The 72089-nt window shown below is 34.6% G+C and overlaps 5 protein-coding genes and 2 non-coding genes across 7 annotated transcripts; 4 read left to right on the top strand and 3 right to left on the bottom strand.

Moving 5' to 3' along the window:
- Positions 1–11941: 11941 nt before the first annotated feature.
- On the bottom strand, positions 11942–12706 carry LOC130965713 (uncharacterized). Its single transcript, XM_057890471.1, has one exon. It carries the CDS (start codon positions 12704–12706, stop codon positions 11942–11944), a length of 765 nt encoding a protein of 254 aa, XP_057746454.1.
- A 10107-nt stretch (positions 12707–22813) lies between these two features.
- On the top strand, positions 22814–23401 carry LOC130965714 (uncharacterized). Its single transcript, XM_057890472.1, has one exon. The coding sequence runs from the start codon at positions 22814–22816 to the stop codon at positions 23399–23401; it is 588 nt and encodes a 195-aa protein (XP_057746455.1).
- Positions 23402–23713: 312 nt separating this feature from the next.
- LOC130965715 (uncharacterized) lies at positions 23714–24229 on the top strand. The gene has a single exon (XM_057890473.1). The coding sequence runs from the start codon at positions 23714–23716 to the stop codon at positions 24227–24229; it is 516 nt and encodes a 171-aa protein (XP_057746456.1).
- Positions 24230–39446: 15217 nt separating this feature from the next.
- LOC130966362 (callose synthase 12-like) lies at positions 39447–47773 on the top strand. The gene is made up of 3 exons (XM_057891152.1): positions 39447–44986; positions 45991–46053; positions 47478–47773. Exon 1 carries the CDS (start codon positions 39662–39664, stop codon positions 44972–44974), a length of 5313 nt encoding a protein of 1770 aa, XP_057747135.1. The 5' UTR covers positions 39447–39661; the 3' UTR covers positions 44975–44986; positions 45991–46053; positions 47478–47773.
- LOC130972357 (small nucleolar RNA J33) lies at positions 42630–42707 on the top strand. The gene has a single exon (XR_009083541.1). It is a non-coding gene; the product is annotated as a small nucleolar RNA J33 (small nucleolar RNA).
- Positions 47774–52445: 4672 nt separating the features above from the next.
- On the bottom strand, positions 52446–52518 carry TRNAE-CUC (transfer RNA glutamic acid (anticodon CUC)). The gene has a single exon. It is a non-coding gene; the product is annotated as a tRNA-Glu (tRNA).
- Positions 52519–52971: 453 nt separating this feature from the next.
- Positions 52972–56916, bottom strand: LOC130966593 (mannan endo-1,4-beta-mannosidase 2-like). Its single transcript, XM_057891405.1, has 5 exons — positions 55939–56916; positions 54735–54932; positions 54121–54243; positions 53822–54033; positions 52972–53561 (listed from the first exon to the last, which is right to left on the bottom strand). The coding sequence occupies exons 1-5, from the start codon at positions 56293–56295 to the stop codon at positions 53168–53170; spliced, it is 1284 nt and encodes a 427-aa protein (XP_057747388.1). The 5' UTR covers positions 56296–56916; the 3' UTR covers positions 52972–53167.
- Positions 56917–72089: the final 15173 nt, after the last annotated feature.

Consider the following 72089-nt stretch of genomic DNA (forward strand, 5'->3'; position numbering starts at 1 on the left):
AGAGAAACTAATTGAGGCTTAAGCTCAAAGTTGTTTGCTCCAATGGCAGGGATATAGATGCTTCTCCCATAGAAGTCGGGAGTAGGTGCAGTAAAGTCACCCAGCACCTTCCTTGCATTGTTGGTATTGTTGTTGTTTTCGGCTGCCATGGGTTCTTCTTCTTTGAAGATTTCTGTCATGTCCTCTATAGAGAATTGTGCTTTAGCTTCTCTTAGCTTTCGCTTCAAGGTCCTTTCAGGTTCAGGGTCAGCTTCAACAAGAATGCCTTTGTCTTTGTTCCTGCTCATATGAAAGAGAAGAGAACAAGAAAATATGGAATCCTCTATGTCACAGTATAGAGATTCCTTGAGGTGTCAGAGGAACAGAAAATTAGAAGGAAGAAGTAGAGAATTCGAACTTAGTTAGATAGAATTCGAATTGTGCATTGAGAAGGAGTGGTACTCCACAAATAGAAGGATATGGGAAGAGGGGAAGAAATTTTCGAAAATTAAATTAAAAAGATTTTAAAAAACATTTTGAAAAACTTTAATTAATTTTCGAAAATCAAGAGTGGGAAAGAAATCAAGTAATTTTTGAAAAAGATTTTGAAATTAGAAATAAAAAAGATATGATTTGAAAACTATTTTGAAAAAGATGTGATTAAAAAGATTTGATTGAGCAGTTATGGTTTTTAAAAAGATATGATTGAAAAGATATGATTTGAAAACAAATTTAAAAAAAAAATATTTGATTTTAAAAATTAATGACTTGGCTAACAAGAAAAGATATGATTCAGACATTAAACCTTTCTCAACAGAAAAGGCAACCTACTTGAAATGTTGAATCAAATCATTAATTGATAGCAAGTATCTTTGAAAAAGGGAAGAAATTGATTTTGAAAACATTTGATTGAAAAGATATGATTTGATTTTGAAAAACTTTGAAAACTTGAAAAAAATTGATTTTGAAAACAAAATCCTCCCCCTTGTGCCATCCTGGCGTTAAACGCCCAGAATGGTGCACATTCTGGCGTTTAACGCCCAATGCACTACCTTTTTGGGCGTTAAACGCCCAACCAGGCACCCTGGCTGGCGTTTAAACGCCAGTCTGTCCTTCTTCACTGGGCGTTTTGAACGCCCAGCTTTTTCTGTGTAATTCCTCTACTGCATGTTCTGAATCTTCAGTTCCCTGTACTATTGACTTGAAAATAGAACCAAGATCAAATAAACAATGCATGCAAGACACCAAACTTAAAATCAGACACTAGACTCAACAAGAAACATAAAATCTTTTTTGGTTTTTATGGTTTTGTAATTTTTTTTTTGCTTTTTCGAAAATTATATGAAAATAGAAAATAAAGGTTTCAGAATTCTTAATGTGAATTCCAGGAATCATTGCAATGCTAGTCTAAGACTCCGGTCCAGGAATTAGACATGGCTTCACAGCCAGCCAAGCTTTCAAAGAAAGCTTCGGTCCAAAACACTAGACATGGCCAATGGCCAGCCAAGCCTCAGCAGATCCTTGCTCCAACAGCAAGATTGATAGAAATCAACAAGCTCTTGTGATGATAAGTTGAAACCTCGGTCCAATAAGATTAGACATGGCTACTCAGCCAGCCAGACTTCAACAGATCATCATGAAACTCTAGAATTCATTCTTAAGAACTCTGAAAAAAAAATACCTAATCTAAGTAACAAGATGAACCGTCAGTTGTCCATACTCGAAACAATCCCCGGCAACGGCGCCAAAAACTTGGTGCGCGAAATTGTGATTCACTACACAACTTTGCACAACTAACCAGCAAGTGCACTGGGTCGTCCAAGTAATACCTTACGTGAGTAAGGGTCGATCCCACGGAGATTTTCGGTATGAAGCAAGCTATGGTCACCTTGTAAATCTTAGTCAGGCAGACTCAAATGGGTATAGATGATATATGAATAAAACATAAAGATAAAGATAGAGATACTTATGTATATCATTGGTGAGAGCTTCAGATAAGCGTATGAAGGTGCCTTCCCTTCCGTCTCTCTGCTTTCCTACTGTCTTCATCCAATCCTTCTTACTCCTTTCCATGGCAAGCTTATGCAAGGGTTTCACCGTTGTCAGTGGCTACCTCCCATCCTCTCATTGGAAATGTTCAACGCACCCTGTCACGGCACGGCTATCCATCTGTCGGTTCTCAATCAGGCCGGAATAGAATCCAGTGATTCTTTTGCGTCTGTCACTAACGCCCCGCCTTCAGGAGTTTGAAGCACGTCACAGTCATTCAATCATTGAATCCTACTCAGAATACCACAGACAAGGTTAGACCTTCCGGATTCTCTTGAATGCCGCCATCAGTTCTTGCCTATACCACGAAGACTCTGATCTCACGGAATGGCTGGCTCGTTTGTCAGGCGAGCACTCGGTTGTCAGGCGATCAACCATGCATCGTGTATCAGGAATCCAAGAGATAAACACTAGAGCCTCATATGCTTGTAGAACAAGAGTGGTTGTCAGTCACTTTGTTCATGAGTGAGAATGATGATGAGTGTCACGGATCATCACATTCATCAAGTTGAAGAACAAGTGATATCTTGGACAAAGAACAAGCGGAATTGAATAGAAGAACAATAGTAATTGCATTAATACTCGAGGTACAGCAGAGCTCCACACCTTAATCTATGGTGTGTAGAAACTCCACCGTTGAAAATACATAAGAACAAGGTCTAGGCATGGCCGTGAGACCAGCCTCCCAAAGAGGGTTCAATCATAAAAACATGATCAAAAGCTCTTAAATACAATAGTAAAAGGTCCTATATATAGAGAACTAGTAGCCTAGGGTGTACAAAGATGAGTAAATGACATAAAAATCCACTTCTGGGCCCACTTGGTGTGTGCTTGGGCTGAGCAATGAAGCATTTTCGTGTAGAGACTCTTCTTGGAGTTAAACGCCAGCTTTTGTGCCAGTTTGGGCGTTTAACTCCCATTTAGGTGCCAGTTCCGGCGTTTAACGCTGGGAAATCTGAAGGTGACTTTGAACGCCGGTTTGGGCCATCAAATCTTGGGCAAAGTATGAACTATCATATATTGCTGGAAAGCCCAGGATGTCTACTTTCCAACTCCGTTGAGAGCGCGCCAATTCGGCTTCTGTAGCTCCAGAAAATCCACTTCGAGTGCAGGGAGGTCAGAATCCAACAGCATCTGCAGTCCTTTTCAGTCTCTGAATCAGATTTTTGCTCAGGTCCCTCAATTTCAGCCAGAAAATACCTGAAATCACAGAAAAACACAAAAAATCATGGTAAAGTCCAGAAAAGTGAATTTTAACTAAAAACTAAAAACTCAACTAAATATACTAAAAACATACTAAAAACAATGCCAAAAAGCGTACAAATTATCCGCTCATCACAAAAAACTTGGTGCGCGAAATCGTGATCACTACAACTTCGCACAACTAACCAGCAAGTGCACTGGGTCGTCCAAGTAATAAACCTTACGCGAGTAAAGGTCGATCCCCCGGAGATTGTTGGTATGAAGCAAGCTATGGTCACCTTGTAAATCTTAGTCAGGCAGACTCAAATGGGTATAGATGATGAATAAAACATAAAGATAAAGATAGAGATACTTATGTATATCATTGGTAAGAACTTCAGATAAGCGTATGAAGATGCTTTCCCTTCCGTCTCTCTGCTTTCCTACTGTCTTCATCCAATCCTTCTTACTCCTTTCCATGGCAAGCTTATGCAAGGGTTTCACCGTTGTCAGTGGCTACCTCCCATCCTCTCATTGGAAATGTTCAACGCACCCTGTCACGGCACGGCTATCCATCTGTCGGTTCTCAATCAGGCCGGAATAGAATCCAGTGATTCTTTTGCGTCTGTCACTAACGCCCCGCCTTCAGGAGTTTGAAGCACGTCACAGTCATTCAATCATTGAATCCTACTCAGAATACCACAGACAATGTTAGACCTTCCGGATTCTCTTGAATGCCGCCATCAGTTCTTGCCTATACCACGAAGACTCTGATCTCACGGAATGGTTGGCTCGTTTGTCAGGCGAGCACTCGGTTGTCAGTCGATCAACCATGCATCGTGTATCAGAAATCCAAGAGATAAACATTAGAGCCTCGTTTGCTTGTAGAACAAGAGTGGTTGTCAGTCACTTTGTTCATAGGTGAGAATGATGATGAGTGTCATATAATCATCACATTCATCAGGTTCTTGAGTGCGAATGAATATCTTGGAATAAGAACAAGCGGAATTGAATAGAAGAACAATAGTAATTGCATTAATACTCGAGGTACAGCAGAGCTCCACACCTTAATCTATGGTGTGTAGAAACTCCACCGTTGAAAATACATAAGAACAAGGTCTAGGCATGGCCGTGAGGCCAGCCTCCCAAAGTGATCAAAAGATCTAAAGAACAAAAGATTCCAAAGATCAGAAGATGAAAATACAATAGTAAAAGGTCCTACTTATAGAAAACTAGTAGCCTAAGGTTTACAAAGATGAGTAAATGACATAAAAATCCACTTCTGGGCCCACTTGGTGTGTGCTTGGGCTGAGCAATGAAGCATTTTCGTGTAGAGACTCTTCTTGGAGTTAAACGCCAGCTTTTATGCCAGTTTGGGCGTTTAACTCCCATTTAGGTGCCAGTTCCGGCGTTTAACGCTGGGAATTCTGAGGGTGACTTTGAACGCCGGTTTGGGCCATCAAATCTTGGGCAAAGTATGGACTATCATATATTGCTGGAAAGCCCAGGATGTCTACTTTCCAACGCCATTGAGAGAGCGCCGATTGGGCTTCTGTAGCTCCAGAAAATCCACTTTGAGTGCAGGGAGGTCAGAATCCAACAGCATCTGCAGTCCTTTTCAGTCTCTGAATCAGATTTTTGCTCAGGTCCCTCAATTTCAGCCAGAAAATACCTGAAATCACAGAAAAACACACAAACTCATAGTAAAGTCCAGAAAAGTAAATTTTAACTAAAAACTAATAAAAATATACTAAAAAATCAACTCAAACTACTAAAAACATACTAAAAACAATGCCAAAAAGCGTACAAATTATCCGCTCATCACAACACCAAACTTAAATTGTTGCTTGTCCTCAAGCAACTGAAAATCAAATAAGATAAAAAGAAGAGAATATGCAATGAATTCCAAAAACATCTATGAAGATCAGTATCATTTAGATGAGCGGGACTTTTAGCTTTTTGCCTCTGAATAGTTTTGGCATCTCACTCTATCCTTTGAAATTCAGAATGATTGGCTTCTTTAGGAACTCAGAATCCAGATAGTGTTATTGATTCTCCTAGTTAAGTATGATGATTCTTGAACACAGCTACTTTATGAGTCTTGGCCGTGGCCCAAAGCACTCTGTCTTCCAGTATTACCACCGGATACATACATGCCACAGACACATAATTGGGTGAACCTTTTCAGATTGTGACTCAGCTTTGCTAAAGTCCCCAATTAGAGGTGTCCAGGGTTCTTAAGCACACTCTTTTTGCCTTGGATCACAACTTTATTTCTTTCCTTTTCTTTCTTTTTCTTTTTCTCTTTTTCTCTCTTTTTTTTTCGTTTTTCTCCTTCTTTTTGTTTTTTTTTGTATTCACTGCTTTTTCTTGCTTCAAGAACCATTTTTATGATTTTTCAGATCCTCAGTAACATGTCTCCTTTTTCATCATTCTTTCAAGAGCCAACATTCATGAACCACAAATTCAAAAGATATATGCACTGTTTAAGCATACATTCAGAAAACAAAAGTATTGCCACCACATCAAAATAATCAATCTGTTATAAAATTCAAAATTCATGCAATTCTTCTCTTTTTCAATTAAGAACATTGTTTATTTAAGAAAGGTGATGGATTCATAGGACATTCATAACTTTAAGGCATAGACACTAAGACACTAATGATCATAAGACACAAACATAGACAAACATAAGCATGAAAATTTCGAAAAACAAGAAAATAAAGAACAAGGAGATTAAAGAACGGGTCCACCTTAGTGATGGCGGCTTGTTCTTCCTCTTTAAGGTCTTATGGAGTGCTTGAGCTCCTCAATGTCTCTTCCTTGTCTTTGTTGCTCCTCTCTCATGATTCTTTGATCTTCTTTAATTTCATGGAGGAGGATGGAATGTTCTTGGTGCTCCACCCTTAGTTGTCCCATGTTGGAACTCAATTCTCCTAGGGAGGTGTTAATTTGCTCCCAATAGTCTTGTGGAGGAAAGTGCATCCCTTGAGGCATCTCAGGGATCTCATGATGAGAGGGGTCTCTTGTTTGCTCCATCCTTTTCTTAGTGATGGGCTTGTCCTCATCAATAAGGATGTCTCCTTCTATGTCCACTCCAACTGAATAACAGAGGTGACAAATGAGATGAGGAAAGGCTAACCTTGCTAAGGTAGAGGACTTGTCCGCCACCTTATAGAGTTCTTGGGCTATAACCTCATGAACTTCCACTTCCTCTCCAATCATAATACTATGAATCATGATGGCCCGGTCTAGAGTAACTTCGGACCGGTTGCTAGTGGGAATGATTGAGCATTGGATAAACTCCAACCATCCTCTAGCCATGGGCTTGAGGTCATGCCTTCTTAATTGAACTGGCTTCCCTCTTGAATCTCTCTTCCATTGGGCGCCCTCTTCACAAATGTCAGTGAGGACTTGGTCCAACCTTTGATCAAAGTTGACCCTTCTTGTGTAAGGATGTTCATCTTCTTGCATCATGGGCAAGTTGAATGCCAACCTTACATTTTCCGGACTAAAATCCAAGTATTTCCCCCGAACCATAGTAAGCCAATTCTTTGGATCCGGGTTCACACTTTGATCATGGTTCTTGGTGATCCATGCATTGGCATAGAACTCTTGAACCATTAAGATTCCGACTTGTTGAATGGGGTTGGTGAGAACTTCCCAACCTCTTCTTCGGATCTCATGTCGGATCTCCGGATATTCACTCTTTTTGAGTGAAAAAGGGACCTCGGGGATCACCTTCTTCAAGGCCACAACCTCATAGAAGTGGTCTTGATGCACCCTTGAGATGAATCTCTCCATCTCCCATGACTCGGAGGTGGAAGCTTTTGCCTTCCCTTTCCTCTTTCTAGAGGTTTCTCCGGCCTTGGATGCCATAAATGGTTATGGAAAAACAAAAAGCAATGCTTTTACCACACCAAACTTAAAAGGTTTGCTCGTCCTCGAGCAAAAGAAGAAAGAAGAGAGTAGAAGAAGAAGAAATGAGGAAGAAGGGAATGGCTTTGTGTTCGGCCAAAGAGGGGGAGAAGTGGTGTTTAGGTTGTGTGAAAATGAAGGGGTGAAGAAGGGTTTATATAGGAGAGGAGGGGCTTATGGTTCGGTCATGTATGGGTGGGTTTGGAAGGTAATGTGGTTTGAATTTGAAGGGTGAGGTAGGTGGGATTTTATGAAGGATGGATGTGAGTGGTGAAGAGAGAGATGGGATTTGATAGGTGAAGGGTTTTTGGGAAAGAGGTGTTGAGGTGATTGGTGAATGGGTGAAGAAGAAGAGAGAGAGTAGTGGGTTGGTGGGGATCCTGTGGGGTCCACAGATCCTGAGGTGTCAAGGAAAAGTCATCCCTGCACCAAATGGCATGCAAAAACACGTTTTGTGCCAAATCTGGCGTTAAACGCCGGGCTGGTGCCCATTTCTGGCGTTTAACGCCAGGATCTTGCCCCTTCCTGGCGTTTAACGCCAGTCTGGTGCCCTTTTCTGGCGTTAAACGCCCAGAATGGTGCCAGACTGGGCGTTAAACGCCCAACTGCTAACCTTACTGGCGTTTAAACGCCAGTAAGTTCTTCCTCCAGGGTGTGCTGTTTTTCTTCCTGTTTTTCATTCTGTTTTTGCTTTTTCAATTGATTTTGTGACTTCTTATGATCATCAACCTACAAAAAAACATAAAATAACAAAAAAATATAACATTGGGTTGCCTCCCAACAAGCGCTTCTTTAATGTCAGTAGCTTGACAGGGGGCTCTCATGGAGCCTCACATTTTCTCAGAGCAATGTTGGAACCTCCCAACACCAAACTTAGAGTTTGAATGTGGGGGTTCAACACCAAACTTAGAGTTTGGTTGTGGCCTCCCAACACCAAACTTAGAGTTTGACTGTGGGGGCTCTGCTTGACTCTGATTTGAGAGAAGCTCTTCATGCTTCCTCTCCATGGTGACAGAGGGATATCCTTGAGCCTTAAACACAAAGGATTCTTCATTCACTTGAATGATTAGTTCACCTCTATCAACATCAATCACAGCCTTTGCTGTGGTTAGGAAGGGTCTGCCAAGGATGATAGATTCATCCATGCATTTCCCTGTCTCTAGGACTATGAAATCAGCAGGGATGTAATGGTCTTCAATCTTCACCAGAACATCCTCTACAAGTCCATAAGCTTGTTTCTTTGAATTGTCTGCCATCTCTAGTGAGATTCTTGCAGCTTGTACCTCAAAGATCCCTAGCTTCTCCATTACAGAGAGAGGCATGAGGTTTACACTTGACCCTAAGTCACACAGAGCCTTCTTGAAGGTCATGGTGCCTATGGTACAAGGTATTGAAAACTTCCCAGGATCTTGTCTCTTTTGAGGTAATTTCTGCCTAGACAAGTCATCCAGTTCTTTGGTGAGCAAAGGGGGTTCATTCTCCTAAGTCTCATTTCCAAATAACTTGTCATTTAGCTTCATGATTGCTCCAAGGTATTTAGCAACTTGCTCTTCAGTGACATACTCATCCTCTTCAGAGGAGGAATACTCATCAGAGCTCATGAATGGCAGAAGTAAATGCAATGGAATCTCTATGGTCTCATTTTGAGCCTCAGATTCCCATGGTTCCTCATTAGGGAACTCAGTGGAGGCTAGTGCACGCCCATTGAGGTCTTCCTCAGTGGCGTTCACTTCCTCCCCTTCCTCTCCATATTCGGCCATGTTGATGGCCTTGCACTCTCCTTTTGGATTTTCTTCTGTATTACTTGGGAGAGTACTAGGAGGGAGTTCAGTAACTTTCTTGCTCAGCTGTCCCACTTGTGCCTCCAAATTCCTAATGGAGGACCTTGTTTCAGTCATGAAACTTTGAGTGGTTTTGATTAGATCAGAGACCATGGTTGCTAAGTCAGAGTGGCTCTGTTTAGCATTCTCTGTCTGTTGCTGAGAAGATGATGGAAAAGGCTTGCCATTGCTAAACCTGTTTCTTCCACCATTATTGTTGTTGAAACCTTGTTGAGGTCTCTGTTGATCCTTCCATGAGAAATTTGGGTGATTTCTCCATGAAGAATTATAGGTGTTTCCATAGGGTTCTCCTAGGTAATTCACCTCTTCCATTGAAGGGTTCTCAGGATCATAAGCTTCTTCTTCAGATGAAGCATCCTTAGTACTGCTTGGTGCATTTTGCATTCCAGACAGACTTTGAAAAATCAAATTGACTTGTTGAGTCAATATTTTATTCTGAGCCAATATGGCATTCAGAGTGTCAATCTCAAGAACTCCTTTCTTCTGATTAGTCCCATTGTTCACAGGATTCCTTTCAGAAGTGTACATGAATTGGTTATTTGCAACCATTTCAATTAGCTCTTGAGCTTCTGTAGGCGTCTTCTTCAGATGAAGAGATCCTCCAGCAGAGCTATCCAAAGACATCTTGGATAGTTCAGACAGACCATCATAGAAAATACCTATGATGCTCCATTCAGAAAGCATGTCAGAAGGACACTTTCTGATCAATTGTTTGTATCTTTCCCAAGCTTCATAGAGGGATTCTCCTTCCTTCTGTCTGAAGGTTTGGACTTCCACTCTAAGCTTACTCAATTTTTGAGGTGGAAAGAACTTTGCCAAGAAGGCATTGACTAGCTTTTCCCAAGAGTCCAGGCTTTCTTTAGGTTGTGAGTCCAACCATGTCCTAGCTCTGTCTCTTACAGCAAAAGGGAATAGCATAAGTCTGTAGACCTCAGGGTCAACCCCATTAGTCTTGACAGTGTCACAGATTTGCAAGAATTCAGCTAAGAACTGATTGAGGATCTTCCAATGGAAGTCCATGGAACTTGCAATTCTGTTGCATTAGAGAAACTAATTGAGGCTTAAGCTCAAAGTTGTTTGCTCCAATGGTAGGGATAGAGATGCTTCTCCTATAGAAGTCGGGAGTAGGTGCAGTAAAGTCACCCAGCACCTTCCTTGCATTGTTGGCATTGTTGTTGTTTTCGGTTGCCATGTGTTCTTCTTCTTTGAAGAATTCGGTTAGGTCCTCTACAGAGATTTGTGCTTTAGCTTCTCTTAGCTTTCGCTTCAAGGTCCTTTCCGGTTCAGGATCAGCTTCAACAAGAATGCCTTTGTCTTTGTTCCTGCTCATATGAAAGAGAAGAGAACAAGAAAATGTGGAATCCTCTATGTCACAGTATAGAGATTCCTTGAGGTGTCAGAGAAGAAGAAAATTAGAAGGAAGAGGTAGAAGAATTCGAACTTAATCAGATAGAGTTCGAATTGTGCATTAAGAAGGAGTGGTACTCCATAAATAGAAGGATGTGAGAGGAGGGGAAGAGATTTTCGAAAATTAAGTTTAAAGAGATTTTAAAAACATTTTAAAAAATTGATTGATAATTTTCGAAAACAAAAAGTGGGAAAGAAGTCAAGTGATTTTTGAAAAAGATGTTGAAATAAGAAATTAAAAAGATATGATTGAAAACTAGTTTGAAAAAGATATGATTGAAAAATTATGGTTTTAAAAAGATATGATTGAAAATATATGATCTGAAAATAATTTTAAAAAGATTTTATTTTAAAAATTAATGACTTGCCTAACAAGAAAAGATATGATTCAAACATTAAACCTTCCTCAACAGAAAAGGCAACATACTTAAAATGTTCAATCAAATCATTAATTGTTAGTAAGTATCTTTGAAAAAGGAAAGAAATTGATTTTGAAAACATTTGATTGAAAAGATATGATTTGAAAAAGATTTGATTTTGAAAAACTTTGAAAACTTGAAAAAAATTGATTTGAAAACAACCAGCGCTCACAGATAAAGAAATATCACCTTCCAACATTGCTCTGAGTATCTGTGATTCCGCGCTCTGGCGCATCGACGCAGAAATATCATTACAGGCGTACCGGAGTAGTCGAGGAAGCAAGCGATCGGCAACACCGACACCAAGGCGTGCCTGTACACGGCGTCGGAATTGCATGCAGATGCAAATAACCTGCAACTCGCCTGCATGTTGAACAGATCCTCAATCGAATTCGATGCAACCATCGTCGCAATACTCGACCATAATTCGAGAGGAAGAATATTCGGCAGACACTCGTGCTGAATGGATACCTCCAGTTTCGTTTTGTCCCCTTGGGAACTTCCGGCCATTTGGAGGGACTTCGAGGACGGATTATTGGAGATTACAAAAGGAGGATGGACGAATTTGTAGATGCCCTTGTAGCATTTTGCTTTTAATATAATATACTGCCGTTCGGGGGGTAGGGGGAGGGGGGTTGCCCGTGGTTCAGTACCGCATACGTTTTTCTAGATGTTTTCGTTTACCGATGCATTCATATATTATAATAATTATATTGATTAAAGAAGCATTTATCGTAATTAAATCATACGGCAGATGGCCGGCGTTTTGCTGGACAGGTAAAGTCCCAAGTCTTACGGGTTAGTGCAACAACGGGATGGAGACACCATAAACCGACGCCTCCCCTCCCCGGCAATGTATGTTTAGGATTACTATTGTACTGTTTAGTCCCAACGCTAATATTGAACTTTTATGGCCCGTTTTTTTTTTAATTTATTCGGCTTGGCCTATTAGCTAATGAAGTTATGAAATAGTGCTTCTATCGAAGGTTATGCGTGTGACCGTTTAAATGTTTGAATACGGTGATATGCATCGGTTCGAATATGTCACTTATCTGGTCCACGAAAGCGGGGATTTACAAGGCCACCCAACCCAAACACCCGACTCATTAACAATGAAATACATTCAGCTTTGGTTACAGCGAAACTTCATCTGAAAGTAAATAGACTAAAGAAATGCAACACCTCGAACTCGGCAAGGCAGTGGACGCAGGACACAGTTGAGGAATCGTTGGTGGCACCCATGGTCCCGCAGGTCGGGCAGACGCTTGACCGACAGACGACGGGCTTCCCTGGATCCGACGGGTGCACCCCAATCAGCGGATTTGCGAACAACTGCCCGAAGAGTTCTCTGCACATTTCGATTTTTCCAGCACCCAGCACGTTCTCAAACATTTCAACCCCCCTTCCAGCGTCCGCCCCGTCCCCAACACCTGGCGTCAGCAGCAGCATCGCACACATGTAGCGGGCTTGGACATCACCCGCATCGGCGGCCTCAAGCAGGGTGTCGACCCTAGCGACGTGTCGGCCCATCCAGCAGAATTCTCGCATCCCTATACGGAATATAGCGCCCGGATTTCCTGCGCGCGCGCTTACATAAAGGAACCCATCCTCAGGACGGTCCTCCAAGTCATAACCGAACATGACGGGTATCTCCGCCATGGAGGCCACCTTGAACACCGCAGATGAGCGGCCTGTGTCCAAAAATACCTTGCAGGTCGCCTGCATGTTAAACAGATCCTGGATCGAGGACGACGCAACCCTTGATGCAATTCTCTCCCATATTTCGCGAGGCAGAAGAGTCAGCGGACAGACGCGCGGTGGGACCCCTTTCCCTTTCCCTTTCCCTTTCCTTCTCCCATATCCGGCCTTCTCTCCTATTCTGCCTTTCTCAGTGCTTGCACTAGATCTCATCCTATTTGATCTAAATTTATTGAATAGGTGGTGGAAGGGAAAGTTTACAAGAGGACCGTCGTTAGTATGGATCACCAGATGCGATAAAGGAAAACTGGGTAGTGAACTTATAAACTGCAAAACGGCTCACCAGATAAGTCAGGAACCGTGCCACGCACGCCTTCATTTACGCCCGCTGTAACCGATGCTTCGTTTTTAGGTTTGGCACAGGAATCGAAGACATCTTAAACGTCGGTTTAGAACCTGAACGCTGAAAAATAACTTTAAATTTAAATTTAAAACTACATTAAATTTGTTATCCCTTCTTTTTCGTTAAATATAAATATTTTATTTTTTCAAAAAAAAAATGACGTACATTAATTACACATTTTCTATTGAAAAAAAAGTATTCGAAGCAGCTTCTTACTTTACACCATAGGGCCTACACTATATAGGTATACGTGCACGTTAATGACAAACCCTATCCCTCTCAATGCTTCTTTCCCAGTTCTTCTCTGTCGTATCTCCTTCTCTCACCTCTCCGTCTATCCTTATCCACCTCCTTATTTCTGCCACCCTCCACTGCTCTCTCCGTTGTGTACTACCGAGAAAATGTCGAAGGAGACCGTCAACGACAACGGCGCCAGTCCCGTCTACCTCAAGGAACAGCTCATGGCCAAACTGATCGACATCATCCGTACAGATGAAAAGTTCCTGGTATGTGACTTCGTTCAAGTCGAACTTGTCAGGAGGGAGGAAATTTGGGAGGCTAGCGTTGAAACAATATCACAGCAACTCTTCAGGGTCAGGTCTGAGAACTTGAAGTTAATGGTCAAGTTGAACAAGGAGGATCAACTGGAGGAAGAGGAGAAGGCAAGGCGTCTGGAGGAAAAGTTTCTGCGCATGGAGCAGCAACAGTGTGACGCGACCATTCGCCGAATGTATGACAAAGCAAACGAAATGATGGCCGAAAGCTCAAAGTGGCGTGACCTGGCATAAAGGGTCGTCGATGTTTTGGAGGTCAAGGAGAAATCTTTGTCCCCTCCATTAGGCGTTCAACCGGAGCAGAGTGAACACAGGGACAGAGGAATTTGACCTGGTGCACATGTGTGACATCTCTATGTTGTGTTGGTTTCTGTCGAAGCCTGAAGCCCTGAACGATCTATTTAGTTTGTTTGTTAGGTTGCCCTTTTGATCTTTTGAAATGCTAATTAAAACTTGGCAGTGATTATTATATCTACTTTCATCGGTTCGATTTTGAAAATCCGTTAATATTGAATTGTTAATCAGTTTATCCTTCCTCGCCAATGACGACTACACGTCAACAACCAAATTTGAGTCATTTCCATTTTGAATGGCATTGTTTCGGTAGATTAATACTCTATGCTTCTAGTCAGTATAATTTCGTTTAATCCAGATGCGGTTAACTATCAATATCTTCTCATCTCCTGTATTGTTAGTAATAATTTGAGTTGATTTAAATTGAAATAATTTCCCATAAATACGCAAAACACGTATTTCGGTGACTCGCCATTGAGTTAACAATTTTTTGGGCTGTTTTGTATCAATTAAATGTATACGTATCTGATAGTTCACAGCCCCAAGCAAAAAACGGGGAATTATCTGAGGGTTTGATACATAATTAGGGAATTATCTTGCGTTGTTAGCATGGAAGACCAGACGCGATGAGGGAACGCTGGGGAGGGAGATTATATACTGTAAAATGCCTTACCAGATAAGTCGGGTACCGTGCCACATACGCCTTCATTTACGCCCACTGTAACCGATGCTCCATCTGTGGGTTTGGCACGTGAATCGAGGAGATCCTAGACGTAATTATTAAAGCTGAGCATTGAAGGGCAATTGAAAAACAAATTTAAAACTATATTAACGCAAAATGTTCCTTTTTTTTTCTTCCATCGAACTAGTTTTTAAATATAAATCGTTTATTTTCCCAAAAATAAACCAAGTACATTAATTACTCGTTTATTCGACGAAGCTTCCCAATTTACACGGTATATGTATACGTGCCCCTTAATGACAAACCCTACCTCCCAATGCTTCTTTCCCAGTTCTTCTCTGCCGTAACTCCTTCTCTCACCTCTCCGTCTATCCTTATCCTCTTCCTTTTTTCTGCCGCCCTCCACTGCTCTCTCCACTGTGTACTTCTGAGAAAATGTCGAACGAGACCATCACCGACCCCACCATTAGTCCCGTCGACCTCACGGAAGAGCCGATGTCTAATCTGATCAACATCTTCCGTACAAATGAACAGTCCGCGGATTTTGACCTCGTTGAGGCCGAACTTGTCAGGAAGGAGGAGTTATGGAATGCTAGGATTGAAAAAGCGGCAGAGGAACTCTTCCAGATCAATGCCAAGAACATAGACTTAATGGTCAAATTGAAGCAAAAGGAGGATCAACTGGAGGAAGAGAAGAAGGCACGGCGACGGGATGAAAAGTTGCTTCGCAGGACCTTGCAACAATACGACGCGGCCGGTCGACGACTGTATGACAAAGCAATCGAAATGATAGCGGAAAGCTCAAATTGGCGACTCCTGGCAAACAGTGTCGTCGATGTTTTGAAAGCCAAGGAGAAATCTTTGTCCCGCCAGGCAGGCGTTCGACCGGAGCAGGATGAAGACAGTGACGGAGGTATTTGAACTGGTTCACATGGGTGACATCTTTATGTTGTTTTGGTTTTTTGTCGATGACCAAAGCCTTGAACGATCTATCTGGTTTGTTTGTTTCGTCGTCCTTTTGATCTTATGAAAAGCTAATTAAAACTCTGTAGCGATTATTATATCTACTTTCAGCGGTTCGTTCTCTGCTAATCGTGAATTGTTTGTTGTTACTCATAACTCAGCCCCTATGCCTGTAATTCACCCAAATAAAACAAGTCGTTTGAGCGGTTTAAACAAAATTACGGAATTGCCTCGAGCCGTTAGCATTTAACGTTTCCAACTCATGATTCCAGAACATTTCGACAACTATTTACGGGTGCGTTATGGAAGACCTGTCTATCGAGTTATCCTTGCAAATCGGTTTTACACTACCGGAATAAACATTTGGAATTATTTTCGTTTAGCGTATCGTTATGTTATGCCAAATTCCGTTCTTTTATAAAGGATAAACCTGTTTCCAACTAAAATGCTTGGATCAACAAAGAATACGAAGGGACTGGTTTAAACAAGTACGTACCTCAGTGTGATTCCCTTCTTTGAAAAGTACGCGCTTTTTTTTTTGGGTAGTGAAAAACATAAACGTACGCACGTTAATCTGGCGAAACACCTCCCGCCTTTTAAAATTTTTTTATCTTTTTAATAAATAACCCTTAAACCTGATTAGACTGGACATTAATTGGGAATTAATGTGGGTGCAATTACCAAGGGCAATAAACGGATTTCTAAAAAAAGCTATAACCACCGAATGAATTCAAAATTTAAATTATAGCCTTAACCTAATCTTATCAATCATTCCATTTCAGTGGGTCAGTGAAAAATCCCTTCGTGTTGTCAGCCTTGGCCCGTTGATGGATGCACGGATTGATGTAGTCGATGGAAGCAGGTAAGTTGTTCATAATTACACTTATTATTTTGTATATTTACGGTTTTTAAATTTTTTTTTGGTTTGGTCATCCTAGAAAATAACTTTTTTTTTATCTGGTATTGGGCCAGAGAAACTGACTCGACCCAAAAACGAAAACCCGAACTCGCGAGAAACCCAACCCATAATACCCGACCCCAGTCGAAGCTCCTCTCCTCTTCAGGGACGAAACTTTTTGGCTTCTCGAGGAAGACTTCATGGAAGGGTGATGGCGCACAGTGCTAAGGGGTGGAACTCTGACTAAATTAATTAATTAGATAGGATTCACCCTTCATATCCGCTCGATTCACACGCTGTCCACTCTCTTGGTGTTCTCCTAACTAAGAATATCCCCTTCTTCTCTGTTGGTGCCTGGATGAGAAAATGGTACGAGAACACGCGAAAGGTGACGTCGTTAGGGTTATCAAAGCGGCAGGAGATCCGTCGCGACCGATGGTAGGTTAAAGCTTGCTCTTTTGTTCTTTCCATTATTTCTGACTCTCCTCTCCGCATTTTGTTCTATCTCTTATGCCGACTCCTCATGTGCCCTTATATGCAGCGTCTACCATTACCGAATGGGCTCCTCCCCAAAGGTAGCAACCATCTCTACGTCACGGTCGCCGATGGGTCAAACCATACCTACAAGATTGCATGCAGGCCCAACGGGTGGAAAGAGATCACTCTCGGCAGGGGATGGCAAAGGTTCTATCGTGAATACAAGCTACAACCATCTAACATTCTGCTGTTCAAGCACAAGGGCAAAGACGACTTCAGCGTTCGCATCTTTCAGTCATCGGGTATGGAGAGGACGTATGCTACGTCCGGTGATGAATCCGACGACGTCACACCCCCGAAGGTTCCACGGAACCGTACACGCGCTCCTGAAGCGCCCCGGCGTCGAACGGGGTGCATCAATGTCCCCAGGAGCGCAGCTGCAGCTGAGGTGGAGTAGACATTTCGGTCTGAGCACCCCTTCTTCATCATGCACATCACAAAAAGGCTCTTGGGCACCCACTTCCTGGTAATGGCTTTCCCTCTCCACTATATATACACGTGTTACGTTGTTTAACTTTGGGGACCGCATTATCTATTTTGTTCCCCTGCTGTTCCCTCTATTAAAAGTAATGTGGCGGCCTACCTGGTCTACATAAAGTGTTCTTCTTTCGCTGGTCCTTACTATGTTGGCATGTGTGCCCTTCTACGTGGTCCACATCTTCTGTTCTCTGCTGTTGCTTAATTATTAATGGTTGGCTATCTGGTGGATCGGTTGTTGACTTGAAATTCATTACAGAAATTTGTTGGTAATGTATGTTGTTCTTAAATAATTAAATTCCATTGTTTAGGGAAAGAAGCACCCAATTGCATGCTAATTGTTCATAATGCCATCGTCAGTAGTTGTCGTTTCATTCTGTTTGACTGCATGCACATTGCATTCATGTTACACATGTCCTTAACTTCATCTCCTTCTCCATTTTGGTTTGCCCAGCCAAATGTGCCGCACTTTGGAGACGACGTCAACGATGGTGTCATGGTCACTCTCAAATCGGGGGAGATTTCCGTCCGGGCCATCTACAGCAAATACGGGGGAAAAAGAATGTGCAATTGTGGCACCATTAGCCAAGGGTGGGTGGGTTTCTTGCGCAAGTGTAACATAAGTGTGCCCAAGCTGGCCGTCTTTGAGATCTCCAGTACCCACCCAGAAGTGGAGCTGTTGGTCCAATTTGTTGATTTTGAATGAATCCAACTGGGTTGATGAACTAGCTGACCATGTTATTTTGGATTGCCTTTTCTGATTTGGCAACAACTTTTTGTGTTCTGATTGTTGATGTGTTGCAACTGCTAGACTTAACTCTTTTTGTACATGATACAATCTTATGACCGGTGTAACTAAGAACTTTTCAAAATATCAGTGTTCCTTGGATTACTTTACAATTTCAATTCACACAGCAGCATGGATGCTCTCTACACTAATTTGCAATTTCAATTCATACAGCACCATGGATGCTCTAGAATAATTTCCAGTTTAAATATAGAGCGTTACAAAATAAAGTCATATAGCGGCCTGGATATGGTCAAATTGGAAGTATAACAGTCCAAAACAGTTTTCTATAGCTACCTATTGTTTGTCCAAACATAGAACATCACGCATGATCTTCTAAGAAGCTAAAACACCTGCTGCATCACCACACCTTTGCCTAATTTGAAGACCCACGTTCCCACTGGATTTAGCTGTGAGCGCACTAAAAATAATGAATGGTTACCAAATTGTGCCCTGTGAATCATAACCCTCGTCCAAGGCAACGTCCGATGCATCGTCCCATGCCAGCTACAACGATACTTTCAGTTAGCCATGAACTAGGAATCGATGAATAGCAATACATTAATTGAAAAAGACGACTAAAAAAATTTGTTGGCAAAGTCTTACCTCATCCTCCGCAGACGAGTCCTCCCTTCTGCCAGTTTCACCTTCGCCCTCACCACTAAAGTATGATGCACCCTCTTGTGTGTTCATTCTGCTGTTGGGATTTAAGTGGGAGGAAACTCGATCATGCCCTGTCTGGCGACAAAGACCGCACCTCTGCACCCCCTTTCATCGTTTCCTTTCTTTGCCTCTTTCGACACTGGACCAGCTCGTACGGTGAAAAGGACCACCATACTAGACAATTTATCTAGTTTTAACAACACTTTTAATAGCCCAACACTTGAGCCCAGCATTGGTTTCAGAAAAAAGGTGCATCTCAGGAAAAAAAATCCAGAGGCCCATCACGACTGACCCAAGTTCAACCAACTGTGTTCTAACCTAACCCGCCCGACCCGTAACACCATGGGCTTCTCCTTCGTCATCCTGTCGCCCACCATCCCCGCGCCGCTTCGATCCTTCCTTGTTGGGCGTCTCCGGCAAAGCCATGCATCTAGCCGAAACATCACTCATTGTTATCCGACGGTGATCGAATCCAGCTCCGGCGAGGACGCTATGCAGATCTTCATCCTCCGAACCAACGAGTCGCGACAGAGGCCGCATTTCGGAGAGCAGGCAGCTTTGCAGTGTGACTCCGCGGGAGAAAGCTTCCTGCAACTCCGTTACTCCATTGACGGGTCAGTGACGGATACGTATCCATCGCAGCTTATTTTGTATGCGTCAAACGACGTCCACGGCGCTTTTCCTTCCCTCTCAGCCCTCCTCTATCATGTCCGATTTGGTGTTAAACAGAATCACTAACAGCCATTAATTTAGTTCCTAAAACATGATAAACTAATTCCACATAAACCCAACTAATTTTTAATTGTAACAAAAATAACCAGCTACAAAGTGAAATTTGCAAACTAACCCCTCTGACACACCTACACCACTAACCAATCATAGGAGAAGAGAGAAAGAGTAATCTCTGCCATTGGATTGAAAAAACAGAGGGATCCGACGGCCATCCTCAAATGGCGCACCGATCAGCCAAACATAAACATCATGTGCACTGGTGTGCCAAAGCGGTTCGGCACACCGAATCCGTCCCCTTCTTTTTCATCATCATCATCATCATCATCTTTGTTTTTTTCTTATTCATCTTTTTTTTTCTTGTTTTACCTTCTCAAATTTCTTCTTATTTTATTCTTTTAACAAGAATAAAAAAAACAAACAAAGAAGAAAAAGAAATACATAATGCTATAAAATTATTTGAAAGAAGATGAACCTATATTAATTTAATTAAAAGAAAGAAATAAGAAAAAAAAGAAAAAATGTATTAATGAAAATAGTTTTGTGCATTTGTAGCAAAATTTCGATGTAAAAACTAAGAAATTTACATATTATTATTAAGAAATTTTAGTGTATTTTTATTCTGATAAGTTTTGTATAATTCAAAATTCTTTCTCTTTCTTCTCTTTATCTTCTACTACTTTTTTTTCTTTATTTTTTATTTTAATTTTTTATAATTTTTTTTGAAAAAAAAATCAAATAATATATATACATATAATGTTGTAAAATCAATAGAAAAAATATAAGAAAAAAATGCAGCAACAATAGTAGTAATAAATAAAACAACGAAAATGATGAAACATACAAAAAAAATAAGAAAAAACAAAAGAAAAAAAAAAGAGAAAGAAAAAAATGTAAGATAAAAAAACAAAACAAAAAAGAAAAAAAACGTAATAATTTTATGTGCATATTGTATAAATAAATTTTGTTAAAATAGAATTAACTTGGTTAAACTTATTTATCAAAAAAAAACTTGTATACATAACACGACGAATTCTGCCATACGCCTATATAACGTTATCATTATACTGTAGAATTAATGAATTCTCTTAGACTTAACCATCAGACCATCTCCAATAAGGAACTCATCCCAATCTTTATTTATGGCCTACCTGTCATAAAAAATATGTAACTCCACATCAGCTTTTGCGTCACAAATAGTAAATAGAAACTCAAAGTATCTCTCTCTTCTCCATTAGGAGGAACTAACTTTAGTCTCTGTTGTGGTTTCACTTAATTAATTAATTAAAATACTTAAAATTAATGTAATTAAATTTTTTTAATAATATTGTTTAAATTTATAAATTTAAAAAGAATTCACTATTAAAAGATATTAATATTAAATAAATTTATATATAACAATAATACACAATATATAATTCAGAATTACACTAATTTATAAAATTATTTAATACAAAAAACATAATAAAACTTTATAAGTATTGTAAAATTACCATATGTGTTTAATTAAACTCTAATTAATTATTAAAATTATTAATAAATTAATTATAATTTAATTATTTAATTAATTATTATTTATTATAATTATTACTAACTTAATTATTATTTAATTATTTAATATAATTATTTAACTATTTTAAATTTTATATAATTATTTATTTTTATAATAATTTGTCAAATGACAAATTATTATTGGTTAATTTGAGTTTCTATTTATAAGGACTCCCTCACTTTGAGACCTGTGCAGAAATTCGTTTCTTCTCCTCTCCAATCGGCCTATCTCTTTTTTGTTAGAAACAGGGTCTCAAGATACTGCCCATTGGAGTTACTCTTAAAGCATCTCCATCGGGCTAAATTTTGGAGCCTTTTGTGTGAGAAAAAAGAGAATTGGAGCGTTGGAGTAGAACTCACTTGAGTTTCTTCACTCATTTCAAGACGAGGAAGTCCCTCTGAATGAGGACTCCCATTAGCTAATTCACACTTGTCAAATGGCAAGTTAGGTAAAAATAAATAATTGTATAAATAACTAATTAAATAATTATGTTAATTAATTAAATAATTATATTATATAATTAAATAATAATTAATTCAATAATAATTATAATGATTAATTATATTAAATATTGATATTTTTATTTAATTAATAATTTATATTAATTATTTAAGTAATTAAATTATAATTAATTTATTAATAATTATAATAATTAATTAGATTAAATAATTAAATTTTTATTTAATTAAGAATTTATATTAATTATTTATATCATAATTAATATTAAATATTATTTATATTTATATTATTATATTAAATTAGCCGTTGCAAAACTAGCCGTTGTAAAATTAGCCGTTAGAAACTAGCCGTTTTTATGTTACCGTTATTATTAATAAATTAATATTTTGTTACTCTATATATACAACTTAGATACATTTCTGTTTTCACACTCTCTACTACTCTTCTTCATTTTCTTCCAAGTTTACAAAATTAAAATTCTGCTACTATTATTTTTTGTTCGAAAAAATGAATCCAAACCAACTCAACTTTTTCTTCAATTACTTACAAAACTTTTCTCAAATTCCGAATACCCAATAATCTCAAACCTCAAACTATCAAGTTCCAAATCAAAACTTCACACTACCAAATACATTTCAAAATCCAAATCCACAAAGTCTTTCTAATTTCAATTTTCAAGCTCCTTATAATAATCAATTTCCTATATTCCAACCGCAAAATTAAAATTCACAAACACCCCATTTTCCATTTTCATCCATATTTAACCCCTCTATCGGAAATATTACTCCAACCTCCTTGCCGTTTCTAACTCAATTTAGTGCATCAAGACATAACTCATCTGGTGTTGGTGGCTCTTCTAACCCATCCTCTCAGACTCCTATACAATCTAGTCCAAATTCGCAATATTCAGATTTTGCCAACCCGCGTGGATTAGATACTATCGACCTCAATGATGATGATATTGAAGATCGGAGACAAGATAGTATTCAATACTGGCATTGGAAAGAGGATGAGATGATGATCAGTGCATGGTTAAATGTTTCAACTAACCCTATAATTGGTACCGATCAAAAGGGGAAAACATTTTGGAGTCGAATTCATAGCTACTGTGTAGAATTTTGCTCCGACATGACAAGGGGGTAGTTGCATGTAAGAAACGATGGTATAAGATCAACAAGGCTGTTGCACAATTTGCTGGTTGCTACGATCAAGCTAATCGAAACATAAAGAGTGGTTCGAACGCTGATAATATAAAGGAGTTGGCTTATAAACTTTATTCCACAAATTATGGTAAAAAATTCACTTTTGAGAGGCATTGAAATATGCTTCGGTTGGAGCAAAAATGGAGAAGCCAACTACCTACACAGAATGGCGGCTCAAAGAGAACCAAGGTTAGTGCAACTAGAGCATACTCATCCTCATCAAATCCAGAAACACCGTTGGCTGACGAACCCGGTGTGGACTCTCCTGTTCGCCCACAAGGATCAAAGAAGAGCAAGCAAAAAAGTAAGGAAAAAGCACAAATGTCTGAAGATTTTAGCGAAAGAAAATCATCGGTTGTCAAAAAATTATCTCTCATGGAAGATTTTAAGAATGTTAGAGAAAGGGAACTAATGGGTAGGAAAAAAGAAAGAGAAGAGGAGAAGGAACATAGAGCAAAGATTATGGCAATCAAAGAGAAGGAATTACAAATTCAAGCGGCAATGAAAGAACAAGAATTACAAACTCAGAGGTATATTAAAGAAATGGAGATAAAAGCAAAAGAAAGGGAGATGGAAAGGATAGCCAAGGAAAGGGAAAGGGAGATGGATATGCAAATACTTAATGCTGACACGTCTACAATGAGTGAAAAACGACGAGCTCTTCATGAGATTGCATGTGAGAAAATAATCGCCAAGTGGTTTACTTAATGGTTCTTTGTATTCGTAGAGTTATGTAGTATGTTCTTATTTTTATTGCGTATTACTGGTATGTGATGTAGTTTGTTTTATTTATTTATGATGTAAGTTTTTAAATTAGTCAATATTATTGTGCCCTTATTGTTCATGAAAGTGACCGTTGCAAAACTAGCCGTTAGGTAGCCGTTGCAAAACTAGCCGTTAACTAGCCGTTAAGGTACTTATTGCAGACACACTTATAAATATCAACTATCAATGACTCCGCAACTCCACTTCAACTCTTGTTTCTCACCTCAAAAGAGAACTAAAATTACATTTCTAGATATGGCTAGAAATTTTGATGATATGTTTAATGAGACTTTGTATGGCAAAAGAAGACGGCAAGATAACACACTCATAGATAATTGGATCGATGAGTATTTACTCGAAGATTCAGAAGAAGAAGATATCGATAGAAGCTCTATCCCAATTATTCGTAGATGGTTCAACAGAGATCGAGAAGCAGGACATGATCGCCTTTTCCAAGATTACTTTACAGATAAATCGGTGTATAATGCTGATATTTTTCGACGAAGATTTCGAATGAGAAGACATGTGTTCCTTCGGATAGTAGACACTCTCTCAAACGTCTATCCGCATTTCCAACAGAGAGTTGATGCAACTAGAAGAAGAGGCTTGTCGCCACTCCAGAAATGTACCACTGCGATACGGATGTTAGCATATAGCGTAGCAGCTGATGCTGTTGATGATTATGTGCACATAGGCGAGAGCACTACAATTGAATGCTTGAAAAAATTTGTTGAAGGTGTAATTTCATTGTTCGAGGATGAATACTTGTGAAAACCCAATCCAAATGACGTACAATGCCTGCTACAAATGGCGGAGGGTTGTGGCTTCCCTGGCATGCATTGACTGCATGCATTGGCAATGGAAAAATTATCCAAAGGCGTGGAAAGGTATGTACATTAGTGGTTATCGTGGGGTTGTAACCATAGTACTTGAGGTTGTAGCATCTTCAGACCTTTGGATATGGCATGCGTTCTTTGGAGTTTCTGGTTCAAATAACGATATCAACGTGTTAGATCGTTCTCCAGTGTTTGATGATATTCTAAATGACCGTGCTCTGGAGGTAAATTATACTATTAATGGTAATAATTATACAATGGAATACTATTTAGCAGATGGTATTTATCCTGAATGAGCCACATTTGTCAAATCAATCTCAAAGCCACAAGGGGAGAAACGCAAGTTATTTGCACAATACCAAGAAGGGCAAAGAAAAGATGTGAAACGAGCATTCGGAGTGTTGCAAGCACGCTTTGCAATTATACGTGGTCCAGCTCGTTTTTAGGAAAAGAAGAAGCTTGCCAACATAATGAGAGCTTGTATTATATTGCATAATATGATTGTTGAGGATGAAAGAGACACTTATACAGAAAATTTTGCTCAAGGCTTAGAGTATGATAATGTTGAAAATGGCTTATCGCAACCTCAGTTGGGAGAAGAAGATTTTGCACCATACTATCAATTTCTCCAAAGAAATGCCCAAGTTCGAAATAGGCAGCAACATAGACAATTGAAAGAGAACTTGATTGAACACATATGGCAATTTCACAATGCTTGTCGTCAACTATAAAGTTTAATTATGTTTTTTTTGTACTAAGTAATTTTACAAATTATTGTAACCCCGAATTATATATTGTGTATTATTGTTATATATGAATTTATTTAATATTAATATCTTTTAATAGTGAATTATTTTTAAATTTAAATATTTAAATTGTATTGTTAAAAAAAGTAATTACATTAATTTCAAGAATTTTAATTAATTAATTAAGTGGGATCACAATAGGAATTAAAGTTAATTTCTCATAATAAAAAAGAAAAAGATGTTTTGAATTTTTATTTATTGTTTATAACACAAAAGTTAATATAAAATTATTTTTTATAATAGATGGACCATAAACAAAAATTGAAATAAATTCCTTATTTGAGATGGTCTAAGACTCGTAGTCGTAGCCTCGTAGGGGACAGCGTGTGCTTCTCCAAGCCAACGGAACAGATCTAAATTCTTAAATATTAAAATGTCAAGCAAAGTGCAACTATGCAAGTACAAACTATAAATGTGTTACTGTTATGGTTCTGTGGACCCACACTATTGGCAACTGAATTTGGTTTGTGTGGCCCATCCATCAAGATTTTAAGGGTGTAATTGATTGTATTTTTTAGTTTTTAATGATTTATTTTTAGAATTTTATGAAAAAAAATTGTTTTTATAAAATTTTTAAAATGAAAAAAATAAAAATAAAAATAAAAATGAAAGCATAAATAAAATCTATCTTAACTAAGTGTTTCTAAACTTTAAAGTGTTATTATATTTAAAAACAAAAGAAAAAATTAACCTGATATTATATATTTAAGTGTTTACAAACTTTTATTGTAATTATATTTAGAATTTAGCTAAATATATTAGTCAAGTGAATAATTTTTTAAATTTTTTTGGGTACTACTTTTTTAATTCTTTATATATATATATATATATATATATAATTTATAATTGATACATAATCTATTTGAGAAACAATATTAAAATTAATTTTTTTGTTAATATCTTTTTCAAATGATACTATTCAAATTCTTAATTTTGTACATTTACTATTTTATTAATTAATTATTGTTTAAAAAAAGTTAAGTAATTGACAAAGATGCATATTATGATAAAAAAATAAAAAAAATAAAAATTCATTTATATAAATAGTTAAATATTTTATTTTGTTCACGAGTAAATAATTATTTTTTATTATAAAAGATTCAGACACGCATATTTCTATCCATAAAAAATAAAAATAAAAATTATACGCAATAGAAATGAGTTTTTGTAAATTATCTAAATCTTAAAAATTTAAATAAATTTTTCAAACGACCATTTAATATAATTTAATTCTAACCTCTAATTTTATTCTATACCGCCTCTCTCCCAATAATAAACTCTACTACTACTTTCGTTCTCAACTACCACCATCACTACCATCATCGTCATCACCACCACCGGCATCACTCTCCTCGCCAAATCTTGAATCCCACCTTCTTTTTCATATTTTCTTCCCAACGCGTACTTACAAACTATGTTGTTCGAAATTGAAACCACCATCTCCCCCAAATTCACCGGTTTGTAGTTTGAACTCGCTCTCAGTAATACTTTCATCATCTCTTTAACTTCCTCTTCTCTTATATATTGTTGTGAATGATTGCATCCTTCTTATGCTAAGAAGTTGAAGTACGTAGATCTTCTTCTTCTGCCTCTATTCGTTTCTATAGATCCCGAACTCGACATCATTGGCGCCGTACAACAAGATCTTCATGGCAGTGTTTTATGGCTGGTTTGAGAACACTAAGTCGTAATTTTTTACTTTTTTTACAACTTCTACGAATGAAATTACCAGAGTTGAGTTGGGTTTTTGATCCAATTGTAGCATCATGATGTGGCCATAAGTTTTGGAGAGGTTTTCAAAGAGAACGGTGTGAGAGTGTGTCGAAATGGAGGAGGTTCCGATGAAGGGTAATTTTGGTGGCCATGGAGGAAGGTTCATTCATTGGATTGGGTTTGGATTTTTTTGTGTGGTTGAAAATAAAGACAAAGAAAACGCTGATTGTAAAAGGGGATTTGGATTTTCTAAAGTTTGAATTTCACTTTAGAGAGTAAAGTGTGATCTCTCACCATTTATTTTATAGATGGGACCAAGAATAAATATGAGAGAGAAACTATTCAAGGGTAGAAGATCACACTTTATCCTCTAAAATACAAATTTAAAATTTAGAAGATCCAAATTCTATAAAAAGTATTATGTTTGATAATCAGAAATGATGATGACAGTGATATTGTTAACGGCAGTGATAGTGATAGTTGTTGAGAATAAAAGCAGTGATAGAAGTGGTGTGAAATAAATTAGAAGTTAAAGTTAGGTTATAATCAAAAGTAGTTTAAAAAATTTATTTAATTTTTTAGAATTTAAATAATTTTATTTACAAAAATTGATCTTTTATAGATATAACTTTAATTTCTACTTTTTATGAATAAAAACATCAACATACGAATCTTTCATGATTAAAAACAAGAGAAAGTATGGGAAGACAATAATATTAGTGTACATTATGACAATAAATTTTTTTTTAAAAAAATAAAATATTAAATATTAAATTCTTAATTAATTATTTATTTTCAAAATTTAAAATTTGAAAATTTAGGATTAGCATTTAATCTTTCAATTTTTGTTCCATCCGGGACCTAAAGGCCATCCCGACGCGCTCATGACCATCAACAAGGATGATGATCTCAGGAAAGCTTTTGAAATGTTCACGTGGGAGACGGAATCTTTATCGTCATCGTCAGGTATCATCCCGAAGGGTTTGCAATGGATGCTACAGCAGCTTGGTCTTGAAAGCTCATATGATGACTGCCATGATTGCTGCCTTCGACACTAATTCTAATTAATTATTTTTTTGTCTTACATCATTGTTGAATGTTCAATTCACTAGGTATGTAGATTGTTATTTTAATTCTTAATTGGATGGTTATTTTGTTCGATCCAGTTTTAAGTATATACAATTAACAAATGTTAGATGGTCATTTCACTAGGTAGTCAGATGATTATTTTAATAAGGGTTAAGTATTATTTTCATCCCTAAGGTCTGGGATGAAAATCAAAATCGTCTCCAACCTTTTTTTGTTATTAAAATTATCCCCAATGTTACAAAACGTTATAAAATCGTCATTTTGTCCATAAATAAAATTTTTCGGACAATTTTGCCCTTAAACAAAAATTAAAAAATCTCTCCACCTTCACCACTACGCTCTGCATTATCCTCTGCATTATCATCACCATCACCATAACCACCAACAACAACAATTACAAAATAAATCAACAAAAATTTTAAATTAAACAATTCAACAATCATCAACCATCATTTCAGATCTAAAATTAGCAACAACATAAATTAAAAAATTTAAAAAAGAACTCATATGTTCTTCAAAAATAAAAAAAAAAAGAAAGAAGAAGAGAGAAAGAGAACAACGAAAGAAAATGGGAACAAGAACTCAAAATTGCAGTATCTCTTCCTTCCATTTTTTACTTCTGCCATTTACTCTTCACCCTCGACACTCCTCCCACCTCCATCATACCACTGCCTTGCCCCTTTCTTTTTCTACTGCCAAAAAAATATCACAAGTCTAACTTTAGCTTTGTCCAAAATCAACAACAACAACAACAGAAACAAAGAAGAAGCAAATCAGAGAAAAATGATACAGAAGAAAGAAAATTAAAAAAAAATAAAAAATAAAAAAATAAATTGAAATCCAAGAAATCAAGTAAAAGGAAGAAAAAAGGGAGCAGAAATTGTTACTATTAGCAATTTCATTATTGGTCCAATAATCCCAATGTGCTTGCTATTGTAAATGATGACCGCGTTGAATCTAATATTATTGTTCAAGATTGAATAAAAATTAAAGAAGAAGTTGAAGAAGCATCATTCCAATGTTCTTGCTGTTGTGGATGATGAACAGCGTTGAATCTACCATTATTGTTCAAGATTGAAGAGAAATCACTACTAGAATTGGGGCTTTTTCGGACGAATTTTGAGACAAAATTGAAATAAATTTCGAATAAATTAGGGACGAAATTTTTCTTTCAAACAAAATTGGGACAAATTTTTTTTGTCCCAAAAAGCCTTGTTGCTAATTTACATTTCGTCTGAAATTTCGTCCGAAATTTTTTTCAGACAATTTTGTGACAAATTTCAAATAGACATTTATCTGCTAGATTTTTAACTATTACGATGTATTTTAGACGAATTTCAGACAGATTAGCCAACATAAAGACAGCGTATTTCAGACAAATTTCAAACAGAAAAATATTGATTTTTAGACAAATTTCAAATAAAAAATATACTCTATTTCAGACAAATTTCTAACAAATTTAGTCAAATATAACAATTTTTTTTCAAACAAATTTTAGACAAATCAAATATTTCTTTTCAATTAAATTTCAGACAAATTTAATTTAAAAGAATTTACGTATTCGAAACAAATTTCAAACAAAACAAAAAATTATTTTCGCACAAATTTTCTACAAATTTAATATAATATTTCAAATAATTTTCATACAAAATAATTTACTATTTAATATATAATATTTTAGAAAATAAATTGTATTCGATTTGCTTTCTATATTAAAACCATCATAATCATTTTTTCATATTACATCATCGAAATTATAAACAAATAATAAAGTCGTGAAAAAGCTAATTACCATAAAAGAATTAAAAAAATATTTATTATTAAAATACTTGTCCATAAATGTAATCAAACTAAAATAAAAAAATTAAACTAAAACAAAAAAAGAGCCTTTAAAAAGGTCAAATATCATGAATAAAATCAAATGTACTAACTAATTCACCTAAAAATTTTTTAATCTAAATCAGAAAAAACATATACTACAGACATCAATCACTCATGTTATCATCCTCATCATCACTAGAGCCTGTCACAAGCTCATCATTCGCAAGAACAGATATGGTTGAAGGAAGTGGGAGATTCAATTTTTTATACAAAGCATGAAGTGTCTTTTCAATAGAAGCAATTCTTTTCTGTTGAACTTTTAGTTGACTCCTTGATCCTTTAACTTATGCTCAACATCATTCAACTTAACCTTTTACTCTTCATTGATCATTTTTTGCTCCTTTGTCTTTTCTTTCCACATGTGAAGTTCTTGCTCAATATTTAGATTGTCTTTGGATGCAAACAAGTTCCTGTGGAAAATGTTTAATGGCTAGGATCAGATATACTTCTAAAATTTTACACACATAAAGAAAAAAGAAGAAAGTTAAAAATGCATAAATGCATAGATTCTTACGTGCTTTTCTGTTGACAACCTAGCTCCTCTGACTTTCTTATGCTGAAGTTGTTAAATGAGAGATCTCTAAATAAAGTTTATGGAATGGGTTCAGAATCTAAGAATTAGCAATACATTATATTTATGTACTATATTTATTGACTTCAGAGAACACTTATTGCTTAACAAAATCGTAACAATATCTGATAGACATCCATTCTAGCATCAATTCTTGTCTAATGCATTTTCCTAAGGTCATATAAAAATTTAAACCTATTTTTAAGGCTAAGTGATTTATTTTAAAAAATGTCACTAGCAAGACATATGCTTAAGATGTGATAAGATTTATAGTACTTATGCACTACTTCCCCCATTTATTTACTACAAGTGTCACCAGTTTGATATCAAATTGGTATATCTTTCATCAACCAATTATTTATAATATAGAATTAATAGAATAGAAGGGAATATATAAAGCTACTTTTTTACTTGTATAGGTGGAGCACCAAAAATCTTGAAAATATTTTCTCCGAAGTGCTTCAATTGCTCTGATAACACAATCCTAGACCATATTATGATGAACCAAAAGCATAGTATGGCATGTTACCAAAACGTTTCCTGTTCTTAATATTCCAAAAAACATGCTTTATACTTTATACTAAACAGAGAGGGGGAAGGAAAATAAACCGAACATATATGGAAGTGCAATAAATGGTTCAAGCTTCTGGAGATACTCTCAAAATTTATGTATTTTGAAATTTGATAAATGCCAAAGTGGTGTCTTTGTCCAATAAATAGAGTTGAGTTGAAATCTTGAGGAAGCACAATCATATCAACTAAAAGTTCCCAAATATGTAAAATAAAAGTTTCATATTCACTCAAAGGAGAAAACGAACAATAACTAGTGTATATTTAACAAGACAAAGATAAAAATGATAAAATTTAATTCAAGGAATAGTGTACTAGCATTTGGAAGACAACTTACACAAAATCTGGTATCTAATCGGGCAGTGGTCCAGTTAGAAGGTTCCTAGTTAAAAATCTATCAAAACCAAAATAAAGATGTCAGTTCATAGAGTTTAGAATTGTTGATGAACTAGAACATCAATAAATAAGCTCATCCAATTAATTTTTACGGTCCCCAAGGTCTCTTTTATTGCCTTAATCAATTTCACTTCACCAATATCACTTTTAATGCAGTCACAAACATGAATCAATGACCCAAATGGTAGTTCTTCTATGAAACTAAAAACATACTGGTAATGCTACACAAATTCCAGTGATACTTTTTCATGTTATTTTAAATGCAGTGGTACTATGTTATTGAAAGGAAATTAACATTGAATAAAGCTGAGTAACAATCACTACTCACAAAGTTAGAACCTGGCAGAGCACGCACAAAGGGAAGGAGGAGGCAAGGGCAATCTAGCAAAGCTAGAGGGTGGAGGTCGCCTCAGGTGCGGTGTTTGAGGCTGGCGGGGGTGCGGGTTTGGAGACCGGCGGAGGCGCCCACATGCAGGAGGCAGAGCGATTGTTCGCAAGTGAGAGCTGTTACCTGGAGTGCGAGTCACGATGGTGGAGGTGGTCTGAGGTGCAAGAGTGGAGACTGGAGCGTTGGCTGTCTGAGAACAGAGGTTTGAAGGTCTGAGAGAGTGAGGTTTGTAGCGTTGAGGCGAAGCACGAGCGGCGACCACAGATAGGAGGCAGAGCACGCAGAAAGAGGGAGAAGGAGATCCAAAATTGACGCTGAAACCAAAAGGGAATGCTGTAAAAAGGTTGGGTTTTTGGCAAGGTAGGGAATGCTGAAAACCTAGCTAGCTGTGATACATACGAGGGAGAGGGTACTCAGAAACTGAAATATCTCGAAATAAAAGGCGGTTTTGAATAAAATTTTGATTTTTGGCGCAAAGTAAATTAGTGGTTTTAAAACAACTACATATAACAAATTTTAGAATTGAAATTGTATTTAATTTTTACTAATAAATAAAAAAAAAGATAAAATTGTAACGAAAATATATTTAATAAGTTATGGAATATTAATATTTAAATGATAGATATTTAAAAAAAATTATATCTAATATTAATTTTAAAATTTTTAAATTAAATTATGTTCTTAAATCTTTGTTATATAATAATCTTAAAAGATAAATATTTAGTAAAATTAATATTTGAAATTAAAAATTCCTTTTATATTAATAGATAAGATGGATAAGATAAGATAACTGCATCGAATTATATAAAGGGGAGTCAGAGGCCCCTCAGTTACATTTCTCATTCCACACATATCTTCATAAATCTATTCTAACTTGAGCGTCGGAGTGTTCTTGCTAAGTACCGACCCTATCACTCCAGTCAAACAATCGAACAACTGTTTCGACTCACAAGTCTCCAATCCATCTCATAAGGTTTAGAATAGAGACTTCTAGATAAGTAAATTTTTTTTGAGCTACTGTATCTATATATAGTGTGCTAAAAGAGTCAATTGAAAAAAAATTCTTCATAGGTAAATTCTTTTTTTAATAACTATCATTATGTAGTTTAATGTTCATTACTATAATTTTCATTATTAAAAATTTTAATATTATTTTAAGGTTAGTTCTTTATTTAATTTATCTTATTTAGTTGTTAGAACCGAACCGATAATCGAATCGGTCAGATTATTGGATCACTGGGTCATTAGTTCAACTGATGGATCACTGGTTGAACCGATTGACTCGGTCCTATATAAATATAAAATAAAAAATAGTAAAAAAATTTAAAATTAAAATTTAAAATACATATTTTCACTAATATTTTAAGAATATCTAGCTATTTTAAAATATCTGGAACGTGAACAATAAGTATTTTATTAATTTTACTCTATCATAAATATTTGTATTTTATTTTATATTAAAATAACTATTATTTTCACATTTTAATAATTTATTAATTAGTTTATATCTATTATACTCTATATACTATAAATATTTATTAAAAAATATTAATAGATATTATATAATTATGAACAAAAATAAGTGAGTTTATTCTTATTGTTAAATAAAAATATAATTAAATTAAGAATGAATGAGTTTATAACTAAAATTAAAATAAATTAAATAAAAATAAATTATTTGATGAAAGATATTTATATATATTATAATTTGCATAAATAATATTAAAAATTATAGTAGCTCAGTGGTATGAAAGGACTTTTTTTTTCCTAAATACAGGGGATTCGATCCCCATGTCATGCATTTTTTGAAATTTTAGATTTCAATCAATTTTATTTTTTGTACGGTCTAAATATCGAATCGGTCTGGTTTGATTTTAATAATTATGGTTATTTGTGCCTCTTTATGAAAAAAAGATTTAAATTATCTTTTGAAAAAAATACTTATTTTTTATATTTTTTAATGAAATACTTTTTAATTTTTAATAAAAAAATTTAAAAAAACTTCTAAGTGGTCAACATTTTTTATAGTTTTAATTTTGTATATAAACTAATATTATTTACGGTCTAATTTTCGTATTTTTTATATTAAATAAAAATTTTAATTTTCTAATATTTTCTATTAAATTATTGTGAAATACAAATCTTTGTCTAGACAAATTTTTATGCCGATGAATTAATCAGATTATGATAATTGAAACTTTATAAATAATAGGCCAACACATTAAATTATTGATCATTTTTATGTAATGTAGATAATATTTTTAATTGAACAAAAACATATAATTAATTATGCAATTAAAATCAATTATTATATAAACTGATGCATTTTCAAACAGAATTTATAAATGATGTTATTTTTGTCCCAAATTTGTGGGAAAATATTTTAGCTATTTCGAAGGGTTAGTTTTAGTAAAAGCATTTAAGACTAATTATAGACAAATTTGGGATAGAATTAACATTTTTCAAAATGCGTCCCAAATCTGTCTGAAGTTATTGCGCATATTCAGATGGAATACGGACGAATTATAGTTTTTATCCAAAATGTGTTGTTAATCTGTATGAAAATTTTGGCGCCATCCAAAAAAATTTTGGCGCCAAAATTTGAGACAAAATTTAGACAAATTTAGGACAGAATATATTATTCCAATGTCTCCACTAAAGATTGTTCAACATTTGTCTCAAATTTGTCCGGAAAAAAATGTTATTCAGACGGAATAAATTTCGTTTGAAATTTTCGTCCGAAAAAATCCTATTTCTAGTAGTGAATTGAAAACCCTAGTTTGCATTGGAGCCATAACTGAAGAAGAAGAAAAAGCAAGCGGTGATGGTGGGCAGGTGAGGCTTGTTCAGAGCAAGAAAGAAAGTGAGGGGGATGGAGGAAGGGTTGGGGACAGAAGAAAATGAAGAGATTCACGCGGGGGAGGGGGAGTTGGTTGGGTTAGGGGGATTATTTTTTATTTTTAATATTATTTTTATTAATTATTAAGAGTAATTTGGTAAAAAACTTAAAATTGAAGTAAAAAATGACGATTTTATAACGTTTTGTAATGTTGGAAATGATTTTAATAACAAAAAAACGTTATGGACGATTTTGATTTTTATCCCTGACCTTAGGGACGAAAACAGTACTTAAACCTTTTAATAACTACGTGGATGGTTGTTTGATGACCGGTGAGAGAACTTCTAACGCTAAAGAGGTGGGATGATTGATGAGAATGTGATAGCAGACAGTTGAAAAAAGAGAGTGTTTGAGTAAATTTCATTGATAAATTAGAATAGAGATGATTATTTTTTTTGTTGGAGAATGATTAACTTTTTAAAATAACTATTTAAATTTTTTTTCATATATTGGACCTGTTCTTGCTGAGTTTGGCCAGTGTATAGCTCGTCCGTCAATCAATGTCTTCAAGCTTCTCGTCGGGATGAGTTATACGTCGGCAAAGAGAGAACAAGGGGGTGTGTACCTGCAAAAGACACTCCGGCGCTCAAGTCAGTAAGTGTTTAAGAGGTATAAGAATAATTCTATGAATATAGAATGTAAGACATGAAATAAAATTTATCATGTGTTGTGTGTAATAATTCTATGAATATAGAATGTAAAACATGATATGGAACTTATCATGTTGCTCCCTGAGATTAGATATAGAAGATTCCTTTTATAGGCATAGAATTGATGAATGATATTCATGTTATGACCGTTTGGTCATTAAGATTGAAATGATGGTCATTAAGTCGGTAATGAAGGTGTCAGTTACAAGCAAAGAATGAATGATAATTAATGGCGAGTTATAACTCATAATGTACAATAAAGACCGAGTTATAAGGTGACGGATCACAGCCCCCAAGCTTTGTCTGCCGATCATATGATCCAGGCTAAGCTTAGACAATAAAATAATTTATAACTCGGTTAAAAGATAACTGAATAATGATATAGTGAGCCTCCAAGTTTAGTCGGATTATTATATCGGCACTTATTCAAAAAATAATTGAGTGATAAGAGTCATTCAATCAAGATAGTTGCGTGGGGGATACTTTTCCGCTTAAGAACAATTTTAACATTTGATTGTATGTGAACTGAAAAGTTCAGAGATGGATATCTATTGACGGAATCGATTGTATGATCCGAGGATATAATGGTTAATTGTCTTGAAAATTTTTCTAGCCCACAACAGCTTATTGATAAATTTCTCGATCAAAACAATTAGTTATTTGAATATTTATAATTTATAGCGAAGGTCTGACATGAATAAGTACAAAATCGCAACGTATATTTAATAATATATATTGTAAAAGTAAAAGAGTTCAAAGTAAAAAAATATACCTTGAAAGTTGATAGTTATAGAGAAGAATATGACATATATGAATGTCATACATGTCAAATGTGAATATCTAAATTTTGTTTTATAGGACATGCTTTAATTTGATAATAAAGCAATAAGATAACAGTCATATAATAATATAATAAATTTTGTTTAGCTATGAGGTATATTTCTTGTGCAAAAGTAACAAATTTGCATGTTTGTAACTATTTTTTGTTTAATAACTTTTTGCATTAAACAAATAGTAAAATAAAATTTAATAGCATAAAATGAATAGTGTAACAGTTATATACAATTGATATACAATTAATATTTAATGGAATCCAATTTTAAGATTTGAACTCATCATTACCGTAATTTAATTGTATAAATGAAATTATTAAACAATAAAAATATAATACATAATAAAATAAAAATACAATTGACATGGTTGTTTATATGCCATTATTGTATAGAATATATATTGATATTTGAATATAACTAATAAATCAGTAAATATTAATTACACAAAATATAAATACAAAAGTATGTTGAATAAAATATATAATTTTACTTGTGTAAATAGAGAACTTTGAAAAAGTAAGCAAAATCGATAAATGAGTTTGTGATCGAATTGATTGAAAATCGAATTTGTTCTCGGATTGATTGAAAGTCGAGTTTATTCTCGGATTGGTTTATTGATCAATTATGAGATGTGAAATATTATGATACGTAAAAATAAAGCAATTTAAATGTATAAAGTACATACTTTATGAAAAGTTAGGATAGATTAAAATTTAATGAAAAAGTATTAAATAAAATCTTAAACAAGATTGTTGAGATTGGTTCAAAAATTTGAATGTCATTCAAGTTTTATGAACCTAAGGGGAGTATAAATTATTTTACTCGTCTTCACAGACGGCGCCAATTGTTCTTGCTGAGTTTGGCCAGTGTATAGCTTGTTCGTCAATGAATGTCTTCAAGCTTCTCGTCGGGATGAGTTATATGTCGGCAAAGAGAGAACAAGGGGTGTGTACCTGCAAAAGACACTCCGACGCTCAAGTCAGTAAGTGTTTAAGAGGTATAAGAATAATTCTATGAATATAGAATGTAAGACATGAAATAAAAGTTATCATGTGTTGTGTGTAATAATTCTATAAATATAGAATATAAAACATGATATAAAACTTATCATGTTGCTCCCTGAGATTAGATATAAAAGATTCTTTTTATAGGCATAGAATTGATGAATGATATTCATGTTATGACCGTTTGGTCATTAAAATTGAAATAATGGTCATTAAGTCGGTAATGAAGGTGTCAGTTACAAGCAAAAAATGAATAATAATTAATGACAAATTATAACTCATAATATACAATAAAGACCGAGTTATAAGGTGACGGATCAGGACCAAACTTAAAATCTATTATAGGCAGTAGAATTTTAAAAACAATTATTTATTCTTTTGTTCACACAAATATCTCTATTGTAGAATTATCCTATGACAAAACCCGTTAAATATAAGCATTTTTGGTTCGGCTAAACCCCGCGTTGTTCTTTCAAATTTCATGCCCTAGTCTCCAAAAAAGATATTTCATGCCCCCTTTCACGTGATGAACGAATTGAAATTAAAATTCTACCTTTCTCTTTCTTTATCTGATTGTCTACTTGTCTTAGCCCGCTTCCTCCATTTAACAACCAAGCGCGTAGCTTACCCGTACTTACACTTTTTTTTTTAATAGATCGATCTCCTATGTTTATTTAGGTGTATTAGATTTAACAAAAAAATTAAATATAATTTTTATTGTACTGACTGATTGATATAGTATAAAAATTTTTAAAATTAGATAAATTAAACTTAAAGATCAATATGTTTATATTTTAAAAAAATAAAAAACTTAAATACATTTTTAAATTTGTATTTTAAAATTTTAGATTTTTAGTAAAATATATTAAACACGAAGAACTAATAAGATTAAAGGAAGCTGACTAACTGTCAGAAAAAGAAGCGAAAAGTGCCATTCCAAGTGGGGTATGGGAATCCTTGAAATCAGGGAAAGTTAATAAACTTTCATTATTATTGACGACTCATTTCAGAATCAATTTTTCTTTTCCCGTTAGAATACGCCGGTACCCAGACATATCCCAGTATCCCACTGCCATTTTCTTTCTAAAGAACATGGTGTTACTGTACACCAAAAATATAGAAAATGGACGATGATCAGTGACCAACACAATATATATTCTTGAAGCAGTTTGACTTATATCAATCAATAGAGGCTGGAAACTTTAATCCGGCCTACAAAGATTTTGACACTCATATTACATTTCCACATAAATCCAAGACAAAAAATGCCAACATGGTAGCTAAGGTTCGACTGATTAGGTCGTTATCATCATCAGTAGTTGTTTTGACATTGTTTGATACTTTGATCTATATTCCTCTTTTTTATGTTTGCTGACTTGTCTTGTGCACCTCAATTAGAATTCCGTTGTTGCATATATGAAATAAGATATGTTATCTATAATTTTAAAATCAATCATATTAAGTGTATACTAAAATTAGTTACTAACTAATGTAGAATTCCTAACACATAACTAGTTAAATCCATTAATTATGAGATGAATTTCTTATTATACCTTGGGCTTTTGTAGTTGTGTCACTCATTCACTTGTATGTAGTTTGCAAACTAATTTTAAACTTCAGATGATAAACACATAATGTTATGTTAAAGAAAAAGGATAAAAAGTCTTAACTCAATAATTTGCACAGTACTCAACCACGGAGTTTGAATTATAAAAGACGAAATCACGAAACAATGGCATGAATTCTTCAATGTTAGGCCAGCTACTACTATGAGAGAAATGATGAACCAAAAAAAGTATCAGTTGATTTTATATTAAGCATGAACTAGTTATCTCTTTCAAGTGGGAGGACCTAGAATTAAAATTATATACTTCATTACTTCATCTTTTTTTGTGTGCAGAATTATCAACTTTTACGCTAAAACATTGAGCGAGCCTCAAATACTCAAATCATATTCATATAAGCATGATGCATGCTCTTAGTTTCTCATTACTTGGAAACTATAAAGGGATGTTCATGTCTTCATGACGACAACGCACACTCTATTTTCTTTAGTAACCAACTCCATTCAACTGGGAAAGAATTTTTTTTTGTTAAAAAAAGAAGAAAGAAAAACACACTATAGTATCTTGCACACATTTTGCAAGTTGCAGAAACGTGTAACTCAAGACTTAATGCTTACGACACGCTGAAAATACACGTACAAGTTAAAAAAAGGTAAAATTAAATTTCTTCCACATAATTAAATTGATTTAATAAAAAGGTAAAAATCACAATCTTAATTAAAAAAAAATTCCAAATCAAAACACTCTCAACGCGCTAACGAGCCGTTTCTTCTCCCCTTCCCACTCTGTACTACTTATTAGTCATTACTCATTTCAGAAGTGCGCACGTTAGCAACCTTGTCCGCTCTCACTCTTTCTTCGACCACTTTCTCTCTCAATTCTGTTTCTCTCTCTATAACGGCATAACAACCATTGCAACCGCCACACACAGGCTTAGCACAATTGCTGACTTTCAGACTTCACCAAACGACACCGCTTTTCTAGGGCTCCGATTCCGATGATATGAATTTCCGCCAGCGTCAACCCCATGCGTCGCCGGTGGCCACCGCTACACCGGTCCGGGAGGAAGAGCCCTACAACATAATTCCCGTCTACAATCTCCTCGCTGACCACCCCTCCCTCCGGTTCCCTGAAGTCCGCGCCGCTGCAGCAGCACTACGCGCCGTTGGAGACCTCCGGCGGCCGCCGTTCGGGCAATGGCGACCTCACATGGACCTCCTTGACTGGCTCGCACTCTTCTTTGGCTTCCAGCGCGACAACGTCCGCAACCAGCGCGAGCACCTCGTCCTTCACCTCGCCAACGCTCAGATGCGCCTCATGCCGCCGCCGGACAACATCGACACACTCGATGCCGGCGTCCTCCGTCGCTTCCGCCGGAAGCTCCTCAAAAACTACAACTCTTGGTGCTCCTACCTAGGCAAGAAGTCCAACATCTGGATCTCCGACCGCCGCCGCGGCGGCTCCGCTGACTCTGAGCAGCGCCGTGAGCTCCTCTACGTGTCCCTCTACCTCCTGATCTGGGGCGAGGCGGCGAACCTCCGCTTTGTTCCGGAGTGCATCTGCTACATCTTCCACCACATGGCAATGGAGCTGAACAAGATCTTGGAGGATTACATTGACGAGAACACTGGCCAGCCTGTGATGCCTTCGCTTTCAGGTGAGAACGCTTTCCTCAACCACGTTGTGAAACCTATCTATGAAACTATTAGGCGTGAGGTTGATAGTAGTTGGAATGGAACTGCTCCGCACAGTGCTTGGAGGAATTACGACGATATCAATGAGTATTTTTGGAGTAGGAGGTGTTTTGAGAAGCTTGGATGGCCCCTTGATATTGGTAGCAACTTCTTTGTGACGGGTAGCGGTGGGAAGCGTGTTGGGAAGACTGGGTTTGTGGAGCAGAGGTCGTTTTTAAACCTGCTTAGGAGTTTTGATAGACTTTGGGTGATGCTGGTTTTGTTCCTTCAGGCTGCTATTATTGTTGCTTGGGAGGAGAAGACTTATCCGTGGCAAGCATTGGAGGACAGGAGTGTTCAGGTTAAGGCTTTGACCATTTTCTTCACGTGGAGTGGCATGAGGTTAGTGCAGTCTCTGCTTGATATGGTGATGCAGTTTAGGTTGGTGACAAGGGAGACGATGGGGCAAGGTGTGAGGATGGTGATGAAGGTTATTGTTGCAGCCGGGTGGATTGTTGTGTTTGGGGTCATGTATGAGAGGATATGGTCTCAGAGAAACCATGATAGGAGGTGGTCAGCAGAAGCGAATAGAAGGGTGGTGAATTTTCTGGAGGTTGTGTTTGTTTTCATCATTCCTGAGCTTCTGGCTCTGGCCCTTTTTATAATTCCCTGGATTAGAAACTTTGTTGAGAATACAAATTGGAGGATCTTTTACATGTTGTCATGGTGGTTTCAAAGTAGAATCTTTGTTGGTCGTGGCTTGAGGGAAGGTCTTGTGGACAACATTAAGTACACATTGTTCTGGGTTGTGGTGCTGGCCACAAAATTTTGTTTCAGTTACTTTCTGCAGGTCAAACCCATGGTTGCTCCAACAAAGGCACTGTTGAAGCTTAGGAATGTTGAATATGAATGGCATGAGTTTATTCATAACAGCAACCGATTTGCTGTTGGATTATTGTGGCTTCCGGTTGTTTTGATATATCTAATGGATATACAGATTTGGTATTCAATATATTCATCCTTTGTTGGGGCTGCTGTGGGGTTGTTTGCACATTTGGGTGAGATTCGAAATATGCAACAGCTGAAATTGAGGTTCCAGTTTTTTGCCAGTGCAATTCAGTTCAATCTCATGCCAGAGGAGCAATTGTTGAATGCAAGAGGAACATTGAAGAGCAAGTTTAAGGATGCCATCCACAGGTTGAAGCTCAGATATGGGCTTGGTCGGCCATTTAAGAAGCTTGAGTCTAACCAGGTTGAGGCCAACAAGTTTGCTTTGATATGGAATGAGATAATTTTGTCTTTCAGGGAGGAGGATATCATCTCTGACAGGGAGGTTGAGCTTTTGGAGCTGCCACAGAACTCTTGGAATGTCAGGGTTATCCGCTGGCCATGTTTTCTTCTCTGCAATGAGTTGCTGCTTGCACTCAGTGAAGCCAAAGAACTGGTTGATGAGTCTGACAACAAGCTGACAAGAAAGATACGCAAGAATGAGTACAGACGCTGTGCTGTCATTGAAGCATATGATAGCATAAAGCACTTGCTTCTTGAGATTATCAAACCCAACAGTGAAGAGCATTCTATTGTGACAGTTCTATTCCAAGAAATTGATCACTCTTTGGAGATTGAGAAATTCACAAAAACATTCAAAACCACTGCACTGCCTCTGCTCCATAGCAAGTTGATAAAGCTTGTTGATTTATTAAACAAACCCAAGAAAGATGCTACTCAAGTGGTGAATAGCCTTCAGGCCCTTTATGAGATTGCTGTCCGAGATTTTTTCAGGGAAGAAAGGAAAACCGAACAGCTGAGGGAGGACGGTTTGGCTCAACGTAACCCAGGTTCAGGTCTCCTTTTTGAGAACGCTATTCAGTTACCTGAGATCAACAATGAGAACTTCTATCGGCAGGTTCGGCGTTTGCACACAATTCTCACCTCCAGGGATTCAATGCAAAACATCCCCAAAAATCTAGAAGCTAGACGGAGGATTGCCTTCTTCAGTAATTCACTTTTTATGAACATGCCCCATGCTCCCCAAGTTGAGAAAATGTTGGCTTTCAGTGTTTTAACACCTTATTACTCGGAAGAAGTATTATACAGCAAAGAACAGCTCAGAACTGAGAATGAAGATGGGGTTTCAATCCTTTATTATTTGCAGACTATATATGATGATGACTGGAAGAATTTTATGGAAAGGATGCGTCGGGAGGGGATGGTGAAAGACAGTGATATTTGGGCTGATAAGCTTAGAGAGTTGAGGCTTTGGGCTTCCTACAGAGGCCAGACGCTAACACGAACAGTTAGAGGAATGATGTATTACTACCGGGCCCTCAAGATGCTGGCTTTCCTGGACTCTGCGTCAGAAATGGATATTCGAGAGGGATCCCGTGAACTTGTCACAATGAGGCAAGATAGTTTAGATGTTATGAACGCCGAAAAGTCACCATCTAGGAGTTTAAGCAGGGCAAGTAGTTCAGTAAGTTTGTTATTCAAAGGCCATGAATATGGGACTGCTTTAATGAAATTCACATATGTGGTTGCCTGCCAGATATATGGATCTCAGAAAGCAAAAAAGGATCCTCATGCTGAGGAAATTTTGTATCTGATGAAAAACAACGAAGCTCTTCGGGTTGCCTATGTTGATGAAATAACCACTAGTAGGGATGAGAAGGAGTACTACTCCGTTCTTGTTAAGTATGACCAACAATTGCAGAGAGAGGTGGAAATTTACCGTGTAAAGTTGCCTGGTCCCTTGAAGCTTGGGGAAGGAAAGCCAGAAAATCAAAATCATGCCATCATATTCACTCGTGGTGATGCAGTTCAAACTATTGATATGAACCAGGATAACTACTTTGAGGAGGCACTGAAAATGCGAAATCTCTTGGAAGAATACAGGCATTACTATGGCATCCGGAAACCAACTATTTTGGGAGTTAGGGAGCATGTTTTTACTGGTTCTGTTTCCTCTCTTGCTTGGTTCATGTCAGCTCAGGAAACAAGTTTTGTCACCTTAGGACAGAGGGTTTTGGCAAATCCTTTGAAGGTTAGGATGCATTATGGTCATCCAGATGTATTTGACAGGTTTTGGTTCTTAACACGTGGTGGTATCAGCAAAGCTTCCAGAGTGATCAACATCAGTGAAGACATTTTTGCTGGCTTTAATTGTACTCTCCGAGGAGGTAATGTTACACACCATGAATACATTCAGGTTGGAAAGGGAAGGGACGTTGGATTGAATCAAGTATCAATGTTTGAAGCAAAGGTTGCTAGTGGGAATGGGGAGCAAGTCCTTAGCAGAGACGTGTATAGATTGGGTCATAGGCTGGACTTTTTCCGCATGCTCTCTTTCTTCTACACTACTGTGGGATTCTTCTTCAACACAATGATGGTGATTCTGACTGTATATGCCTTTCTATGGGGTCGACTTTATCTTGCCCTTAGTGGTGTTGAGGCTGCAATGGAAAGTAACAGCAATAACAATAAAGCACTTGGTACCATCTTGAATCAGCAGTTCATTATTCAACTTGGACTTTTCACTGCCCTTCCAATGATTGTAGAGAATTCCCTTGAGCATGGGTTCCTTCAGGCTATCTGGGATTTCTTGACAATGCAGCTCCAGCTTTCATCAGTTTTTTACACATTCTCAATGGGCACTCGTAGTCATTTCTTTGGCCGGACTATTTTGCATGGTGGGGCAAAATATCGGGCTACCGGACGTGGATTTGTTGTAGAGCACAAGAGTTTTGCTGAGAACTATAGACTCTATGCACGTAGCCATTTTGTGAAAGCAATTGAATTAGGCTTAATTCTTGTAATCTATGCTTCACACAGTCCTGTGGCATCCGACACATTTGTGTATATAGCCATGACCATTACTAGTTGGTTCTTAGTGGCATCGTGGATTATTGCACCGTTTGTTTTCAATCCTTCTGGCTTTGACTGGTTAAAAACTGTGTATGATTTCGATGACTTTATGAACTGGATTTGGTACAGAGGAAGTGTGTTTGCTAAGGCTGAACAGAGCTGGGAAAGGTGGTGGTATGAAGAGCAGGATCATCTAAGAGTAACTGGCCTTTGGGGGAAATGTATGGAGATAATTTTAGACCTTCGTTTCTTCTTTTTCCAGTATGGAATTGTATATCAGCTAGGAATTGCTGCTGGAAGTCACAGTATTGTTGTTTACCTGCTGTCTTGGATTTGTGTGGTTCTTATATTTGGGGTATATATGCTGGTTGCATATGCCCACAACAAATATGCAGCCAAAGAGCATATATACTATCGGCTGGTCCAGTTCCTCCTCATAATTCTCGCAATTCTTGTGATAGTTGCTTTACTGGAATTCACCAACTTCAAATTTGTGGATATCTTTACTAGCCTGTTGGCATTCATTCCCACGGGCTGGGGCCTGATACTGATTGCCCAAGTATTTCGGCCATTTTTGGAATCAACTATAGTTTGGGATGGAGTTGTTTCAGTGGCTCGTCTATATGACATATTGTTAGGAGTCATTATTATGGCCCCTGTGGCATTACTATCATGGTTGCCTGGGTTTCAGAACATGCAAACCAGAATGCTTTTCAATGATGCATTTAGCAGGGGCCTCCGGATATTCCAAATTATTACAGGGAAAAAGTCTCAAGCTTGACTGTGATCAAAGGTAATTTCCATTATATATATATATATATATATATATATATATATATATATATATATATATATATATATATATATATATATATATATTTTGGGATTTTGCTGAATAACTTCTTTTTGTTTGACCCGATGTTATTGTATGTCAAACTACCAACAACTTTAACACGATAATGCTACTATTCCGCTAAAATTAGATCCATTTTTTTAAGTATTGTTTCTCTCCCCTTGTGTGATTGATATTCTTGATTCTCTCGTGCAATAAAGATACATGCAGTTCTAATAAAGTCGTAAGCACATACCTGCTTAAGCACGGAATAAATTCCCATATCACCTATCAGTTGTTTGTGAATTAGGAATACTAGAAGGGTGTGCAGTGACATCTATAATACACTTCGTTATTACACGATCTCTTCTCTGGTATACTTGTGTGTGCAGATTTGATTTAATCGTCATTATTTATGAACTTGTACTTGGCAAAGGTTTTAATGTGAGTTCTTTTTTCAAATATATGGCATCATGATAGGAATAGAATGCAGTTAGAAGTACTCATGCGTCTAGCCAATTGTAGCTTTGGTTTTTCACATTGTTACATCAAACATAGATTCTTTTTACATGGAATTGGAAGATTATGAGATCATAAAAACTCAAAGGCTTGACTTCTTTTCAAATTGACAACAAGTAAAGCGTCGATCAAAATATTCAGTTTTAATGAATTTATTGTAATTTCCATAACCTTAGATTTCGTAAATTCTTATTTTTTTTTGGGTAATTTTGAGGTCTATAATGATATTGGCACATTGGAAATTAGAATCATGGATGTTGTAGAAGGATAAGAAAAGTTCATATAAAATTCAGATTATCTAGAACTCTAATTTCATACACCTATTTTCATAAATAGCAAACTATTTCCTCTCAGCTCATGTAGAATTCTAGCCGTATGTTCTATCTCTTGCTGTTATTTATTTTTTCCGTTTCGGTGTTTAATGATTCGTTTTGCCATGTTATCAGGGTTTGATGTGCCTTTTACATGATGTGGTATATGGAGCTAGATTCACCAGATATTTATACATGGTAATCCTTCTCTCCAAACTCCATATGTACCCGATACTTGCTCAGGCCTTAGCTATTTTACCTTATCGGAATTTGATTGCCACAATTACACTGCATCAATAATTTGATAACCATGAGTATGTTTTGTGAATGTTAAAATAAAATTTCCAAGTTCCTCCCCCGAAGTTGAATGTTGTGGTATATAGCTGAATTCTATAGCATGAATGATTGGGCAGGCTTGTGAAGGATTATGTTAAGTACCTAAGGAAAGTGGAAACTACATCTTAAAAACTAGAAATTAAAGGAGAAGAATTACTCTCCATAAATACCTCAGGCGTCCCATACTACTTGATGTGGGACTCTGGACACCCCATAATACCAAGTCCCAAACAAGACACCGGCCCTAGAGAGCCGACATCCACAATGGCTTCACTCTATTGACATTGACTTAGTGGTAGTCACTCGTAATATTCGTTATTTACTTTAATCCATTTTATAGGTAACCCTTTTCGTGTTGCCAACAAGCTAGGCTCTGATATCATTGTTAAGTACCTAATGTCAGTGGGAAACAATCCCTTAATAGCTAGCTATTAAGGAGGAAGAACCACCATCCTTAAATATATCAAGCAATTCAAACTACTCAAATGTGAGACTTTGAACAATCCATAATACCCAAGTCCCAAAATGACTATGCCATAATTAAATATGTTAGACTAATGATTTTATGGCCATTGCAACAAATGCATTTGGTAAATTAATGCTTATTTCTCTAATTTTTTGTAGATGGGTATTAGCTACCTTGTTAATTAATTATTGAATAGCAGTTGACTGGTTTGTGGCTATCATTTCAAGATAATTATTTTTCAACCCAAAAAAGGTGCTAATTCGTTGAGGGTGCGCAATTCTGCATGCTGTTGAAGAACATTTAATATGTTCTTTAAAAACGTTCAATAATTTTTTTTGATGTAATTATAGATTTAAACGAGTGGTTTGCACTCCAAGAGCATTCAATAATCTCTTGTCTAGCCTATCCTCCTTGACAGAATTCACATGACAAAATGGATGTAAAATACTTGTATAATATTCTTGGAGAACATTAATCCGCGATCTAGGAGCATCTTTTATATAATTATTTTTTTACATGAAAATAAGTGGCTGCGAATGTTCTTAGAGCATGTAGTGTATGTGCTTTAGTAGCGTGTAAATATTTCTCGTATTTGTTGTACAGTGTTTTGTGTTGATATTTGCTTTGTTATAAATTGGAGGTTATGTGGTTCTTGCTTCCCATTCAAGTTTCTTTTTGGTTCCTTCCATATATCATCGCAATTTTGCATGTGTGCCAATGCCAATGGCAATGGCAATGCTTCCATTTTGCGAAAGATTTAATTAGCTATCTTACTGCCTTTTTTATCGTAACTAATAATAGCCTTGTGTTATGTTTGCAGACTTAATTTTGGAATCGTTTGCAGAGAGTTGATAGGAGAGAGATGGTATATTTTGATTTGCTTACAGATTTAACTTTGTGTAGCTAGAGGGGCCAAGGTTGTTATTTTATTCTTGTTTGTGTTCGGTTGATGGGGGATGAATATTATTCTTTGCTTTACTACTTCTAGCCATATTTGTTATTGTAATTAGCCGTTTGTCACGTCTAGAATTGGTTTTTGCTGGCGATTCTTCCTGTCTACTAAATCCGGCAGAAGAATTTTATTTCATGATATATAGGTTGTACCATGTTTATTCAGATTTGTCTATTCATCTAACAGCTGTTTACTCGGTTGTGTAAGAAATCAAACCTGGTACAAGGATGAAACGAATTACTCGCAGAATGGAGATTAATATTGTACAAAGGTTCTATCATTCGCTGTCTCAACTTTCAAGAGCTAGGCTGAATGTAAATTAAAAAAGGAAAAAAAAACGTCGCATTTCCCCCGAGTTGAATTAATTCAACCACTATAATAGGTTTTGAAAAAAATTCTATCTATTGACTGTTGAACTTTTCTTGTTGCTCAAAACTTCTAAATATGGCCGCTAGATCAGCTGAAGATTACAGTTTCGCACGCTAACCGTTCAATGGTAAATAACTAAATATTGATTGTGGACTGATGCAACAAATTATATCAAATACCCCATATTATTACTATCAAGTTCTCATAATGCAACCGGTTATCAAACGGATAAAATTAGAAGTTAAAATATTTGAAATTTTAATTGAAATTTAACTAAAGTTAAATCAGACATGATAAAATAATATATTTATGTATAAAATGTATTTAAAAAATTATTTTTTATTTTGTTAATTGATAAGGTTTACCAATTTTCCAAATTTTTATTGGTATCCTGACAACAGGTTTTTACTTTTAATCGAACGCCCAAACCAATTTAGAGGCTATCTATTGGTTAGTTCGGTCGAACTGTCCTGTTGTTGTTCATTTCTTTGAAAAAAGGAACATAAAAAGATAGTTTATTGTAAACTCATACTTAGGTTTGTATATGATATTGTTGATCACAAAGTCATACCCCATAAACCCCCAATGAGAGTGAAGCAATAAAGGGGTGAAATAGCTAGAAGTTGTGACATATAGCAACAGGGTATTTTCTCGAGTCACCTACAATAATAACACCTGCATTTGCAGATGGCAAAGATGAGGTGGAGAAAATCAAGTTTGCAAAGTTGTTGCTGCCTGCCCGAGAAACTTTACAGCGTGTAGGTTGAGTGCGGGAAGGAAGGTGGCCCCCTTAGTAAGAAAAAGTCAAATTTTGAAACACTTGCATTTAAATAGTTTTCAACAAAAGTAACAGACAACAAGAATACTATTACATCTTATCATATATATAGATCAAACAATACTACTTACTACTATTGTATCCTATCATGTATCATGTCTGTAATAAATTTATTTATGCTCATCCTTTTTTTACCATCTCATTTAGTACCTTCAACAGAAGAAACTTGCATTTTTAAATTCCAGCATGATAAGATAGCTATTCTGATTTCAACGCAATATGAACACTATGGAGTATCCACAAGAAGATCACAACATGCCAAAGAATATATTCGACTATTGATCTTACATTTGTCCTACTATTAATTCATCAAATGCTCATCTTCTCTCCCTGTTCACGGGCAATGGAAGCCGAGAGAATTCGAAGATCACGATTCAAGACTGTCAATGCTGATTCACATTCAGAAATTATTCTTGTTACAGAAGAGGGCTCTTCAGATGTCTCAGAAGATCCGAAGGCAAGAGCTGCATGCGAGTCTCTCAGATTCCCTAAGTTGGAGAAAAACTGTTACAAATAAAAAGGATGTAAATATGATATATGCAAAGTCATTGAAAATATCATTCAAAAGATATCCTTTTAAATTTCATGTTTTCAAACTTGAAATCCCAGAGCAGTAAATGTGAATTACACTCAGCATGACCATCTTAACATAGAAACAAATGAATCCATTTATCAGGATAATCAGTTTAAAGCACTGATGGTGTTCCATATTTGAATGAGAATTCTTTGTTTCCCATCAACTGAATTTGTATCATGTCAATTGATTGTTTGTGGCTCTTTCTGCCTTCAGCACTTAGCTCAAAATAACTCACTCCCAAAATCAAGACAAGAAACATGATGTTAGCTGAAATACAGTTAAGACATCATAGGATAATCAGAAGAATTAAAATTCACACTACACTCTATCTACCTACTCTTAAGAAAAGAATAGTTAATACTTCAATAGGTATCCCATAAACACTAGATAGAATTCGATGTGAACAAAGACAATAACAGAAACTAATCGAAAAATGAAATTTCTACCAAAAAAAACTAAAAGAAGGTATGTGTAAATGAAGAGATAAGGAATAAAGGATAAGAAGAAAAAATAAGGAACAGAATAATTAAGTTATCTTTAAGCAATGAATACAATGGAAAAAAGAAATATAGAAATAACAGAACATTATAACTACCAAAAACTCCAAAAGTTTCTTATAACAACAAAAATAAAGGAATTTAAAAGCAACACATTAGCATGCATCCAGCAGAGCTTTTTATAGCTACATATATAAATACAGAACATCAAAATGACTAACCTGAATGGCTTCCGTATGTACAGTAGTCGTAATACCCAAAAACTTAATTTCTGCCAAATCTGCAAATCATAAGAACCAAAATTCTGAAAGAAGACACAACCAGAAGAAGCAAGGAAGACAAATTTGTTCAAAATAATAATTCAATAAAAACAAATGTGTGCGTAAGACAGAAATGAAGTAGAGCAAGTGACAAGCAAACAACCACTGAATAATCAAATAAAAAAATGACTACCACTAAATGTAGAAGTAAAGAGTTCCTGATCTGCATGAAATTGACACAAGGAAAATCATTAACAGGATACTCAGAGAATACAGTTGATAATTAGATTGGCTTTGAACAAATGTTATAAGAAACCAATCAGCTCCAAACTTGGACATACCACAGATTTATATAGTAAATAACGCTTTACATAGGCTAAAGCATGTTAACATTATTAACACTGTGAAAGAGGACTTAGCTAAGGCTACGCAAGGATTGGAAGGTTTTGATAGGGTGGAAAATTGGTGGCAACTGGCACATCGTTTTCATTGTATATATGTGAAATTGTGGATCATGAAAATTGTTCCTCTTTGGCCATTCTGGGTTGCACTAATTTCATGAACAGGGAACACACTCAACAAAAGGGAACTGGTAGTGGTAGAGCAAGGCATGGTAGTGAAGCATTTCTAGTCTTTTGAACTCTCTTTATTCTTCTATTCTCCACTATTTTTTTCTCCGTTCCACTCCCGTTATTTCTATCTTGGGAAGTTAAAATTAAATAACTTAATGGATTGCAACAGTTTAGGGGAGGTGCAATTAAGCATGATCCTAAGATTGCACAGTGAAGGAAAGGCAAGTCGTTTCTTAACCTCCATGTACATTAACTTGCTAGCCTATAACTGAATCATTATGCGGTGTGTTTCATGTCTATGGATCAGATGTAGAAGTATCCTTTGCTTATGGATAATATAATATGTTTATGCAGGGCTTGAATGTGTACAGCATTTTGCTGCATGACGCATTCGTAATGTCCCGACATGCTGTGAATTGTATCGTTCAGCATATGCACACTCCAATAAATGAATAACAACATAGAGATCCAGAATATTTTATGTAGCTTCTATTAAAATAATATAATCTAGGCAAGTTAGACCTTTTGTACCTTTACTGAGAGTTGGAATGTGAAGAACTTGATGAGCAAATTTTGAGAATAAACTATCAATTTGGCCCTAACCAACCGTATTTTAATGTTTATTATTTATATATTTAAAAATTATATTTGAAATTATTTATTTAATTTTATAATAAATAATATTTTTAAATTTAAATAATTTATTAATTAGTTTGTATTTATTATACTATATATTTAATAATTTATAAAAAATAATATTAATATAATAAATAAAAAAATAATTTAAAAAAGATATTATTTAAAAATAAGAACAAATAAACCTCTAATCAATTTAAATTTAGAGACAATTAGATTTTTGCCTATTTTTGAACCTGACACGTCAGTATTTTTCGTTTAGAATTGACGGAGAAACAGTCACAGAGGCGTTGTGTCACGAAATAAAGGACAAGAATCGAAATGGATCGTTTTTTTTAGGAGTCGCATCGTCATTCTAAAAAGTAAAAAAATAAAAAATAATAATTTTTGAAAAATCACAAAATAGCCTAGACAATTTTTAAATATATAAGAACATTTGCAAATCGCTTTCACTGTTCTTTCTTTTCAAAAATTGCTTTCTCTATAATTATTATTATTTGTAGGAGACATCAGACATCATAACCTCAATTTTCAGGAACACATGATTTCTTTCTTTCTTTCTTTCTATTTTATTTATGTTTTATCATAATTCTTGGCGCATGTCCTTTTTTTAAATATATAAGAACATTTGCAAATCGCTTTCACCATTTTTTCTTTTCAAAAATTGCTTTTTCATATTCTAAAAACTACCGAAAAATGACCAATTTTTTAAATTTACACGTAAATCTCCAATATCAATTTATTTGCCAATATCTACGTCCTTATTATATAATAGGCATAGATATAAATATAGATGATAATTATTATTATTTGTAGGAGACATCAGACATCAGACATCAATACATCATAACCTCAATTTTCAGGGAGCACATGATTTCTTTCTTTCTTTCTATTTTATTTATGTTTTATCATAATTCTTGGCACATGTCCTTTTTTTTTTGGGTCAGAGGAACAAGTCCTGGTTTTGTCATATGTTTTCTATATTCTCACTGGGTATTATGTTATTGTTGTAAGGGCCCAAGAAGCGAACGGCCCAAGCCAAGGAAAGCCAAGACAAAAAAAAAAGAGAAAATAAAGTAAAAGAGTTTTCCGTTGCCGGGACTTGAACCCGGGTCTCTCGGGTGAGAGCCGAGTATCCTAACCACCTAGACTACAACGGATTGTTAGCTTAAAGTTTGCAATAAAATAATAAAAACCAAAACTCTTCTACGTTCTCATACAACTTCGGGAACTTTTTTTTTTTTTTTTGGTATAACTTGGGGAATTTTAACCAATTAGAGGTTGTTAAATTTGACGATAAGTTTTGCACCAATTGCTTGAAGAAGATGCTGGAGATAGAAAAGGACTAAGGTGGAGTAAAGAAATGAGAAAATATTGTCAGTAAATGATAGAATGAATAAAATAATACTAATCAACCAAGGTGTGGTTTTCTGTGTGTTGGTTTGGTAGTTGCATTTTTTCATGTGCTCACCAAGACAACTGCTACTCTGCTAGCATCATGAGTGGTCCTCAAATTCAAAGTTGTTGATGGTGGTTGAGATTTCATGTGGATTATATGCAAACCTATCCATAATATTTAATGAATCTAACAAACAAATAGTAGCTATAAGAAGGCAAACTAGCAATGATTTAAGAAAAAATTGCATGCTTTAAAGTAACATTGTTATTAGTATATAATCTATGCTACAACATTATATACTCTATTAATAACTCAAACACTGGTGATGCAAAGTAAGGAATATTATACAACACCAGCCATTTGAACCCATTTACTAGTCCTTTTTTTTTTTTCTTTCCTCACAAATTTTGTTAACAAAATTCTTTGAAGCTCATGTCCCTTTGAGTCCATCCGTTGAGTTTGGCCAATCTGCAGGCTTGTTCGACGAAAAGCGAATATGTCGACGACCTCTCCCATGGGACCATCCCAAAATCGTCAAGGAACTCGGTCATTCCTCCGGCTAAGAATTGCCAGACTAGGGCGCCGGCTCCTGACCTTCTTTTCTTAGCAGATTTGTAGATAATGTTTAAAATCACTCTGTACATGTTTTCTCGGTTAGAGAGCGAGAAGTTCTTGATTGTGTCTGATAATCCATATTCGGAGAACAAGACCGGCTTATTCAAAACCTTGTCTCCATCTTCAATGTGCGAAAGCATCCACTTGGAGACGAATTTCATATAGTCTTCATATACTTCCTCGCGAAACCTATGCAGGAGTATAAAGTAAAATATGATTAAATAAAGGACAAAGTACAAAAGAGAAAGCAAAATCTGAAAAGATGATTTCAGACTTGTAAGGCAGATCTTAAAGAGCATGATGAAATTTCAACCGAATTATTCTAGATAGTAAACCATGTAAAACAGATGATGTTTCACTTTGCAGGTGGAGTTCTTGTGAATTTCTAAATTTTAGTTCCTTGTGCGATGAAGATCTAAAACAATAGATAGAAGTCATCCAATGCATACCAGTGGTCAGGGTATATATGAACAGAGGTGAAATCGACATTCACAGTTTTGGAATTCCTAATAAAATCAGATCCAAGTCTGGATGCCCAGGCCTCAGGGTTGACCGTCAAACGCTTCGGGTCATTAGGACCATAAAAGCCTTCAAGACCAACAGTCACAAGATGGTTCTTGTCGATCACTTTGACAAAAGCTGACATTTCTTCTATCCAATCCTGCAAATAAACTCCCATTAAGTACATTGAATACTCGGAATATACAAAAGAAGCAGTAACATCACCATATTTGAATACAGGACTTACTTGGAGAGTGTCTCCAGAAGGATCAGTCATGCACCTAGGTTCGTTAATTAACTCCCAACCAAAAATGATGGGGTCATTTCTATATTCGATTCCAGTAATAGTATTTTTCCTTGTCAGAATAGTCTGCGGAAAATTAAACAGCTAAATTATCTAACAATAGTTGCTGCTAAATTGAAAATTTGAAATGTCATAAAAAATAAAGACGGAGGTTTAACCATGCAAAGATATAGTCAGTAAGCAAAAGTTTCACATATTGAAATTTATTCTCTAATTATTGAAATTTCATTTTTCGATAGAGCCTAATGGTGCTGTTTGTGTCAGGATCATGGTATCATGTCTATCATTCCATATGTTTCAAATGTAGTATGCAAAAGGAAACAAAGATACTAAATGAAGCTTCAGAATTAAGGTTTACACATTTTAAGAAAAGAAAAGTTTTGCATTAGATCATCTTGCTCTTTGTTTCTAAACAAAGCTAAACTGATAAATGATGATTCAATCTGTTAAAACATTAAAAGATTTAGCTGAATGGCTCATCAATATCCCATCCAGGATAATTTTAGTAAGAGAAAGAAGGGAAAAAGTACTGAGAAGCTGCAATTGACCTATCATACCTTTATGTAATTCTTGAAATAACTACGAATTGATGGATCATAGAAAAAAGAATCATTAGATGAGCTTAGTCCGACCCCTTCTTGCCATGCCCATTCAACATATTGAGTCTTCCCACCATATGCGTGCAAGTTATTCACTAAGCTTAGGAGCAGCCTAACTCCATGGCGCCTTGCTTCTGCTATAACGTAATCCAAAGCCTGTCACCCAATCAAAAGCTCAGAAAAGTTTTCATCGTTCACCAGCCAATGCTAATTAATAAAGTAACTAGTTCACTTCATGGGACTGTCCAAAAGGATTATCATCAATCAGTAATTCGACATAAAGCTGTTTTTAATTCTATCAAGCATGATCAGAGTTCAGAGGGATAGATACAGCAAGATGCAAATTTCCAAGACAACCCTCGTAAACTTCTACAAGAATATATTTCAAAAAGCATGTAATAAAAGTTTCAAAAACTTAACAATCACACATAAACTTTTCAATTAATAACATAAAGGCGATCTTCACCTTAGACTATTGATTGAACCAAGAGAGAGGGACCACTTGTATCCTACACTAAGGGTCCATTTCGTAATTGTTTTATGATAGAAGTGCAAACACACTTGGAAACACTTATTTTCTGGAGAAGAAAACAGATACATGTATCTATGTCTAGGGATCTATCCACCCAAAAACTAGAGACAATGGGATAGGACATAGACACCTCGCAAACACAAGTTACACATCATCATACCGAAGAACAATGGTATACATAGCCTGAAAATTCATCCCAGCACCAACAAACATGCCGCGGCTCGTCATATTTAACCACTATCAGTGTATCCCTGCTCTCTGCCCTAATGAATCTCAGCAATTACACATATCCAAAGCCAGATTTTCCATCAAATTATACAAATCCAATTCTGTAATCCTAGTCCAAACATAAAACCCCAATTTCCAGGGGGGAAAAAATAACAAGTGACTCATAAACCACTCATAAAGAAAACAAAACCAAAATAACTTCGGTATTACCCCCACTACTAGACACTGATCAAAGTCTAACTATGTCGGTATCCTTAATCAACCATAGAAAACCTAAAATTTAAAATATATATATTCCAAAAATAGAAATGATGAATTCTAGAGAGAACTGCATGAAACAAAAAGAGCATTAAAAAGTTAAAAGCCACAACAAGCTAAACCTACTACAAATTGAATGAATACCTTGAAAGCTTGCTCATTGAAGACACCAGGTGAAGTTTGAAGGGCATTGTAGTCACCATCATTGAAAGCCCAAGTTCTGCAGACAGTGAGTCCCATCTTGGCCCCAGCTCTCAGCATCTCACGCACCCTTGGCCTTGAATAATCATCCACAGATTGCACCATTAACCAGTAAGAGTTCCAACCATTGATGTAGAAAGGTTTTCCATCCAACACAAACTGTGTACCGTTTCTACCCACAAAAGACACTTCTGGCCCTTCCTCAAAACCCAACCTCATGTCCCCAAAAGACATGTAAATGAATAGAACCAACGATGCAAAACCGAAAATGGGATAAAATAAACCATTCCCAGCCACCATTGCTTCTCTTATTATTCTGTACAAGATTCTTTTTTCCTTTGTGAAAACTAATGAAATTCAACGGCTTGAAGAGATCCCCAGATACCCTTTTAGCTCTATATTAAAAGGGTCACTCTTTTTTTTTTTTTTGTATACCAAAGATGAAGAATATCTGAACCTCACTCACCTTTCAAGCCCAGATGTGAATTTGAATGTGAATTTGAATGTGAGTGTTCTTAGAATGCTTAGATCTCTCTCTTTCTCTTTGGGAAGATCATTAATGGCAATCAAAGGCGTGAACTTGAACAATCTGAGTGCATAAAGATTGAAACTTTGATGAAGGTTGGTGCAAGTAACTAAGGAGATTTTATAGGGTAAGTGCTTTGTGTAGCTGTTCATGAAAATGGGGAATGCTTGTTGCTTACAAGGTTCAAAACCCCCCACATGAAAACTGAAAAAGACTCACATGCTTTTCTCTTATACAGAACAGTAAAAGTAAAAAAAAAATGGAAAATTAATAGGGTTTGTGTGACTAGGGTTGAGGACAAAAGAAGGAAAAAAAGGGGAGAAAAGTGAAGAAGAAGATGGTGAGTGTGTGTGTGGTGGGGTGAGATGTTTGTATCGGAATATCAATTAGATCTGGCAAGTGTGGAAACCTTTGTTCAGTTCTAATATTTTAAGGAACTTGTCTTTAATTTTCAATAAACTCTTGTCTGTGGGCCTTGATTTATTGAACAGTCCTATTCATGTTCTACCAAATCAACTAAAAGGTATAGAGAGAAAAAAATAATAATAATTGAATTTTTTATTTTAATACATATTGTGGGTATAATTTAAAACATGTTGTGTGCTTGATAATGCAAAAGATTAGATGCTTGTATTTATAAAACTTCTAAGACAAAATATATATATTAGTACAAAATTAGGAAAATTAATAACTAAATTATTTATTGATTATGCAAAATAAATGCAATTGTAATACATTATTAATAGTTATCTTATGTATTGAGAAGTAGATTCTCTCAATATATTTTTTTAATTATTTGATAAAATATTATGTTTATCATTTAATAATTTTTTCACATTTTTTTAATTTTACTTAAAAATATAAAATAAAATATCACACTTTTTTAAATAATTAAAAAAATATCACCAAAAATATAATTGAAAAAAATTGAAAAAATGTATTCCCGTGTAATTTCTAATAAGAGTTTAGTATATGGTTGTTGCAAATGAAACAATAAACTGACAAAATATTTATATCAAATTGTTTGAGATGTTCAAGTAAAATATTGAGTTTGTTGGATTTTATGAAACAAAAATTTAAAATTGTTCTAAAAGTTATCCTACGGTAACTTGAGTGCAAACTAGATTAATCATTTAGGCAAAGTATTTGATGGAGCTGGTCATGACAACTCCATCTGATGGAACTGCAAAAAATAATTATAAAATTATCTCAATTTATTTTGTTGTATTTATTAATAAGCAACAATTTTTTTAAAATTAATTTTTAACCACAAAAAAAAAATGGTCCACAGTGTCTAGTAGAAATTTTTCTACTATGGAATTATCATTCAAATCTAATTCTTTCAAATTTTGAAAATAGATTCCCCACAAAGAAAAAGACCATTGAGAATGTTACCATTGAAGTTCAAAAAATGTAGGGTGTTAACAATAGAGAAGGCATTTTCAGAAGAAAGAAAGAAATTATCGTAAAATTCGTTGCACTTAAATCAATGTGTTTTGTACTGTAAAAGACAGCAAAAACGTCAACAACGTTTGTCCAAAATTCAATAGATTATAAATGGCGAATCTTGAGTTGCTAAAAATTTTGGAAGATGCTTAGAAAATCACTCTGAAGCAGTTAAAGGAGAGGTTAAGGTGGGCGAGACACCATATATCGTTGATCTGCGCAGAAATAGATAGTAGAAAGCATTTTGTGTGAGAGGTTGAGGTTATGGAGCGAAGTGAGGGTGAAGAGGGAGGGAGGTCGTCAACCAGTGAAACAGGGATGGCGCATTTTAAGGTCAGTAAGAGTAAAACTTGATCTGTCACTGAAGGAGAGGTGATCGAAGACGATGGCAGTTACATTTCTAAAGACTTTATCGTAGATGAGGGTGGTTGAAGAAGTTGGCAAAGGCAATGGCGACTGTGTAGTTCCAAGGCAATTTGTGGTTCCTAAAAATATTGTTGCTATTCATTGTAAATACAGTAAAATAAATTGGGGCAATTCTTTAAATATTTTGGGTAGCTCCATCAAATGGAGCTAGAAGTGTGCATGGTCCAGTCCGACCCGAAGACTCGACTCGGTCCCGAATATTTTAGGAACTAATTTGGTGTGATTTCACCGGATTTAGGGTTGGGTAAGAATCTCAAAAATAGACTCGGTCATTATTTCAGGTCGAGTCTAGGTCATAGCTCGGGTTGCCCGAATCCGTCCCGGTAGCCCGGTCATCCTACACAATTAATATTGTGTTATTAGTGATGGATGATGGCTATTCTTATGTGGAATTTAAGTATTTTAAACCTTAATATTTTGTGTTATTAGTCATTATAAGACTATAAGTTAATGTTTTATGTTTAAAATGCATAAGACTTTAGACTAATGCATAATATTGTGTTATTTATATTGATTTAAGTATTTGGTGTTATTAGACAATATTAGTATTAATTGTGGTTATGCTTTAATTTTAGAGAATGGTTAGTTCTTGTTATATTTTTCTAAGTGAATTTTACCATGTAATAGTTGGAGTCTTAGAAAATTGGATATTTTCACATACTAGCTTATAAGAAGATATCAAGGTAATGCAATGTTAACGATCCAATTTTTACCTAATTTTTATTTAATATAATCGTGGCCCAAAATGTCAGGTTTCATCAGGTTTAGAACCGAATTCAAGTTTACCAAATAATCTCAGTATATATTTCAGATCAAATCTGACATAAAATCTGATTTTATCCCGCATATAAACAACCCTAAATGAAGCTATTATGGACAACTCCATCAAATACTTTGCCAATCATCTAAATAAGTCTCCGATACAAAAATTTTACAATAAATTAATAAGTATTTTCATAGTGGCAAACTTTAATAAATATAATTGAATCATAGTATCCTCTAAATTTTTATGCAAAAAATCTATCAATTATTATATATTATATATTATAACAGATAAAAGCAGTCAAGTTCACAGCTTAGTTTCGGGGATAATTTTTCTGCATTTCATTTTAATTGAATAAAATAAATAAAGTATAAGAGAGAAGAAAATGAAATTAAAATTACTTATCAGTATATAGGCTAGGTATGTGCATATATAACAGGTCCAGATTCCCCCACCAATTACAAAAGTGATATGATATATAATTATATATTCTGCAGTTTACGAATGTTGGCATATTTGATATTTCACGTGGAAGCCACAACTAGCATGAGATTTTTTATTTTTGCTTTTATTTTTTTGAAAAATAGAATGCATTTTGGTGATTTGTTTATAAAAATAATAGTCTTTGCTTATAGAAAGAGATCAGAATCAATATATTAATTCGGTGGATCTCAGTGTAGGTTTTATAATTAGAATAATTATAATTAATTATATATTCTAGCATTCGAGATAATCAATCTACTCGAATTCTAAGGTCAATACATCTTAATCATGGTTACCTTTAGACTTAGTAGTTCAAATTATAATTTCTGTGAACCTGTTCCAATTCATCTAATTTGTAATGATTAACATTAACCCTTTTTGTGAGCGTCAAAGGCACAAACAAATATTTTCATCACGCTTTGAATTTGATTTATACACGCAATCAATTGTTCTTCTATTATGTAGCTATGTCACTTCAGGGGAGAAAAAAATGCAAGCAAACAATGAGTATAAAATGAACAACATAACCATGGTTAGAGATTATAATATACGATCAAATACTTGAGCAGTTGAGCGCATTGCTTTTTTTTTTTAATTTTAAACATAGTTATTTTAAAAGATAACGAAATTTTTAATAATTTTTTTTATTTTTAAATTTTATTTTTATAAGGTTGATTAGTCTTTTTATTAATATTTTTTTGTATTAATAGAATAAACCTTCATAACATTTTAAATTATTGATTTATTTATTAAAAATAATTAGAATTGACAAATTTTTTAAAAAAATCTCATTGTCTTTTAAGAATAATTGTTAGTTTTTTTGTAATAATTTTTTTTAAATAAATTGATTAAATTTGTTATAAAATTAAAAAATATTAGTAATTTTTAAATTATTTTTATTTATAAAAATTAAATAGAAGATATATTAATAATTAACGAATCACATAAACATGTTCTGGAGAAAAATCATTGTCAGAAGGGTTAATCAGTCTCACAAAATTAATTACCAGAAGCCAAAATGATTTTTTTTTGGTAGACATCATAGTTTTTCAAAAAAATTATTAGAGACCGAAATGGATATTCACTTTTTTATCGTAGGTTTAATTTCGGTATTTGGTTTAAAGTAGTATTTGTTAGGAAAAAATTGACAAATATACACAAAAAATTATACGATAGATAAAATTACACACAAATTATTTAATGAATCAAGTGTATACATAAATTCTATATTTTGTTGGCCACATCTACTATTCCGTCAATAAAAATATGTTTCTATTAGCAAAATTACATATGTGTCACGTTTTTTTCTAACCTAATACTGTGCAATGAGTAATGTTACTATATTTTTTGGTGACTCGAGTAATGTTACTATTTAGTAATCAGGTGAATATTTGATTAATATTTTAAATTAAAATTGAAATTAAAAATTCTTTTACTTTCATCCTCCCTTCCTCATTCCATAATCGAAAATTGGGAAAAGATTGTGGAACCTAAGGAAGAAGAAATGGCTACAACTTAATGGAAAAAGAAATTCATATTCTTTAATTGTACTAGTATTTTTAATGGTTCTTCTTCATTATTAAAGAACAAAAAAAAAATATTGACTACAACAATGACAAATGTTTACACAATTTGATGCAGTGATACTAGAATCTAGAACTAAATGGAATCTTAGAAGATTGTTTTTTATGTTTATCATGGGAGGTATGTTGTAGCATTGTGTCGCTGTTGTAATTTGTTTTTGTTCTATGATTAGTCTTTTTTTTCTGCTCCTTTTCTAAATTGCGCAAAGAGTTAAGCATAGATGTGAGAATTTTGTATGTGCTAATGAAATTGGAAATTGTAAAAAAAATTTGGGAGTTCTGTAAAGGAATGAAAAAAAATTATGAAAAAAATTCATGTCTCAAAAAACATAATTTATTATTGATGCACCAAAGAAGGATAAAAATGTATGCAAAAAAAATTGTTATCTACAATTACTCGGCCTAATGAAAATTTAAAGTACACTAAAAAAAAATACAGAATATTTATTTAGGATTAAAATTTTGTACCTTGTTATTACTTATGATAATTATTGAAAAGTAAAGTTTGGAGCAAGGTTTTTTTTTTTTAATTAGAGTTTCACAATTTCTCTAATTTCTGTTCATAGAAAGAGGGAGGGAGGGAAGATGGAGGTAAAAGGATTTTAATTTCAACTTTAATTTAAATATATTAATTAAATAGCTATCTAATTATCAAATAGATATATCACTTATTATATAGTGTTAGGGTGAAAGAAAATATAACATTTATGCAATTCTACTAATGACAACGCATTTTTATTAATAGAATGATAGATGTGACTAATAGAACGTAAAATATATATGTATACTTGACTCGTTAAATGATTCATATATAATTTTATTTATTGTATAATTTTTTATGTGTATATTTGTCCATAATAAAAAATATACAAGTATAGTAAAATCTAAAAGTTAATTAATTTAAAGTTTTATTTATACAAAGATTTAATTTAAACTTTTAGTTTAAAGAAAATAATGTTTAATGAGATAAATAATGCATTGTGCAACAAAATATTATATATATGTTAACAGTGATACTGTATCAATATAATTTATAAAAATGTAATATTAATAATATTAAAAAATTAATTTTGATATATTTTTAATATAAAATAATTTTATATATATTTAATTATATAAAAATACGTTAACAAAAATATATAGTTATATTTTATATTTACGGTATAAATGATTATTTAAAAATATATATAATTAAATAATTGTATAAAATATTTTTTATTAAATTAAACAATTATTTTGAATTAAATCCTATTTATCAACAGTTAGATCGAAATCATATTAGCTTTGATATATAGGTGCGAGACTTATAATAATAATATAATTTCTTCTAAGAGTTGTATATAATTTATGATATTATTCAATTTGTGCCTTTTTTTTTCTCATTACCCAACAAACTCAATAATCAACGACGGGCGCACAGGGATTAGTTGTTAACCGACTGCAATCCAAATCAAAGCAACCAAAATAAGATGGTTGCTTGCATAGTAGATAGAATCTCGATTTAACTCTTAAAATTTTTCGATATTACGATTTTAAATGAGTTTATCGATTTTACAAAATTTATACTAAGTCTGACGATTTTACGATTTAAATCTTGTTAAAATTTTATGTTTTACGTTTTTTATTTACTTTTTCGATTTCACGTAAAATCTCGATTTTCTCTACCTTGGTTCCTTGCCTCATGACCATTATCACTTTTTCTAATTTGATTATTTTAATTAGTTCATTCATTCTTCATATATATGTGTGTGAAAATGAATGAATCTTAATTACACGTCCAAAATTAGAGGTGTTTAAATTTAAACCGATCCAAATTAAATCGTTCATTCAATCTAATTTAAACTAAAAATTGATTAAAAACGCACTAATTTGGTTTTGATTGGATTCTATTTTTTGCAAACCGCTGGATTTGATTGAATTTCGGATCTACTTTTTTTATAACCGATCCAATCCAATCCAAACCGCACAATATACTATAATATTATTATTTTATTATCATATTTACAATTATACTTATAACATGTTTAATTTGTTATATATTTTTCTATTATTCATGTATTATTATTATTTAATAAATATTTTATGTTCAAAATATTATTTATTTATTTATTTTAACTAACCTATAATTTTGTTTCTATTGTTATGTTATCGTTGGCCTTTTAAGATATTGCTAAGACTTGTTATGTCATTGTTGATTATTTAAAATTTGATGTTTAGACTTGTTATATGTATTTAATTTTTTATTTAAAAAATCGCAAATTCAAACCGATCCAAACTGCTTGTAATCGGATCAGATCGGATCGGATTTCCAAAAAAAGTTCATCCAATCCAAACTGCACCGCACATAAATTAAGCGTTTAGATCGGATGACTTTTTCCCTTAAAATCGAACCAAACCGCACCGCAAACACCCCGATCCAAAATTAATTATGTTGTATATATATGATGATGATTAAATAAGTGTTGGAGGTTTAAATTCCATGTTGTGTATGTAGTAATTTATTTGTTAATGGTAAACTCCTAAATAGAGCTCAGTATCACGACAGATTAGTTTTTAACTTATCGAGTTGGAGGATATCTTTGCAGAAAAAGTTTATGTGGAATAAAGAGGATGGCAAGCATGGAATATCGTTGGTGAGGTGGGAAATAGTGTAACCTCTAAAATGATTGAGAAGTTTGGGAGTGGGTGATGCAGTGATTCGAAATACAGTATTATTGTTTAAATGGTGGTAGCCGTTTTCAAAGGAAGAATGCCCACTATGGAAAAAAATTGTGTGCTCTTGTAATGACTTAAATTCTAATGTCCTACTGTCTTGTCAGCTTATACCTAAAATAGGAGGCTCATAGAAGAATATCTGTCAGCTATAGATAAAAGGGTAGTAGGTAAGAGATAAGATGGTTAGTGGGTTGCTGTTGGAGGTAGGAGATGGAAGAAGAATTCGGTTCTCGGAGGATAACTGGTTACCATGTGGTGTGCTGACAGACATCTTTCCAAGTTTCTCAATTTTAAATCAAGTTGGATCTGTCATAGGGGATTGTGGGTTATGGGATGAGTTTGAGTGGATTTGGAATTTTCATTGGAGAATAACTCTATTTCAATAAGAGTTGGAATTAGTTAACCAACTTAAGGGGTTATACAATCTGTCAGATTAATAAATGATAGAGAGGACATGATAGTATGAAAATTTGATAGGTCATGTGTTTATTCTACTAACTCATTTGTATAGGTATTGCAGGCGGAAACACTCCTAGCAGACATTACAAGTTATAGTTTTACTAGTTCTATTTGAAGGGAGCTGGTACTATCAAGAGTTGAGTTATTCACTTGATTTGTGTTAGTTAGAAGAGTCAATACTAAGGACATATTGAGGAGATTTGGTATTATTGATCAAAGTGATAATTTTTGTGTTTTATGTAAAAGAATATACCGAGAATGGTTTTCACTTATTTTTGGGGTGTGAGTTTACTTGGCAGGTGTGGTGTACTTAGTTGGATGCCTATATTAAACTATGGTCAGTTCCAAGAACAATCAAGCAACACTTTGAGAGTTGGACAGGAGCACCTGTAAGTTGGAAGAACGTAATAGGTGATTGATTAGTTCTTTTTCTATCATTCGAAATACATGGTTGGAAAAGAATGGCAAAATTTTCAGGAACTTAGAAGTAGATTTTTCAAAAGTTATCAACAGGTCGATTAGAAGCTACAAAAAGTGAACTGATGTTGATCCTTAGTTGTTAATAACAATGCCAAACATGACTTTAAATTAATTTGTATTTGTTTGACTAATAACTCTATGTACTCTAATTGCTCCACCTCACTGTATTGAACTTTTTGGTTAAAAAAAAGTACCAAAGCATAGAGTAAGTTTTTAATAACCCCGTGTTTCAAAGAATTCAAGAGAAGTATAAAAGACCATGCCAACTCAAATGAAAGTTACTACTAATGTGTGAACATTTATTACATGATGACAATAGATATCTAATATGACGGAGAGTCTCTCATCTCCCATTTTCTTTTCAATAATGCTCTACATCCGTACAAAAAATATATCTAAGTTATCCAAGCATATATTGCTAGACGCGCCCCCCACCCCATTCGTTTGTGATACACGCGCTACATATTAACGTAAACCTCCTCTGCTGCAACCTAAATTTTTGCTCAACGTAAAATTTTTGCTACAACCTAAACCTTCTGCTTTTCTAGTTCTTCTCTGTTCGTGTTCTTCTTTATTGATCTGCATTGCATTCAACGTAATAAGTTTCATTGTTCTTCTTTGCTTGCGTTCATATTCTTTGTTTTCTTCTTTTGATCTGCTTATGTTGCATTTATCTTCTTCTTTTTCTTGTTCGATCTGTACATAGCATTTATCTTCTAAATCGAAACAATGAATGATTTAACTTCAAATATGTTGAATGAGAGCGATTTAGATTATTCTTCTGAAACGAATCAAGCAGACGAGGTTTGGATTATTCAGTTTTTAATCGAATTGAATGGAATGCAATTGCTAATTTGAATTAAATTGAATTGAATGGGCGCAGGTGTTCTGAATTGAATTGAATTGGTAATCTCTAAATTATACACACAGGTGTTTTGAATTTACTTTTATATAATAGATAATATTTTGTTCATTTAGTTGTAACGACCCAATTATTCCCAGTACGTCATGATCATATTGGAAACCGAGTGCTACCAACTTGCTTACCCAAAACTTTAACTATATACTATCAAGCCTGTAATCGAATTAGCACACTATCAACTTTTTGGGAAAACTTTTACTTTATAAAAAGATTTGCGAAGGCAAGAAATTAAACATACAGCAGCCATAATAAGGGATTAAGTAAAACATACACAAGGCTAACATCATATATATACATAACACATGTCATAGGTCCTACATACATAAAAAGGTACTGCCATATGTATCATAAGTTAGCGTACAACCTTTCATATCTTGTTACTATATACATAATTAACGCTCCGAGCCCTGGTCCATATAGGAAGCCCCTAAGTTGGCTCTCGAAGCTAGCTTAGCCAGTATTTACAGCTCCTAATCTCTCGGTGGATCTATTCAAAAGTGAGAGACTAAACCAAAATTTCTACGCTACACTGTAAGCGCCACCCAAAACACGCTACCAACTCTTACTGTCTCTGGTCAATCATTGTAGTCAAAAGATGAGATCTTTGTCACCTTCATATCCTTCGCTTTGTCCTCGTTTATATAGGGGTAGTCTTAACTAGAGTTCTTGTTTCCATCTGAAGGGGAAGAGCAGGGGTAAGAACTAGAGAGTTCTTAGTAGGGTCAGGGTGGTTAGTTAAGTTCGTTTTAATACTACACTCAGTCAGCAGCAACAACCGACAAGAACTAAAGAAAATAAAGAGAAACAAACACAAGAAATATACAATCACAGAAAATAGAATTCATAGAAGATATGCTCAAACAATCATGATGCATGTCTATCCCTAGTGCAGGTAATGAGCTCATATGTCGGTTTCAACGCGCTCCTGACGTAACTCAGCAACCTTTGTCTGAGTTTGGTTTTTAGTGTCATAATCTCTGTAAGCAACCTCTATCTTACAGGTGTGACTCCTTTGAGCCAATGTATGTCAACATAACCTCTGTAAGCAACCTCTGTCTTACAGGTGAGGCTCTCTCTAGCCAATGTATGTAGCGATAACCTCTGTAAGCAAACTCTGTCTTACAGGTGCGACCATCCCTTGGATTGGCCGATGTATCTCTGGAAGCAAATCTCGGTGGACTCGCCACCATATCTCTGCTCGTTTTCAGCAGGTAAACAATTATCTCTGCTTCTCTCCTTTTCTTTTCGTTCTTTTTCTTTTCTTTTCTATTCTCTGCTCTCCTGTGGCAGAGGTTCTTTAGATTCTTTTAATCTTTTGACTCTCTGCTCTCCTGTGGCAGAGGTTCTTTAAATTCTTTTCTTTTCTTTTCTTTTCTCATCATTCTTTTAATTCCTTATTTTTAACATAAAAAACTATCTTCACACTCTATCTTTCCCTAAATATTTTATTAAGAGGGGATCATGAGATCCTTAACTTAGATTTGTCTTCTTAAAACTTTTAGAAAAACTTGTCTGTTTACCACTCTCTGTTTTATTTTTCATAATACATACAATAATATTCTTATAAAATAATATATCTTGATAAATAATAATTTGTAATAATAATTTACTCTAATGTAAATGAGTAATTTTAAACAAATATTTAAAATAATATTTATAATACTCTTAAAATTTATTTTATAAAACTTTATTTTCAAATTTTTATTAATTACTTTCTAAACCACGAATTCTTTAATATTTTATTTTTGACTTAAATATTTTATAAAATTATATTTACACCTTCACTTTGTTTCATATTTATATATATAACCCCAAACTTTTATAAAATATCCGTTTTCCGCTGAACTCTTTTTATTACCCAAAATACCCGAAAAACTTATATAATTATAATATTAAACTCAATCTTTTCATAAAAATACAAGTATATCCTCAAAAATAATTCGTCTTGGTTGATTCATCTCTTCATCAAGAGCCGAAACCCTCCTTATTTTTTTAAAAAAATATATATTTAAATCTTAATCCGTTTTTGAGTTTTATGGTTACCAATTTTTCACAGCTTTTAATTTAATTTCTCGAGCATTAAACCTCACCCATTTTATTCAAATACTAACACAATGAAAACCCCAAATCAACCTCATTATCAGAGTTTGGGCAGCACAAACATGACCAAATCACAAGTTTAATCACATATAACAATATATCAATATAATTCAATATAAAGTCAATCAAACTCCATCAATAATCACAACCATTCACTTATCCAATACAAATTTAATTGGTGAGAATTTACCGAAATTCTATCTCCGTACAAAACTAAAATATTCAAAGTTTTGGAAAAGCTTTTTGACCGAACTGCCGAAAAAGAAAACGTTCAGAATCGTCTGTGCCTCCTAGAATTCCAGTTAGCCGAACTCAAGGGGTAGAGGAGCTACGTCACCGTCGACTTCCACCGATCAAAAATGACGTTAACACGTAGAAGAGGAGGATACAAACAGTTTTATCGGAAGGAATGTTAAGATAATGCAATTAATGAAAGGAGACATGTATTATGATTTAAGGACCGTGTGTGGTAAATGAATGATTTGGTGTCACAAATCTTTCTTTTCTTCCTAAGTACAAGTTCGGTTACCATGATGAATTGGAGAAGATATTTATTTGGTATATATATATATAAAAGGTTAAATAAAATGTAATAATAATAATAATAGTAGTATATATAAGGTTAAATATATATAAGTTACTAATATAAATAGCATTAGTAACTTAGAAATTAAAAGATATTTGATAAAATATTAGCATTTTAAATTCACCAATAAATACTGATAATTACTTATATCGGTAAAAAATGGACTTGATAATAATATTAATATTATTATCTAGGATCCATTATAATTAGAGCAAGTAAAATAAATAAATAAGATAATAATAATAAAATTATATTACCATCTATTTTACTTCGGAGTTTGAAATCGACTTATCATAATAAAACTAATTGCTTTAAAATATTATTTAAAAAAATCCACATTAGTGCAAAAATTAGAGTTGTTACATTAGTACTATATAATTGTTTCACCATAATAATGTGTTCAGTTCATTCTACAGAAAACTGTTTGAATTTAATTTTATATAATGGATAATATTCCGTTCATTTAGTACTATACAATTATTTCACCATAATAACGTGTTCGGTTCATTATGCAGAAAGCTGTTTAAATTTGAATTTATAATGGATAATGTTCCATTCATTTAATACTATACAATTGTTTCACCATAATGACATGTTCGGTTCATTATATAGAAAGCTGTTTGAATTTGAATTTATATAATGGATAATATTCCATTCATTTAGTACTATACAATTGTTTCACCATAATAACATATTCGGTTCATTCCGCAGAGCAGGTGTATTGTGGATGAACAATTTGTCCCAAAAGTTGGGATGATTTTTGTAACACCCTACCACACAGGGCCTTACGCTTAAGTCGTAAAGCAGAGGTGGCAAGGTATTACGACCTCTAAAAGAAAATGATATCTACATAGATATAGTTGGGTGAAATCATATTTAGGAGCCTTGAAGAACAAGCTAAACAAATTGATAAATAGAAATTCGTGACACACTCGCATGGATATTCGTAAAACGGACAGGTAAAATCGAAATATAACTGAACACATATATATACATATCAGAGTTCCAAAACTCAGATAGCAAGCTCCAGACTCGACCTGCGAAGCTAAGGCCGACCAGAGTATATAATTATGTATATGTACAACCCAAAATAAAACTCAAACCACAAAATAAACCCCTGTATCTCCAAGTCGACCTCTAGGAGGGACAAAACACAAAATATACATGCGGAGATTCTATAAACATATATACATAGCCTAAAACAAAATATGACAGTCCAAAAGACAGTTCTTCGCTCGTAAGGAAGATACCCAAATGCTCAACGAGGTGTCTCTCAACCTGCATCTGAAAAACAACAACATAGTATGGGATGAGAACCGGAGGTTCTCAGTATGGTAAAGGTGCCCGCATAGTTAATATAAAAGGTATCGGGAAAGCCAGAGGCATTCCTAGAACTTCGACACTCAGATTTCAACCTAAGAATTCAACTAAACCAGAAATTAGGTAAGTTGTCTAAGGTATTCTAATTCTGAATCTAACTTTAACCTAATAATTCACGTTCTGTCTCCTCTAATCCTCCGAATCACTGGTGGAACAACCCTCTCTCCTCACACCTTCGTCAAGAGGAATTTCTAAGAAAACATACACATACAGCTCAAACAAGGAAAACACAGATAGAGAAGCATTTATAGCAAGTAGAACAAGTAGTGGATAAGCAGAATTAAACAGTTAAGCAAACCAAAACAATGCAAACTCAAGCAAACAAACAAATGCATATGATGTATGCCTGTCCTATGGCTGATGAGTCTCATCTTTCGGTTATGCAGCCAACTCGACAAGTCCTGGTAGTTAACCATTGGACAGTCCCTCTGTGCACGCATCCCCAAACTCAATAATATTCCATGGAGTCAAACTCCAAGCTCAAATATAATATTCCATGGAGTCACACTCCAAGCTCAATAGTATAATATTCCATGGAGTTAAACTCCAAGCTCAATAATATAGTATTCCATGGAGTTAAACTCCAAGCTCAATAATATTCAATATTCATATTTATATGCATGCCCATGGGGGAATCCGAGGAGTTAAAGTGCCCGGTCACATCTTGCGACAGAGGGTCAACAAATAGTCTCAAATACACAAACCACATAATAATCTCTTTCTTTTTAAAAGACCACCTCAAATCAAACTCCAATTCTTAAAGAAATTTTGGCATTATCTCCTCTAAGACTCAAATTTCTGCCACCCTTCAAGGGTCCCAACTATCAAACCAAACACCTCTCAGTCACTCAAATCATTTCCAGTAACAAATTATTTCATAATCAAATAAATACCAATATTAAATCTTTTTCCAAACCGACCAACTTCAACAGCAAATTATTGACAACAGCTAAACCTCACATTTTATACCATATACACAATCCATCAATTATACATTCAGTTCATTCCTATCTTAAGGTCTTCTAGCCTAAGTTTTCACGTGACATTAAACATTAACTACGAGAAACCAAAACCATACCTTCGTACGGAATCAAAATATTCAAAGCTCCGGAGAAACTTTCTGACTGAGCTATCGAAGAAGAAAATGTCCAGAATCGTCTATGCCTCCTAAAACTCCCGTTGGCCAAACTCAAAAGAAAGAGGAGTTACGTCACTATCAATTTTCACTAATCAAAAATGGTGCCAACGTGTAGAGGAAGAGGTTACGAATACTCTTACCGAATTAGATTTTTTATTGGAGTTACGGATTGCAAGAAATTGAAGCCGGAGGTTCAGAAGGATTTACGTTCTCTCTCGGTCTTCTCTCTCCGTTTTCTTTCTGTTCTTTCCTCTCGCATACGTTAATGATATATATATATATATATATATATATATATATATATATATATATATATATATATATGTATGATTAGTACGCCGCCTTAGCTTCCTTTATATTATATATACACTTTATGAAAGGGAATTATAATAATAAATTATACTTATATAGAAGGAAGCTAAGAATGAATTATAATAGCATAATATTATATTACAAAGCTTAATATTATATGTATACGTATACATAACGATAATGATAAATTTTAGTATATATATATATATATATATATATATATATATATATATAATGATTGAAGTATTAGGTTAAATAGTGAATAATAATAATAATAATAATACAGGAACAAACTTTAGTGAATAATAATAAGGTATATTATATATATATAAACGAAAGCATAGGTAATCAAAATAGGAAAGTCAGATGATAATAATAATAATAATAATAATAATAATAATAATAATAATAATAATAATAATAATAATAATAATAATAATAATAATAATAATAATAATAATAATAATAATAATAATAATAATAATAACATGAATTTGATTAAATTAAAATTATTAGTTCAATTTCTGATAATTGAATAATTTTTCTAAAAATAAGAAAATTCTAATTTTATAAAATAAATTATAACTTATTTATATTTATATTTTTAAAACTGAGGGTCACTACAATTTTCAAGACACTAGAAGAAGCTGGAAAGTTCTATAAAAATTATTCCTAACTTGCCGGATTTTCTACCAAAATAAGGAACATGACTCAAAAGGGAGACGAGATTAAGAATCAACTAATCGTATGCAGCAGAGAGGGGAGGTAGAAATCC

This window comes from Arachis stenosperma, chromosome 3 (assembly GCF_014773155.1).
Source record: "Arachis stenosperma cultivar V10309 chromosome 3, arast.V10309.gnm1.PFL2, whole genome shotgun sequence".
In the NCBI taxonomy this organism is placed as follows: domain Eukaryota; kingdom Viridiplantae; phylum Streptophyta; class Magnoliopsida; order Fabales; family Fabaceae; genus Arachis; species Arachis stenosperma.

Excerpts from the sequence above, each read along its gene's own strand:
- LOC130966593 (XM_057891405.1), bottom strand. The coding sequence starts at position 56,295 with ATGGTGGCTGGGAATGGTTTATTTTATCCCATTTTCGGTTTTGCATCG. Across the intron at positions 54,933-55,938 it reads TCAATGAGCAAGCTTTCAAG|GCTTTGGATTACGTTATAGC; the intron begins GTATTCATTCAA and ends ATTGGGTGACAG. Across the intron at positions 53,562-53,821 it reads CATATATACCCTGACCACTG|GTTTCGCGAGGAAGTATATG; the intron begins GTATGCATTGGA and ends ACTCCTGCATAG.
- LOC130965713 (XM_057890471.1), bottom strand. The coding sequence starts at position 12,706 with ATGAGATCTAGTGCAAGCACTGAGAAAGGCAGAATAGGAGAGAAGGCC.
- LOC130965714 (XM_057890472.1), top strand. The coding sequence starts at position 22,814 with ATGCTTCGGTTGGAGCAAAAATGGAGAAGCCAACTACCTACACAGAAT.
- LOC130965715 (XM_057890473.1), top strand. The coding sequence starts at position 23,714 with ATGGCTAGAAATTTTGATGATATGTTTAATGAGACTTTGTATGGCAAA.
- LOC130966362 (XM_057891152.1), top strand. The coding sequence starts at position 39,662 with ATGAATTTCCGCCAGCGTCAACCCCATGCGTCGCCGGTGGCCACCGCT.